The sequence below is a fragment of the Nesoenas mayeri genome (genome assembly GCF_963082525.1).
Source record: "Nesoenas mayeri genome assembly, chromosome: 1".
Taxonomy (NCBI): domain Eukaryota; kingdom Metazoa; phylum Chordata; class Aves; order Columbiformes; family Columbidae; genus Nesoenas; species Nesoenas mayeri.
The window spans coordinates 82,948,806-83,003,594 of NC_137541.1; the positions used below are offsets into that span (position 1 = coordinate 82,948,806).

Genomic DNA, 54,789 nt, shown 5'->3' on the forward strand with positions numbered 1-54,789 from the left:
TGCACAGACCTGATGTGACCTTGTGAGTTTTGGCCATAAAAGTGGGTCTGCAAAGTGTCCTAAATGTTAAATTCCTGTGACTGCATCCTTACTTTTGTCAGTGCCACCTTCAGCTGCATGCAGCTCACTGGGAGCTCCCTACATGGCAAAGAAAACTGTGGCAACTCAGACTGGGAAGGTGGGCCAACACTACCCTTCCTGTCAGTATGCAGGCTAGGAAATACATTATCTGCTCAAGAACAGACATCCACGGTTTCTACCTGCAAATGCGATACGACTCTGGCAGTAATACCATCTATGAGAGTGAAACACAGGATGCATGCAAACTATAGAAGTCACCCAACAATCCTGCTACTTTTCTATCTCCCTCAGTCCAATGGATCCTAAAGCAGAATAGGTAGCTGTCACTGCATCATAGATGTGTTACAAGAACTAATTATTGACATGCTGTTTCCCTGTGTCCTTCCACCTTGTCATCTACTTTGACTGTATCCCTTCACAAGTACCTCATCCTTTTGTACAGTCTAGAATAACATGCATTCAATGCCACTTTCATCTCAATAAGCAACTGAACTTTCAAGGAAACACAGCTAACCCAGTTGGTATAAAAACCAGGAGGAGCTCCTTACCATTGATGATGGAAAACAGTCTTGCACAAAGGGACATCAACCATAAGCCATTAAAACAAAGAAGAAAAATATAATCCAGTGTTCACCCTCCCCAACCTTTCGGGCACGGTGACAGACACACAGATTTTTTTAAATTAATCATCAGTCTTGTTAGAAGTGCCACAAGGCCATAGCTCAGTTGCAAAATAAAGGAACCTTTGAAATTAAAGCAAAAAAACCCATCTACCAAATCACTCTGCAAAACAGTATCTGAGTAGAGCAACGGGAGTTCATTTCATTTCAGAGAAAAAAAAGCATCTTTAGGGATCCCTCTTATCCTTCTGCTACTATGTCATCACTACCACCAAGCAGTCAGCTGCATCTAACCAAAGACATACTCCTTTAACGTCTCACATCCAAGCAAACCAACTTAAAGTGACAACTGATCAAATAAGAACCAGAGGTGTTGTAAAACAAAGTTACACCCACCCACCTAACAAAATCTGGAAACTTAGATCCTGAAAATATTTTTTCCTTCCCCCTAGTGGGCCTCTTATTTCAGGGTTTGCCTGTTCCAGAGTGAAGTCTCATAACTGGGCTGCAGTTTTTCATTTCCACTCCCTGTTCACAAATTCAGCTGTTTTCAAAATATGTGAGCTATTACTAAGATTGGACTAAGACAAAGGATCATCAATCCAAGCCATGAAAGGATTCAGGCTGCAGGGAATGCTTTGAATGATTTTGCAGAGGAGATCTTCTCTCAGAGTGTTACCTTGCAAACAGAACCACAGAAAGCCATGAGGTGTGATGTTACAGCGAAGCCTAAGGAGGTATTCTTCCCTGTAACAAAGCACTGGCCACAAGGCTGGAAAGAAGATACTAGAAAACTGTGGAGGTTGCTGCTTTATTTCTCCAAAAGCACAAGCTCTACACCCCACCTCTCGCTCACCACACAGGCGACCACTGGTCCATTAGTGACCTATCACAGCTGGAAAAGATTCTGCCCCTTCCCTCCCCACATCCTCCTCTCTCAATTTCATTTCTTACAGAGACAAGCATGGTCACCACTAAGCAACTGAATGTGGATGGGTATCAGGAATGCCAGAAAGCAAAATCCCCTTCTTTCCTTGTGGAAGCTCACCACTATATGCCTCTGTTATCTCTTCATCTTGGATCCTAAGGGCTCTGACAGCTGCTGTACGCTCTCTCTAGGAACGAAAAGAGGGGCAGATGGGCAGAACTAGGAGGGAGAAGTTTTCCTTCATTAGATATCTTCAGAAGCACTGTAACAAAAAATATTTTTAAAAATTAATGAAAAAGCTGAATAAAGCTATGGAGCAGTTGTAACCCCATCTCTGACAGAAACTCTCCTGAGTGTGTTTCACATAATTTTGGAGCCCAGTATTACACACCTTCCCTTCATAAACTGGGATAGTAGATCCACAGCAGATGAGGGCAAATGTTCAGGAGACTAAGGGACTTGCCTGAATCTTAGAACCAGGCATTTGCAAAGCACGAAAGAGCACAGCAGTACTGACACAGTAATCACTGATCTCACCAGCTGGCAGGGAGAAGTGTTGTTTATCTCAACCACTGAAGCATAGCAATGTCTAAGATAAAGTGCATAAGCCAATAAACAGTGTAGGGCGTAGCTTATTAGCTTGTGCTTTGCTTACTAGCCTGTGCGCTAACAGCTGAATTATGGTGGGAGTGAAACGAAGTACAGCACGGCACCCTCTCTCCCATGGATTTCACCCTTGAGGCTTTTGAGGCCAACAAAGTTACAGAGGTTTTCCAGATCTTATACTAAACAAAACTGCAACCCCTCTCCTAGTTTGGCCTCAGTACAAATACACTCCACCCCAAGATCTCATTATTGTAAGTAAACTAGTGTTTTGCAAGTACTGTATTTCTATAGTCAGCAGAAGATCACCATTCCAATTAAGAGGAAATGCAGCAGAAGTGCAAAATTAACTGTTTATACCAGGTTTCCCTAACCATCACATCACAGGTCATTATTATAACTACAGACCTATTATTACTCTGCTTTTACTGTACAAACAATAATATAAAAATACTGTATTTTGAATATCTAATTATTGGATGGTGGCTGAGAGAGTTGGGGTGGTTCAGCCTGGAGAACAGAGTGCTTCAGAAAGACCTTATTGTGGCCTTTCAGTACTTAAAAAAGGCCTGTAAGAAAGATGGGGACAGACCTTTTAGAAGAATGTGTTACAACAGGACAAGGGCTAATGGTTTTAAACTAAAAGAGGAGAGATGCAGGCTAGACATGAGGAAGAAACTTTTTACAGTGAGGGTGGTAAAATACTGGAACATGTTGCCCAGAGAGGTGGTAGGTGCCCCATCCCTGGAAACATTCAAAGCCAGGCTGGATGGGGCTCTGAGCAACCTGATCTAGTTGAAGATGCCCCTGCTCATAGCAGGGGGGTTGAACTAGATGAACTTTGAAGATCCCTTCCAACCCAAACTATTATACGATTCTATTTAATTATTGATACCTGGTATTCACTTTAAAATGACAAATTCAGAGGAACAAAAGAAAGACAAAGTAAAGTAAAACTTAACATGTTTACTAACACATTCTTGACCATACCTCTTAAATTGGAGCTCGTAAGTGTGGTATATGGAAAGGTAGATTACAAGTGGACCACTTCCTCTGATCAAAGAGGGAGTGCAAGAGCCAGGGACCCACTGATCTTTTCAGTATTGCAATTTGCTAATTCTCAATCACTTGAGACATTACAGTGAAACTAGACATCTCTATTTTCATTAACTTATTTTAATTTTAATTTCAGTTTAACTTCTAATGTATTCTGGGCTGTGAAATTCCAAAAGAAATTTCTGGACTATGAAGGTGGGAGGAGTAAATCTGTGAATTCTAGGCAGCAGAATAGGGAGAACATTGCTGAACATCTGCAAATTAAATAGAACTGAAATGCAGATGGGGGCCTGGAACTAGCTTAGTAAGATGGCATATATGAACTTAAGAAGGAATTTAGAACGTTCTCAGCTGCTCTACTTTTTTAACATTAAATATTAAGGGAAATGGTAGAAAAGCACTTATGGAAGCATTAGTGCTCAACCACAAGAGAGAAAATGGCTAAAAGTCTGCATAGGCAGGCATTTTACCTGCTTACAGAGGTCAGAGTGCTACAAGAAGTATGGTTTGACATACAGATGTGCAACACAACCAACCACAAACTGCAGCTATTTGAGGAAAGGCATAGCTGCAGAGTACCAGTTTCCTTGTTTCCACTAACACGTAAATAATAACAAGCATGTAGAAAACTGGAACGAAAATAGCTATACCACACAGAAACTTCTTCAGTAGCAACCCTCACTCCTTATCCTACAAGACATGCCTCATTGCAAGGAATTCCATTTCAAATCTGAGTCATCAGAATTGTTTACATCATTAGAAGTGACATCTCAGCTCAACCTTGCACAATAGTACTAAATTTCCCTCTTTCTCTCCACTTCTTTACAAACACACGAGCACTAAATTGTTTTAGTCTTGCTAATTGCTACAATACATTAGTGGTTCAGTCATCATGTAGGTGACAGTCATGTAAGTGTTTATGAAAATAAAACAATTGCTAAACTCTTGACCTAAAGAGCACCTTGAAACCAATTCCTTAATTTATCTTCTAATCTAAGGGCACTATCTACAAAAAGCGTATTATACTAATTTTATCCAAATTGTGATAGCTTTCAGCCTGGAATGATGCAATCTAACTTAAAAATAGTCCCAGCGGATACTACCCTTTTATTTCCTTATGGTCCCTCTTGCAATTACCAGTGAGCTAAAGGTTTTACCTTTGGCTCCATATTCCACTTCAGTTTCACCAATTTTTTGTTTTAACATTTAATTTGGTCAAGCTTTATAATGCATCATCACCTCTGAAAGATTTAGCCAGGATTTCAGGGACAGAAGGAAAATACTACAAGGAAACTGAACATTCTAACTTGTAAAGAGTAAGACGTGTGTACTGATGATGTACCAACTCTGTATCTTGCTTCCCTTTTTTGCTTCACTTTTATAATGCAAATTTTCAGTAAGGACATTATAGAAATAGCATCAGTGTATGTCTAACTCTTTACACTGTTCCACTAACAACAAACCAAAAAAGATATATGCAAGATCTATATATAACCTATGGTTCAGAAAAAATACATAGTGAGAATTCACGTGACCATGCCTATAACATGCCCTTGCCACTGTGGCCTCAAAATCCACACGCACATTATGTGATAGTTTAAAGAATCTCTAACAGGTTAACAGAGTTGCAGTTCTGTGTCTCTCTAGCAGTCACTAAAGCTATCAGTATGGCATGACCAGTATAGTATGATCTTCCTTTTAAAACTCAAGAATTCTCAACGACTTAGGTGAACCCATGGCTGAAAACTAGGGTCCTGATATTGAGGTTTCCAAGGCATTCAGGAAAATTACTAATGTCAATATAAAGTGTTTTAGAACGTTTAGGAATAAAATTACTGGGCGAAAAAAAAAAAAAGGCTAATATGACGAATATTCAACAGGTTTTACTTTTCTGGCTTAGCTGTATCAAAGCTGCAAGATCAACAGATTTCTGAAATTAACCAGCATTTCAAGAAAGGAGACTTGGTGCAGAACAAGCAAAAAGAACCTCACACTCTTATGAATTCAAATTCACAACTCTTTTATTCAGCTCTCCATGTTAGTAGGACAGTGTTCATTACGACTGTTAACCCCAAGTGTGGACATCACCTCCTGCTGGTGTAGTAAAACCTAGAGAAACAAACCATTGAAGAAGTTAGTCTTTTCCCCAGAAATATTAATATCAGAAATTCAAGCAGACATCATAAAAAAAGATCTCTGTAACTGGCATCTATCTGGCTTCCTTGACAGCTGCATTAGAGATGCAACAAGGACTGACCCATGGGTACCGAACTCCTCTTCGGACTGAAGACTGTGTTCTGAAGGTAAAATCTAGATCCTGTTACCTTTCCTGCAGGTAGAGGAGTCCAATTTCTGCAACTGTTGATCCAGTATCTTTCACAGGCATTACATTCCTGTGGAAATATTTTACGTGGAGGAAAAATTGTAGAAAAAGTTTAGGAATGTTAAACTGCCACCTCATGCTGCCCTGTACTCTCACTGATAAAACTTCAGCATTTGCCATTCAGTAAACAAACATCTCCATTCAGCATTTCTACATCACATCACATTTGCACTACTCCTCCCACACACTGCTGTAAAGATGGCTGGGGACAGAAACCATAACGTTTGTGTTGTTTCTATTAGCCTTGTGGTTGTTAGAGGAATGGGAAAATATACACACAAGCATACCAAGTCTCCTCCTGAAACTTTCAAAATACAAGTTTCAGGCTTAACAGGTAATACCACTGAACAAACAAAACCCAGAGAATAATAAATACTTGCAGGCAGTGCTTTGCACAGTAGTAGCAAGGAAGAGAAACTGTATGCACACCTTCGGGCAAAATATACTTCTTGTAAACACCAGGTATTTAATATTTACAGTTGCCCAGACAGTCAACGTGACATTCCTGTTCCTCATCATGGTATAACTGAAACAGCCACCGTAACTCCCAGCCTCCCACTACATTGATAGGACAGAGTTGAAAGGATACCTGTGTATGCAGCTACTGCTTAGTCTTCTCTCTCTGCTTCATGACACCCTTCTGTTTAGTCCACGTAGCACTGTGTACAGTTGACACCTCTCCAGCTCCTTTGTCCCCAAAACGTAAGTATTTTACGACACAGATAAACTAAGGATCAAGGAAGCTCAGTAGTATCACTGCTTCCACCATAAACGCGGAAATCTGCATAGAAAAAATGCATGACTGGCCAAAAAAGTAGCAACAACTACTTTATTGGCTAATATAATACGGATTTTGCCTCCCTCTCTAACAAAAATGCTGTCTTGTACAAGGGGGATAATCGCAATAAATTCTGAAAATTAACATATATCTCTGAAAATGTATGAATGTGATAAATTAGCGTTTTTTCTGATTACAATACTTTACTGAAAAAAAATCCAATTACCTCTAATAAAACTCAATTATATTGCAAATTGTCTAAGACAAAAATTCAGTCCTGATTTGTAAAGCTGTATACATCATATTACATTAAGCTACAAGTTAACATAATACAGTACCTATACTTGGGAAAATGCAAAGCATTACACAAGGGAAATTTTAAGCTTCACTGTTCATCAAAAGCAACTACACCTTCCAGTGACAGCTACACAGAATACTATTTGACAAAGACTTCTGCTACTACTGCATGTATCGCAACAAAAATACACAGATCCACAAAAACAGTTAGACTTTAACTCTCTGTCCTCATCTGGTCAAGGCTCAGATAAGCACAGCTGACTGTTCTTGGTTAGAGAGCGTTCCACAACCTATTCCCCCTGTTCAAGTTACCTCAGCCCTATGAACGTGAAACATTTCAACAACTAATACTTTTTAAATAAGATACATGTACAGAGCATATCAAAGAGTTCTGAAAGCAAAAAGAAATGCCAAGAGAAGATGTATAATAATTCAATGTATGCAGCACCTTCAAAGAAATTTCTCAGATATCTCTTTGCCTCCTCTTATTAAAAGATAGACCAAGAAGCCTTCTACCCAGCAACATCAATGAGTACTCAACTGATAGACTTTGGATATAACTAGTTGTGCAGTTCCTATGCATTTTGATTGCTTTCCTTTAACCATTCTGCTTCCTATAGAAAAAGACAACAGAATGACATATGTAACTCCCTGAACACATTTTCTTCCAAACAAACAAGTGAAAAAAAATCTATTACACTAAGACTGTTAATATATTCAGTTACACTGAGCAAACTGCCTCCAAATAAAAAAAGTAGACTTAGCAGACACAAAGAAATTCGCATAAATCTTTTATGAGCCCTTCCCCCACACACACTTGGCAGAGCTTAATACGCTGACATATTACTGTGCAGACTCTGTATAACATTCTAGTAACATTTGTACTCGTTCTAAATGGAACAAAAGGGGGATGCAGAAATACCCTGAAAATGCCTTCCCCTAATTCCAATGTAAACATTAACTTTTCTATCAACCTAATCCATAATCTGCTTTTAGGTCACTGTGAGAAACCTATCCATTCCTCCTTTCACATACATAATACCCCTTGCCTGCCCATGGAAGTCTATGATAAGAATAGAAAATACTCTGCCTTATTCAAATGTCTACCACATCAAAGTTGCAGAGTCACATCTAGCAGAAAACCAAACCAACAAACAAAACACACAAAAACCAAACACCTTTTGCATGTGAAAACATGGATGATCTCAGAGAGTACTCTAAATTCCTGCTAGTTTACATCCAAAAACTCTTTCCTGAACAGTTGACTCTAAGTCACCTGGAATAGTCCTCTTCCTCATTCAAAAGGCTTACATACATTTCTATGACTCTATCCCTTACTATGTTGAAAAACAAAAAGTTACAGGTGTATTTGGGCAAATAAGCCCATGTCCAGGGCCAGAGGACCACCATTCTTCCCAAGTGTTACTGTCATTTAAACTTAGTGCAGTAACATCTTTAAGCCACATGACTGTCTGTTCTACTAGGCAAGTGCAATAGCTAGTTTCCGTATCAACAGCTCTATACTGACTTTCACCTCTCCTCCTTGATAACCAGTTCCCAAAGGGTAGCATGCCTAGCATATATTATGTACATAAAGTATCATGAGATTCCTTCTTACAACAAAAAGCTGGGAAGGCTCAAGATCAGCAAAACTGGTTTACTAACTCATCTCCCTCTGCTGACATGCTTACATATGCTGCAGACTCCTTTGCCTCTACTACCAGAATTCACTCTCTCTCTCATGTCTCTAGTCTGACTGGATTAAAAAAAAACTTTCTTCATGAGCTTAATCTCTCACACAGATTTTGATAATCATTACATTTAACAAAAAAAAATTTCATTTTGCACGTTTGATCTCCTTTCCCTTTGCAGTCCACATAATACTTTTAAAAGCTGTATAAAAAGTAAAAAGCTACTGAAAAAAGCACACCAGTTGTCTGTAATCCTAAGTGGTACCTGATGCACACTGGAGACTATTTAGTTGCCTGAATATCAAAAACTCAAGATTCAGCTTAGTTCCCATAGCACAGAATCATAGTTTGCATTGGAAGGGACCTTAAAGATCACCTAGTTCCAACCCCTCTGCCACAGGCAGGGACATCTTCCATTAGGCCAGGTTGCTCGAAGTCCAATCCAACCTGGCCTTAAATGCTTCCAGGGATAAGGTATCCACAACTTCTCCGGGCAACCTGCTCCAGTGCCTCACCATTCTCATAGTGAAGAATTTTTTCCTTCTATCTAATCTAAATCTACTCTCTTTCAGTTTAAAGCCATTATTCCATGTCCTATCACTACATGCCCTTGTAAAAAGTCCCTCTTCAGTTTTCTTGTAGGTCCCCTTTAGGTATTCAAAGGCTCCTATAAGGTCTCCCCTGAGCCTTTTCTTCTCCAGGCTCAACAAGCCCAACTCTCTCAGCCTTTCTTCATAGGAGAGGTGTTCTAGCCTCCTGATTGTCTTCAGGGCCCTCCTCTGGACTCACTCCAACAACTCCATGTCCTTCTTATGCTAGGGCCCCCAGAGCTGAACACAGTACTCCAGATAGGGTCTCATGAGAGCAGAGTAGAGGGGCAAAATCACCTCCCTCGACTCGCTAGTCACACTTGTTTTGATGAAGCCCAGCATACAGTTGGGTTTCTGGACCGCAAGTCCACATTGCCAGATCATGTTCAGTGTCTCATCAACCAACACCCCCAAGTCCTTCTCTTCAGGTAAAGTCTCAAAAAGGCTTTTTATATATAGGAAACTTCATACCAGAATTCTGAAAAATTCATCTAAATTCATTCGAGTAAGTGTACACCATTGCACCCTACTGGAGAAAATTAGAGTGATTTGATTCAGACTTAATGACAAACCTATTTATTTGTTATACGCGATTCCCTGCTGTTGTCCCTAAATCTCAAGTAACCATCACATACCATGTGAAAATTCTGAGTTCTTAAATTGTCATTACAGCATGACACTGGTTGCTTACTATATGCATTTGCAAACTATTCGCCTTGCACAAAAAGAATGCATATTGACAATACTAGAAGTTCTTCACATTCCAAGGGGTACCAAGCTTTAGACTCACAGGAAACAACATCTGATGTGAAATGTTAAATATATGTATGCACATATCATTTCGGTTATCTGCAAGTAGCATTGATAAAATCCTCAAGAACATTTCAAGGAGAGATCTGTATGTACAAGAAGTACAGCAGAGAATCACGCCAAATGTAGCTTTAGATTGCAGATGGGAAAAAAAAAAAAAAACAAAAAAAAACAGACGGGTGCTCAGCCCATGAACTTGAACACTGGTTGACAGTAAGGATGCTTTTTACCTTCATAAAATAAAATTCCATAGATAAGACTGCAGAATCTCCCTTGTTTATTCCTGGATTTTTAAACCAGGTCAAAACATGTTTCCAATGGCATAACTATGACTGATCTTCCTACGGGGCAGAGAAATGGACAGGCTGAATTCCTTCCAGCCTTACTTTTCAGTACTCTTCGAATGTGGCAATTTTGTTGAAGTTTAAATTTTTAAGGTATATACTGTGCCTTGCAGAGGCAGTGAGGAAACTGGAATGTTGAATCAAAGATCAGAATTAGGACACCTGGTAACCAAACACCAAATCAGTTAGAACCATGTGTCTACTGTACTACAGTTAGTATTTTGATGGTTAGAATTCTGTAAATTAGACTCACCATTCAGAGGAATAGTTCAGGGACTCTGCCTCTCTCCTCCGTCCCCCTTACTTCAGTTAATACTTTGCAATCCATTCTCCCAGTACTGGAGGTTTCTCAGGTCACAGTCACATAAGTTTCTTCTGTTGCTGCTGCCACCTACCAGTTTTATTACTCTGTTGCAGCAGAAGGGCATACAGAAGAAGTTCTTGTTCAGCACACACATAATCATCACCCTTTGTCTAAGATGTCATGGCTTATTCAAGTTCTATGTTTCCCCAAACACTGGCAAAGCATGGGGCACAACTAAGATCAATACAAGGCTTTGAAAGCCATTCCATAAAGAGGAAGGAGCATCATCCGTAAAACCACCTTTCAAGCAACATTAAATATTAAGACATTAACTTCTGCAGATATGGTAGATTTTGATCAACTCTCCCTATACAAAGATCATTTGCAGACACTGCAAAGAACTAGTACTGTCTTTCTTTCAAGAAAATCTTCACGTAATATATATAAAATCAGGTTAGACACACAAAACTGTAAGCCAACAAGAATTTGTTCGACAAATTTGAGGACAAGAAATTTTTCTTTTCAGACATTATTACAAACCCACAAATGTCTCCCACCAAAGAGACACCCAACCACATGTCTGAAAGTGTTACACCTGTGTCCTACAGCAGCTGATGCATGAAAATATACACAAATAAACGAATAGGCCTGCCCAGAGCTGAGATGCAAGAAGAGGGTGTGTCTGAAAGGAAAAAGCATTGGAAACGTAAGTGTAACAGGTCTGTACAATTATGTTGCAAGTGAAATTAAAGACACAAATTATACACTCAATTATATCAGTGAAATTGGATATCACTCCACTAACATCCACAGAGCGATTCCAAGTTTATCTCAGTGTAATTGAGAGCAAAATTAGTCTCTAAAACTACACCCTCCCACCTTAATTTAAAGCTGCAAGTTATGGTATTGCTGATAAATTTGCTGTGCTTCAGGACAATATAAACTGAGAACACTAAAAGTTGACTATTTTATGATGATATAGAAGAGTTATTAATGTACACAGAAAAAAAGTGTGAAACAAGTGCTAATTCTTCACAGGTGCCATGGGAAATTAAATACTGCATCAGGAAACTCGGAAGCCTGTCTGAAGGCTCCTACTCTTCCACTTTGAATGGTATTCGAATTGTCTAATACTTACCTCCGTAAAATACAGATTCTCTTCCTTAGACAAAGTAAAGAACTATTAAGTTCCCAGCACTTTTAAGCGGTTTAAGATTACGGGAGGGAATTACCAAAGGAGGGCAAAATGTACAAGTATATATATAGCAATAAGGGCAACAAAAAATGTACCACCCCATTCTCCACAAAAAAAATAATCAGCCCCACAGTCTTTTTCTTTAGCACCCATATTCTCCCATCTGTCCTCTTTACAGGAATTTTAAGAGGCTCTATTGAATTTTAACAGATTTAATGTTCTTAGTACTGCTTTTTCATATCTATCAACTTCTAGTGCATGCCGTTATATTTTATGTTCACTTGACAAATGGAAAGCATCGTAACTTTAAAATCTAAGCTAAAATAGTACACTTGAAGTGATAAAGAGGAGGTGGAATTAACATATTACAAAACTATCCCTCATATACTTATATGAGGGGACTCACTTTTGTCTCACCTGAGTAAAACAAAGGACAATGACAGTTCTCTTAAAGGTCAACATGTATAAGGAGGAGAAATAAAGAAGAAGGATTTTCTCTAAATAACACTGTTAAAGAAATCATTCAAGAAGTTTCACCAAAATGAACTGATGGGAAGTAACGAAGACAAGTTAGCAAACTTATGAAGGTTACAGTAAGAGCAGAAAAGAGTCCATTTACCTGACAACAGGTTGGGTTTGGATGTCACCAAACTGCTGCGTTTACCATTTTACCCACTTGCATTATTGGGGGGAAAAGTTTAGGAAGGAATATTCTCAAGGACTTTTCATAAGTTCTCATTCTCGCCATCAGAAAGGGGAGAAGGGAAGGTTTTCTCTGGATTGTTTGGCTTTTTTGGCTCCTGAAAAGTTTTGCAAAGAACAGTAACAAAGTGTGAACTGTTAGAACTCATTTCTGTAAAAAAGGGGAGAATAAGTCACATAATACAGAGCAACAACAAATCCAACCAAAATCCGTGCATCTAATTTGTGTCATCAGTTTAAACAAATAAACAAACCAAAAACTTTTCAACTCAAATTGGAAATATGAGAGGCTTGGAGACTTCCAACAGCAGGCCAAGATCCACCATCAGAATGCTCCAAAAGTCACCCTCAACCGTTAAGACAGACTTAAAGAAATAAAACAAATGAAAAAGCAGCAAACACCTGGTTATAAATCTGGCAGTGTTCAGTTTAAAACAATTCCTAGAACAGTGAAAAAATAGAAAATGAAAAAAGCAGTAGCAACAGAAGTTACCTGTCTGAGCACCTACTATTCCATAGACAGAACAGGAGCGGGTCGTTTGTGTCACACCAGCCATAAAGCCCATAAACCTTCTCAAAAAGAGTGAGCCATGAGAAAGATACATGCGATTTGTTTTCCAAGTCTCTCTAAGCCCTTAAGGTCCATTATGTATTCAACTGACAAATTTTGGCAATATGGGGGATAGAAGATTTAGCAAACATCACTGGCTTCATTTGTTGGATTTTGACATCCAGTATAACATTTGAAGAAGTATCTCCTTTGCGTTTGACATACACAGATGTTCCAGAGGTTATTTCCTCACTAAGCATCACACATGAAATATAGCACACGAAGTGGGAGAAAATCCTCCAAGACTGACCATCAGCTCAAACGTTAACAGTCCATAAATGCATCAAGCATTGACATTGTGTTACAGATGAGATTTCCTAACATTCCAAGAAGAGATTTTTATAAAACAAATCAAAGCATTAAATACAAGGCTTAAGATACAATCCGTACATTGACATAGCAAGACATCAATTATAAACATAGTAAATTGAACAGAAGATATCCAGTGTTACCAAAAAAACCAAACAAATCACCAGATTAGTTTCAGAAACTTATTCTTGCCAACAAGAGTTTCTAACTGGCTCTTTCAAATATTAAAATATACATAAATAGTTGTGTCACCATCAGCTGTATTAGCACTATTATAATCCAGCACTACATTACCATTTTTTGAGCACATGCTTCCAAACCCACATACAGAGGTAGTGTTAGTGCAACTGTATGATGATAAAGTTTAGCATGTGTTTTTTCAGCATATGGAACTGAAGGAAATACAATGTATAAAGCTGATGTCTGTAAAGTTCACCTTCACTGGGAAACACTGCCTGATTACCACAGGCTAGATTTGTTGGTGTTTTTTTTCCTGTAAGTAAAAACAAGACACCCCTCTCATACTCCCAGCCCATTCTATACATTTCACTATTTCAGAAGCAATAGGTAAGTAGGGAATAAATATGAGACAGGTGTGCCCATTTGAAGCAATGAACCCTTAAGCAAAGTTTTTGTGCTGTATCAATACTCAATGTCCAAACAATTGTACATGATGTTTCAAATCCTGGCTCCATCCCTGACCACTATGCATAGACTTATCTCAAAACTATTAATAGCAATGGAAGCATTGACCACAGAAGAGCATCTCATCACAAGGGAGCCAAACTGTAAATCTCTCAATCCACTGTTTGTCTTTCAAAACACCTTATGTTTACCACTGTGAGGTGTAATCTGGACATTCTGAAAGGGTGACAGAAATGTAACGTTCCCGCAAGCCACAAAATACTATGGAGATTCAAAAAACAGTCCAGAATGTTCAGTTACCAGCTTTTTCCTCTAAAAGATGTTTCCTGTGATAGAAATACAGAGATGTCACTATCCAAACTCGCACATATATACTCCCTGCTGTTATTCCACATGTGCACAATGTGTGCCATGTCTGAAAAGGGAAGGATTGACCCTATCAGCCTCTCAAGGAGTGCAGGCACCTACCAGTAAAAAGAAAACAGAAGAAAACAAAACACCACCACCCAAATTCTCCTTAGACAAACAAGCAAGGGGAGAAGAGCCTCTGAAAGAGACAGTGTACTGCTCAGTGTCTAGAAAATCATTTTTCTTTCATATTCTGTGGTTCTGCAACTCTTCACGGAAGTTAAAGACCTTCATATTCTTCAGGTATAACCTGTGCACTTGAAGGCTCAGGAAGAAAGATTTGAAAATACCTCTACTGATGAAGCTCCTTTTATTGCTGGACCAGCTAGTCCACTCTCCTGTTTAACACCAACAACCAACCTTTCACTTGATTTTAATAATAATATTTAATTCTAAAAAAAAAAAAAAGAGTGCCATTTTATTACATTCCTTTTAAAATTAAAAAAAGAAAAAGAAAAAAAAAAACAAACTGTACATACAAGTATGATCAAACCTCCATAAATCAGGTTAATACTGTTCTGTTTATTGCCTCTTGAAGACTCTCTGCATAGTGTCCATGAGTTGTGTTTAAGGTCCAAGTGACGACAAAACAGCAGAGCAGCAGAGAGGTGAAGAAGGGCCCCAGAGGTGGGCAGTGCAGAGCCTCAGAGGGTACATGGGACACGCTCCATTGAAGTATCCAGAAAACAGCAGCATTGCACACACATAGTCCCCCTCCAAACAAACCCTATTTCACAAGATCATTTTTCAATTGTAAACGTTTTACTTTTTGTTTTTAAAAAAGAGGCTTATCTTTATATATATATATCTTTATATATATATATATATATATATAGTTCCAGGGGTTTATGAACCCAGAGAACGAGAAAGGAATGAAATGGGAAGAGGAGAAGTAGGAAGAAAAGGAGGGCAAAGATAGGGACTGAAAAATGGAAAAATGGACTCAGTATCTGTTCTGGTTATCTGTTTTCCAAAACAGCTAAAGGCTGATGAGAAAATGCACACCAGAAGGACTAGGGGAAATCAGGCAGTGTGGAAAAATATTAGGAGCTAAACAGCCAAAACCCAAGAAGAAACAAAGCAAAGCAACTGCACAAACACACACAAGTGTGTGCACTCACACCACACACATGTAAGGGTCCAGGATCAATTTGTTAATTGTTTGTGGACCTAAGTTATATGTTTTATGTTTTTATTCTGGCTGAGCCTGTTCTTTCTTGCTCGCTCTTTCTTTCTTTCTTTTTGTTTCTTTTTTTCTCTCCCTTTTTTTTTTTTTAATCTGCTGCATGTTTCCCAAAGCTAAGAATTGACTATTTCTCCCCAGCTATACACTTCAGATTCCTGCCAACACCAGCTTTTATGTTCAGTGGGGAAAAATTATTCCTGGTAACTACTGTATGAACTGCAGCTTTATTCTGAAGTACTTCTAAATGTCTAATCACTTTTCACCAACTTTTCCCTCCTCCACACCTTATCATGTTCCCCTCCCAGAAAAGCAAAACTAAAAAAAAGAAAAAACCCACACCACCCCACCAATGTACAGGCTTTAACTCAGTGTTTTCTTAACAAATAGTCTGCAGTGTTTTCACTTTGGCCACCATTAAAGATGCAGGCATAGAGAAGGGACTGTTGGACTAGCATGTATTAAAGAAAAAGGAACATTAACATTGCAGATCTCTCTCAAAAAGACTAAAACACTAACAAATACAAGTTGATGCACATTTGCCTCAAACATTATTTTGTATACCAAGCATTACAGTGCTGTTTATCTCCTCCAATCATGCAAAAAATAGTTAAAACCATGCCACTTCTTCCACAAATAGAATATGACCAATTGCCCTACATACCTTTCAAAAATCAGGATTTGAAATGAGAAAAACAGAAGCACTAAAATCCTCCTTCAAAAGCTTTATAAAGAAATATAGACAGAAAGCTGCCAGTTAATATCAAGATGGCATAAATTACAGATTTGCACAGAAAGCTCACAGTAAGTCAACTGATACTTCTATCAGCCTCATCATCTGAAAGGCAATATCCTGCAAGGTCATGAAGTGATGACTTTAAAAGTATCCTGAACCTACAGTTTTCATCTACAAGAGTAGGAACAGCAGGTGTCCAGGAACTTTGAAATACCTGGTATTAAACACCTTCAACTCACGTTCAGAATTTGAGGCACTCAGCAATTTATAGTACCAAGCCTTACAGAGGTAGAAGAGACTTAACTGGTGCAGTAATTCACCAAAGTTTCTATAGAGCTGCCAGACAGCTTTCTGAAAATCTTGAAGTGTGAATCATGCTTTAATGCTTGCCTGTGACCACACATGAACGGCAATACATCTGGGGACCAAAGCAGCATCCAAATAAAATTCTCACTTAGGCTGTGAACAGAGCATCTTCATTAGAAAACTGACACTGAAGAATGAACACAATTTTATGTTCTGCAAAAAAGTAGGGGCAGCAATCACAGCACATGTGCCTTTTACTCTTGCTCTCTTGATTGACACCCCCCCTTCCCTCATTCCTCTGAGCTTCTCTGATAAACAGCATTGCAAGTTGGTTTAAAAAAAAATTTACAGGAGAGAGTTCTGTTGGTCATCTATTGACATGTGGCATCACTCCACAAGAAGTTTGATCTCATTGGCTAATAGCTGGTTCATGTTGAATAAAGCCCCCGGGAGCTTGGTGAGCAATTCTCTCTCCGTGGTCTCAGGGTCGCTGTCGACAGAGCTGGAGCTAGCACTCATATTGTCGACAGCGGCACTAGCTGGAGGGCCCAGCTCTGGCTCGCTAGTCTCGCTTGCCGTGGACACCACAGAGAGCAAGGACATGCGTCGCGTCAAGCGACCGGGGGTCAGAAGAGAAGCGGCATAGTCCGCTATGATACCAGCTACATCTAGATTACAAGCCTTGTCAAAGGCAATGAAACCTACATTTGCATTGGCCTCGCAGACGTAGAATGAACCATCGTCTTTCATCAGCAGGTCAATGCCGCACACGTCCATCCCCAGGATGTTTGACACCTGGACTGCCAGCTGCTTGCCTTGTTCACTGAGTGAGCACATCATCCCTACGCCACCTGGAAAAAGTGAAAAAAAAAACTGCTGTCTGTAGTCTGGTCACAGGTAACTAACATTCTTGTCAACTGGTTTGTGATTCTTGGTTGGCAAGCTACAAAGCAAGCCTGCGAGCATACTGCTGACTACTGAGAAAGCAACCTCCTTTCTACAGTGACTACTAATGAACCTGAAGCCACAGCAGGATTTCAAAAGATTATGACTTGTTTAAAAAACAGTTAAGTGCTGCCTTCTTAGTCAGGAAAGATATCATACATTTTTGTGATCCTAGGATATTAAAAAGATGACCTAACAAACCACTCTTGTTCCTTCTAAAGTAAAGGTTTTCCATACATATTTGTAAGTTACCACAAGAAATCTTCCAGCAAAATTAAACCAAGTGTTCCTGGTAAGACTACAGCTCTAGCAGATATAACTGAGGGGGATACGGGTTAATACGTTATCATCTGCTCAAGTCCCTCTCAGCTTGCTACCATAGGTTACTGTCTCAAAAGCAAGAATTAGGGAACATTTGTCTCTGAACCTGAGCTGGTCCGGTTCACTGTCTATCCTCTAAGTATTAACCAACTCAGACTTCACCTGTCACAACTCTTAAGTTTAAAAAAAGCAAACATTCATAAACCAAAAAACATTCAGCAGAGAAATTCAGCAGGCTCTGTTTCCTCAGTATGAAGTAGTAACTAAAATCTTTCAGGCATTTTGTCTAACCAAAGCAGTACTACACATGAACACATATTATCCCATCCCTTGCTCAGGTTCAGCCAGGGAACCTCAACCCTCTTTCCTCCTACCTTATGAACATCCCTTGTCCTCCACTCAAAGCTATGCAGAAACTAAGTTGTGAGTATGCTACAAACAACGCAGTAACCTTCCTCCCAGATATGGCCTTTGGGGTAAAAGGTGGCAGGGAGGAGCCTGATAGACATAAGGCATCACAGCAGCTTCACAATGCAATCCAACAGTTTCCTCACTTAACACTTTCTTCTACACTCTTGCCAACTGGCTGTCTCCTCCACCTCCCTCAGTCTCATCTTCTGTCTTCTTTTTCTGTTCCTCTTAACATGATGAAATCAACGATAACATGGCATTAGCATAACACTGCCACTACCACATCAATAGCTTCATTTGTGGTCCTTGAACTTTCTCCTCCCTTTCACCCACTCTATCCACCTAACACTTTGGGCAGATTGTCTCTCCTTCTGCGTTTGCTCAACACGCATCTCACTTAACCTTCACTCTCATGCTTCCTCTGTAAACCCCCAACAGTAAGCACAACTAATACAAAACAAAACCTGCAGCTTATTTCAGTTGACTTTGTGATTTTTCAACTGGATTGAAAAAATCTGATCAAAACTATGAACAATGCTTTTCCTACCAAGGGAGCAGTTACTCTGCATCCTCCCATCTGTTGAGCAGCGGAGCATGGTCCCCACCACGCGGCCTCCTACTACGATGACACGTACATCCTTGCCATGGGACTCTTTAACGTATTTTTGAAATAAGTAAGGGGCATCATGACGGATCAAATGGCTTAGGTCTGCCAAATGGTGTTTGTCTCGTGCCAGGAACACAGCTTTACCTGTATGAAGAAAAGAACATTGGAAGATTGGAAGAAGCTACCAATTCAAGCTGCCTCAATGAGTCAGCACATAAAAGTAAAACCTCTGACCAGTATGCTGCCCATTCTCACAGGCCTCATTTGAAGCTTATACCCATTTACAAATTCTTCTGTGGACATCAGTGTTTCAGTGCTTCTAGGTATGCAAGTAATGACAGAGTTGAGAAGTCATATGAGAATGAAAAAAAAAAAATGAAAAGAAGGAAAGAAGAAGGAAACAGCTTTAGATAAGGGAGGTGGTCTTGTAATTTCAACTCCTTTTGGTACAAGTCCTTAATGAGAGAAAAAAAGGAAGAGATACTTAAAGAGCAGCAGACAATTAATAACACAGTTCTGTTTATCCAAGAGGATTGGACCTACAGCTTGACACATGGGATCAATTACATGTCAAACTCCAGGCAGCTAAAAACTCTGAAGTCACTAGGGTACCACTGCAGAACCAACAGCTTCTCTGTTGGGAAGTTGCCAAGGGCTGCTCTTCCCAATACTTACAAGAGCTCACAACTCCAGAATGAGAGCAGTGGAACAACTACATTCAGACGAAAACACCAGGCAGTATCCATGATAATTTAGCAGAGGATTACACAACACATAAAATGAATGGAATGTACTACAATATTGAAGAAAACCTGTTTAGAAATCACTAGTTTTACTGCTAGCAAACATCTCAAGGACTTGTTTTGTTTAACCTAAAACTTGTCACTTGATTTCCCTTCATTTCTAGAGCACATCAAAGACTTATTTGTTCTTTTCCAATTTTACTAATACTGATGAAAAGTCACTCCTGAAACAAATTCTCACACTTTCCATCTCATTTCTAGTCTCACAAGATGGCATCCCTTTCCATCTTTAGCTACATTTCCCAAGTCCTCTATCCTTTTCTTAAGGATTCCTTTATGTGCCATAATAGATTTACATTTCACAAAAAGGCTGCACAATTTTTTTTTGGTGACAGAATTGTCACTCAACTATGACACACTATTGACAGAGTACAAAAATCAACTGATAAACTGCCTATCTTAACAAAGGGAACATAAATGCAATCGTAGCAGAACTAGGAGAAAAAAATGTGTGAAGAAGAATTCCAACAGGTACTCCAAAACTTAACTGGAGCGGCCTCTGCTTCATCAGTATTTAAGGTCTCCATAACATAGAATACTGCTTGAGGAACATGGAATTCCTCATGACAAAGTATCAGAACGTAGGCTTAAAAGTCATGACAAGAAAGCAAAAACCTCCACATGCTTTCTCCCATTCCCAACTTTAGCTCCCCTACAGGTACCTAATGATAACACTGTATCCTAAAATGGGACAGGTGGAATGGTATCTTGGAGTGGAGCTAGTTAGTTCTTGGGAATTATGCAGCATCATGACATCTTGGCAAAAATAAGATCAGCACACTTGCTGCAGCAGCAAACTACGCAGAAAATGAGCATAGTATGAGTATGACTTATGTTCATCAGCCAGTACCTGTGACCAAGTTTGCCAGTTTTAAATAAAATTTGCCAACGGCTACTCTTCAAGTAATTTGAAAAAGTCTCCTCATCTCTCTTAATGTGAAAGGACATGTACTGTGCATAAATTTGCATTTAAATGCCTGGAATATAAAGTGCTCTAAGATAAACTTGTAAACAGAGATTTACATGAATTCTGGCTAAAAAAGGGAGAAGAAAGTCAATAGCTGAAAACTCTGCAACTGTTTAATAGATCTTAACAAGAGGCAATGTCAAGTCAAATTCACTGCCTCAGACACTACACAGTTGTCAAATTCAGCTTGCTGCGAAGTCAAATTCCAACTTGGCTTCATAGCTCCACAAGTACTTTAAAGTCATATAAACTGGTTATCACAGCCAACAGAAGCAGGTCTGATCTTCCTCTGCCTCAGCCTTTTGGTCTTACTCTTCCATTACATCAACACAAGCATCTGTGTGAGTAAATGACAATCCATGTAAAAAACTAATCCAAGTAAAAATAACCCATCTAGATTCATCCAACATCAGCTCCTGAATCCATTTACAACATGGCTACAGAAACACTCATTGTCAGCAGAATAGATGCACCAGAGCAGTACAGAGTGGGAACAAAATGACAGACAATAAGAAGGAAGAACTGGTATCTTTTTGTTATGCTTTTCTTTAAGGTAACTGCTGTTTTTTGAATTTACACTTTGGTTTCAAAAACAGTGCAAATTCCTGGGCAAATAACCTCTGAAACTAATTTGAAACCTAGTTTCCTTTAGTAGATCACTATCTAATATTAAATGAAATTGATGTATTGTTTCATATTCAATGTATAAAACAAAAGACTGATAACAGAACAATTTCATCTGCTGTATTACCACCAGCACTGTCAGGATATTTTTCTGAAAAACAGAGATCCAGTTTGATGAACAATATGTGATAATTTTATTTAAATCAGAATCCTAATTATAGACAAAATCACATAGACAAAAATCAAATTAAGACTGAATGAACTAAGATTTCATTTCTTATGCCTATTTCGAAAGATCCCTAAAATCCATGTAGGCGTCTCTCTACTCCTCTAAGGCCAGACCTTCTGTTATTTCAGTTCAAAAATTTCCTCACAGAAGTCACCAATGCACTATAATTTTTGAACCCGTATCCCCGCTGCTATTGCAAGACTAGGTTCTACTAAAACTGCTTCCCAGTGTTTCAGCCAACTCAACATTCAGAATTTAGATGTCCCGCAAATAAGTCCAACAGCTAACAGAAGACCCTCTTAACTATCATCACTTGATGAGACAAAATCTTAAGAGTGCTGCTCAGAACACTCCTTGTGCTCACCCCTGACCTCACACCCACCTCGGTGACCCCGTGTGTTCTTCACCACCATAGGGAACTCCAGCACTTCCGCCTCATCAATCATTTTGGCAAAATTCTCATGACCACCTGGCAAAAAGAAAACCAAGAATGTTATATGCCACCGGTCTGGTGTGGCCAAATTGGGGACGTAATAGCCGCATATTCCTCCCTCCTTACAGCTTAGATAATGCAGAAAAAACTATCAGTTAAGAGGAACTTGGTCATGGAGCACTATCAGATTTTGAAGGTGTTAGCAATCTGCAGGATACTAACTCCTACTTCCTTTGAAATTAAAGCCACAAGTTGACAAAGGCCTCTTGATAACAACCACAAAAGGCTCAATCCAGTCTTCCAAATCTGAACGCCCCAATTCTACTATCTTGTTCCAGTTGATCCCTTTTACTTTTCCAACTCCCACCTTTTCAAATGTGTACCAGGAAAATAGCAGAGGAATAACACCAGTAACAGTTCTGTTCAAACTACTAACCAGGAAAGCAACATGGAATATAAAGACAAGGCATAATCCAGAGAGCAGTAATAACCCAAATCTTGTCACTCTAGCTCCCCTCCTTTCCAAGACTTAAGTCTCCTGCATCTCATTCTCCCTATTACCTGAAGTAGTACTTCAACCTTCTCATCTCAACAGGGGGATTGGACTAGATGATCTTTTGAGGTCCCTTCCAATCCCAAACATACTGTGATACTGTGACCTCACTACAAATGACCATTCACATGATTAGGGTTGATACTTCAAGGTTATTTGAGTTCAATTCAATTCACAGAAGGCTGACCACAGTACAAGAAATACAGAAGGGAAAGTTAGCAGATAAAAGGATCAGACTCTTCTACCAGCATGTGCAGTAAAGCACAGAAGTCAAGCATAGACACTGGTCACAAAGCCAGCAGCAGCCATCACTACCCTGGCATGGATTTTAGTGCATGTCATTGAACAACATGTCATTCAGCATATCCTGCTTTTCCTGGCAAAGCCACCTCTCACTGATAACTTGGTACTTGTGTTAAAAAAAAAAAAGTCATGCTTCTGTCAAATTCCAGAGGCAGGCATTAAAAGAAGTGGCAGGGAGTTATGAACAAGAGATGCTTTGCAATTACCCCATCATTAGTGGTCTCCCTCTCAAAAGAAATAAAAACCCATTCCTTTCTCAAAGAGCTAGAGCAACCACATCTATAAAGAAATGCTTCTTCTCAAATGTGCTTTCACAGTAACTGATGGAAACCGTAATTCCTAGTAATTGATGGAAACCCATAGCTTTGTTTTTGTCAAGTTTGTTTGTGGTTTTTTGTTAAATTCCCATTACAAAAGCCTACTGGTACAACCACACAAACGGGAGGAAAGCCCTGCTTTTCCCAAGAAGGAAAGAAAGGCTGAGAGGTATCTTTAATTCTTTAATATATTGTAATTAAAAGGAGAAATATCATCAAGGTAGACAAATGGTTCCTCTAATCTAGTACTCTGTCAGGAACCATGGACTCCAGAGGCAGCCACAAGAAACATAAATATTTAACTGATGGGAATAATTCTGGTGGGAAACAAACCCCAAACAATTGTTAAAAGTTGAACACAAGGGCCTGTACTCTTTTGTTCTTTCACAATAATTAATATGATTGCAGATACTTTAATCTATTTTCACGTTTTACCAAAATGTAGATCTTTATAGTATCCTGTGACATTTTGTTCCCCAGGTTCTTGTGTGCTGTTTCAGGCAATTAGAAAGCAGTTCAAAGGGTTTCAGTAGTAACAAAATCAGTTGCTTGGGAGGCTGAGGTACAGTTAAAGTACTCTTCCCAAAGCATCACAGCTAAGCAACAAAGGCAAAACCAGAACCTGAGTCTTGTGACTTTAATTGCCTTTTCTGGTTATTGAACACTTATCTGTGAAATGAGCCTCATACTACTTAATTCTATGGATTTCCAAAACTTGACTCATATCTTTTGCACTGCAAAAGCATAAATTACAGTAGGCAACTATGCTATCCTTTTGATTCAAAAGCCTTACCATATGAAAAAGTGTCTGGAAGAGGCACACCATGACCAGCAAGTTCTTGAAATGTCCAGAACTTGTTGACACAGTTGAGGATGGCTTGGGGACGATTCATCAATCGACAGCCCATCTTCTCTAGGTGGCGAAGGACTGTGATATCGCTGTCACTCTGGACCCAAGGTGTTGGTACACGCACAACCACCACCTGTGGGTAAGCAGTAATGAGCTCCCCATTTACCCGGAGACCTAAAGAAGGAAGATAAAAACATCTCAATCAACTGCAAGGTCTGCAGGAGAAGTTAAACAAGCAAAGAAATACGGCACTGTATGTGATCACAACAGAGATACTAAACATCAACAGTGACCACTAAAACAGCACAATTCTCCCTAATATGTATCTTGTCAGTTGTGCTGTTTCATACATGTCACTCTTAGCTCACTTAAAACTAGGACTAGGCAAAGAACAGACTGTATTAGGGCACAGAATCCTGGGCTCCTTCCTAGGCTGAAGGCCTTTTTTTATAGGTTCATACATGACCCTTTCTATGTGTGTTAGCTACACACTACATTTACATCAACAGTATCAATAGCTCAGGAGGTTACTTTCTCACGCCACTGGTTCTTGCCTACATGATACAGTTCACACCTTTTCCAGTCCCAGCCATATTGAGCCCTCTGTTTGTAGTATCATGTTACACAACATATTGCCAGAGTAACAGAGAATGCACATGACCCTTAAAAAAAAAAAAAAAAAAGCCGTATTTTTAACACAGATAATTTCAACAATCTGATTTATACTAAATAAGTACTCAGAAATAACTTTATCAGCTAACTGGGCAGCACCCTGTGACATTAAGGCAGGAAAGAGAAGGAAAGACAGGCACGAAGACCAATGCATTACTTCATCACGACCTACAGTTTTACAGACTATATCTCTGAAAAAGAAACACTGAAAGACAGGCTGCAGGAATTCGACTACAATAGGAATGGACAGGAGAGCATCAGGCTCAATTACAACAGTCAGGCATCTGAGGGATGGAAAAGACAAATAAGATTTGATATTCATGGTATTTGCCTTATGTTCAAAGACTTCAGTGTAAAATACACAGCTCGCTGCTGTCAGCACCTTAAGGGTTAAAAAGGAGAAAGAAGGTGAGCTGAGAAATCACAGTGCATCTGAATTCCTGTGCCTACAAAAGGCCAACTATATAGCATTCAGATCTAGCCCAAATTAATTACCTGATTAGCTCTATTCTGAAGATGCTACTTTTCAAACACAGGCTTGTATCTACTTAACCCGAAGACACATATTGCCAGACAATACATTCCATATAACTGGGGGGGAGAGGAGAAGAGAGGGTGTCCCCCTCTCTGTACTTCTGTTTTATTTTTTTCTCCCAACCAGGATGTACTTTAGAGCTTGCCTTAAATATAGTTTAGCTGCCTTAAATATAGTGAAGCAACCATCTAACTCCCAAAATGGAAGCAGAAATATGCCGCCCAGTCCTCAGGACGACACAAAACCACTCTCTGGGAAGGTCAAAACAGAACCATATCCAATACAAATCCCTTTTTCCAATACCCATTGCCATGATTGCACAGAGATGAGAAAACATAAGCAGACGGGTGCTCTGGCTGCTCACCTCATTAGCACCAAGCACTGCCGCATTGCAGCTGACATGACTTGCGTGTTTAAGCAAGCAGCCTTCAGACACACACACACACGTCATTTTATATAGGCATCTCAAGTGAGATTAAAAACAAGACACTGCTAAAACCCTAAGCAGAATGTGAACATCAGGAAATGGACTACAATCTCCTTTAGCCAGAAAAAGAGTACAGACTCAGCGAGCAAAAGATTTTTAACTTATTAGTCAGATCCCATCTTACACATGTATTTTCTCATTTAGGTGCATGACCAATTACACCCACTTTTTGCCACTGTAATTGTATGCATGTCCTGATGCACGTGCAAGCTGTGTAACAATCATTTTTAAAAGGACTGCATTTTCCACAGAGCCCCAAAACTGCCACTGTATCTTTGCTACGAATCTAAACTACATAGTTTTCTAATTCATAATGTCTCAGAATTCATGATGTCTCAGAATCTATTTTGTTGTTTTGCTTTCAAGTCACACCACATATGGAAGTTTTGTACCATGGAGTCTGAAAAACAGCAGTTTGAGGAGATGCATATGCCTCACCTGTTAATTCTCCTGAATGCTTGTGTTAAGCTTGACTATCAGACTGGTGTAAATTCAGCCGGGCCACCATCCCGCCCAGAGTGACTTTGGATGTACAATAATTTTATCAACAGAAGAAAATGAGCTTTTGTTCCAGATTCAGTCATTTTCTCTGGTCTGGATAGTGTTCTCCCCAGAACAAAAAAAATTCTCTCCCCTCATGGGAGACAGTTTACAAACAAAGAAAAGAGCTACTCAATGAAATGTATAATTTGAATCACTACCACTGACATGTGCCATAAAAATTAGCTGCAGTCTCTCAGCAACACAGTGCTGTGAAAAGAAGCAGCTTTACTACAGCTAAAAGGAGAGCCAGATTCTGCCATTTTGGAACAAGCTTGTATTCAGCATTCCATCCAAAAGCCAGCAGTCAATGGTCAGGTTAATGATCATTATTGTCAAATGGCTGATAAAATAATATTTATTCACTATGATGTGCTGAAAGCAGTAACACAGAAGATATTACTGCATACAATTAATTTCTTTTTCAAAGGATCAATTTATGAACGGAAAGAAGGAGAAAGGAAAAGAGATATGTTACAGAGTTGTTACCTAAAGGGTAGTTTAATGAAACTTTTTTTTTCTTTTAAATGGCGATGAGATGAACTCTCTTTGCCATAAGAGTACCATCCTGGTCCCACCTGGGAATTAATTATACCACATCCCTCAAATAAAACAAAAAAGTCTCAAGTTTCTCTCAAAGACAACTCAGAGCAGCACATGACAGAACTGAATGGGTAAATCCATTATTTCTCATCAGTTGGCCCAACTGCTGCTTTTAATTCCCAAAGAACAGCAGGTGAATTTAAAGTGCAAGTAGCTAGTCACTGCTAAATATGTCTATTTTGACTCAAATAGATTAGAAGCCATCAAATGAACCCATATAGTTCACAGAAAATGGATGCAGTATTAAACTCTAGTGAAGACAGAAGAGGCAGAAACTTCTACTGCTGTTACCAATGAGATGAGAAGACCTGTATCTATACCCTCAGGAAGTCCTCAAGACATTAATATCTAACATGGTAGAGCCTATTTGCATATCAAGATACTCAGGACAACAGCTGCCTCTCAACAACGTGATTTAGTACAATTTTAGGGTAGATATGCATACCTTGGGAAAAAAAAAAAAACCACACACACAAAATTCTGGAACTTCCCTTGCGAGGGTTTGGGGTTTTTTTTAGTAACTTCTGCCTTCTTCCCCATAACAAATTTATCTCATGATCACAATTTTTCAATTAAAAAGCCTCGCTCTCTTAAGAGAGTTATCATTTAGGTGGCACACATTCCAAATGAAATGCCTCAAAATACAGGCATACAAACAAATCCTGACTGAACAAGTTGATGTCCATCAGCTAAGACTCCTATGCTGACTATGTGCATGTTGCCACCCTACAGCAAAACACGAAGCAAAATGTTTGACCCTAAGCCTTGGCAAAGGATTTCTAAAAAAATTAATCTCACTGCACAACTGCGAAAAGCTAAGTGCCCAAATACAAGCAGTGAAGCCTACAAGACAAACAGTTCTGCAAGTCAATCACAACCACAGCTAGAGTTCGTAAAAATGCAGACTCACACCTTTTACAATCCATAAGTGCTGGTGCTTCATCTACAGTTATCCTACATTCTTGTCTTTTAGAAACTCTAAGAAACACTTCTGCATTGATGGCATTATGGACAGTTAAAGAGGATCAAGATTTCAAGAAACTCTGTGTAGCTTCTGAACATCATAATTCACACCCAAGCAGCATTTGAAATTGCTACACATTTTTAAAACTCATTCTGTTCAATTTGCACTCTAGACAAATCCCTTCTAATCTCTACAAAAAAAATCAGTTAATCAGCAGATTAATACCTAGTGCAAAGCAATCTCTCTTTTCTAGTTTGCATGTTACAAACAATTGTATTTTCAGCTGAAACAATGCAGATGCTTTCAAAGAAGGAACATAGTTTTAGAGACAGGTCTAAAATTTCAAAGATTTGCAAGGACATGAAAAATAATTAGAGTTTTTATAGCTTTCATTACAGTAAACATAAGACATTTTTAACAAAAAAAATCTCAGTAATATCAAATAAATCTATAAAAGTATTTTCATTCCAAATTATAATTTTGGAAAACAGCCAAAAAAAAGCAAAATTAGTCACTAAGACCATGAAGTACTTAGAACTCCAATTCAGGTCTTCAAGTACAACATGTGACTTTAAGAACCATAGCTAACTTCTTGAATAAAATGGTATGATACCAAGCTAAATGTTTAAAGTACTTAATATACAAGCAGAAGGAGATCTGGATAGGCTTACATGTAAATCAAGTTATTGATATCAAGCTTCTTCTATTTTTATACAACCTGGATCATCAGTATTAATTGATAGACTATGACAGATGAAAAGACTAAAGTATCTGAAAATGTCAGAAGCTATAGGCTGGGGAAGAAACCTAAAGGACACTGACATAAGAGTAACGAAGAAGAAAATTTCTCAGGGAGAAATACTATGTCTATATTTACTTCCATGCACGCATTAGAAAAACCTAAATCCGTAAATGGGTTTCCATGATGAAAAACAACAAAAGCCTTTCAATCTGTGCCTGAAAAAACTGATAACTGCCTTCCTACTTCATGACCTATTGTATGACATTTCTGACCACATAGATGAAAAGAGTAGAAATAAAGCACAAAAAGTAGGTTTGCATAAGTTCCCTATTCGGTGCTGCCATGAATCCAGCAACACAAAACATTCTAGTCATTAAGACATCTTTCAGACTTCCATTTTGCAGAATTTATCTGAGAACTGTGTGACTATGAAAAATGCTCAAACATGAGAACAAAGTTAAATTGTTCCTTGTAGAACATGGACAGCTACAAAAGGAAACCTCAAGTCTGTGGCCACAGCTGCCACATGCAGCCACTTCTCAGAAGAATTTAACTTCAGTGACTGCCTCTGTCCTTGGTGAAACCCCTAATAAATGCCAACTGCTCTGACATATATAAGTAAGATGGAACAGGAAGAAAGTATTTCAGTACTCAGGCAGATCCAATATGTGAAATATATTTCTAACAGGTATAGCATACAAGTCAAATGGTCATCACGCATGCAGCATTCAAAAAAAATGAAATTTGAAACAAATTTTCAAAAGCATTAAACATACACCAGCTCAAATCACATTCCCAACAGAAGCTATAAGGGACTGAAAACTTGCAAAATGTTACCCAGATTTTTCCTCAGAGATCTGTATGCTATCCTGAAAGCTTCCAGCTCTCCCAGCTTTGTTATACCAATTAATTCATCTATCCATCCATGGAGCTGCTAACATTACCCTGATGAACAGTCACTCAGCAAGCAGGCTATAATGAATTCAACTTACTCAGCTGGGAGAAACAGGCTAGCCTTCCGTCACACAAACCTTTCTTCGTATTTTAAGGACATGGCATTCTGCTAACCGCTTTTCCCAATTAATCAGTTATTCTAACAAAAATCACTGATTTTTTCTACAAATCTAGACTCACTCCTGTTCTCATAACGGAACATTACTATCTCTGGTTCATTTGTCCTCCCGATATCTGTCAGCCCCAAGACGCTGCATAGTATCTGTGTTAAAGTTCTAAAGTGTTTAATAATTACTTACAGTTATTTGCAGATAATCAAATGTGTTTCATCCTAAGTGCCATATAAAAAAAAGTTTAAAGCTCAGAAGTGAAATACCCCAACCTTTAACAGCAGATTACTGGCAATAACAAGATATATGTTCCCTCATCAAACTCAATCACAACTAGATCTCTACAATTTTAAAAATTCAGCATACTTCAACCATGCATTCTTCCAAGAGCATGGCAGAATTTAGGAATAATTAACATAAGTTCAATTAACATTAACAAAATACTATTCTATACCTCAAAAAAGCTTGCTGCAATATGTTGATTTAATTTTACCGTATCTATCTTATGAAACAACTGTAAGCAACATAAATTCCCACAAATTGGGAGACACGTAGTAAAATCTAGCACTTTAAGTCCATTTGAATTTAAACTAGAATTTAACCTTGGAAGAGTATCTAGGCAATGAAATTTTAGAAATCCACCCATTTATTAACACAAAACTAAACTTCCCCTCATGGAATTGCACAGACATTTTCTCCTCTGCATTACTTACCACCTGACAGCCACAGTTTATTAGTTTGAACACTTTGTTGTTAGAATTTCTCCAAAATTTCACTGCCATGCAAAAGTCCCTTTAATATCTAGTATTACCAAGCTATCTTTTACTGTACACAGAAACACATTTCTACAATAGTTCTGTGTTGGCTGTTTTAAGTTCATATTCTCTTCCCTTCCTGTCCTACTTACTAGTTTTTCAAACCAAATTAACTAGTGCTGGCATTTAACCCTACAGGTTTAATACCACCACAATCTCCTCCACACAAACTTAACCAAAGAGGCTTTCTCACCAAGACACACTTCCATAGCTCAGCAGTTCAAATGAAATCACACGTAGCAGAGACAACACTGATCTCTCTAGAACAGTACCATGCCATTCTGTCCTGAAACACAGAAATAAAGAGCAGCAGCTTCAGCTTCAATTCATAAATTGCTAATGCAAGCACTGTGAAAACTTTCACAAAAGGCCAGTGCTGCAGCTCCAAACAGAAAGCAAGCAGGTATCGAAGTTAAACCTGCCCTACTTCATGTCCCTTCCTGGACTCAGAAGACCTCTCCCCCTCCTCAGGAAGAACCATTCTTAGAAATGCACAGGCTATTGAAAACAGTGAAAAACTTGGGAAGGATGACAATGCTCAAAGTGATTATAGTCATTCTGGAATACGGGTTCTCTTCCAGCACAAAGAGGAAACAGACCAGATGCCTATATGCATACCTCACTAAATCAATACTAAGCAGACTAATCATGGCTAGATCTGTGTTTCTGAGCTACATTTCTAGTCACAATACATTGTTTGCTTATAATCCCAAACCACAAGACTTCTTCAGAGTCATGCATAAATGTCAATTGACTCAAATATAAAAACACACATAAAAGGTATATTATAAACACAAATTAATTCTAGACCATCATCTTGCTCTAAGAATTGATTTTACGGTAGGTATACAAGCAAGGAAACTATACTGAAATAATGTTAAAGCCTTAGCTACCATTATTATATGTATATAAACAATCACACAAGAAACTCTGCATCACTAACAAAAAACACATTTCCAGAGACTACCTAAAAGATATTCGAACAAGTATACAAAGAAATATACAGTATTTTAGCCCTATTCTCAAAAATGGATATTTTAATGATATAACTGTTAAGATGCATTTTAAATGGTGTGTTGTAGAAAAATGAATGCCAATGAATATAACGACATTAAGAGAAAGTTCAAGCTCACAAACGGGATTTATGTACTCTGCCTTCACTATGTGCTTCTAAATGTATTTTTGGCAACTGCACTAAAAATTCTTTTTCTTGTTTTTACAAGTAGAAAACAAAAAAAATCCTTGAGTTTCATGATCAGTTTAAGCCAGTGCTGAAATACATGGGGACAACCTTGTCTTTTACCACACTACCAGCAATGTGGTCTCCTCACCTCTCTTATGTTCAGTTGTCAGTGAACAAGAGGAAGCCAATGCGGTGGGGGGCAGTATTAAATATTCAGCTTACCATAGCTTTGCAGTTGATACTACATTGTGAAAAAACAAATAAGGCATGATGAGAGAGAACAACAGTGCTACTTTGAGTAATAGAAAGGTATTAAACCAGCATAAGCCAAAAAAAGCGAAACTAACTTTGGGGTGAGGTTTCACAAGATAGCTAACTTGTCACCAAAACCAAAGGAGTCTGTCTCAACTGCCCTATTCTGATCATATAGTTCCAGTATCATTTGCTCAATTTCTGGCACTAGTCTCATCTTCTCAGTCAGTTGAGTCATCTGCAGAGCACCATTCAGGGCTTTTTTTCACTTAGTTACTTACCTGGGTCACTCGCAAGACAAGACCTCAGTTAACCAGATCCCATACTGCAACAGCAAAGGCTGGGTATGCACAAACAAGCAGAGGTGAGGAGTAAGACAGACTGTCTTTGGGGTGGTGAAAATCCAATCTGTCCTAACATCCGACAAACCATCACACTTGGACACAAACAACAAAAATCAGCACAAGTCAGCACTGCCACCAAAAGAAAAACAGTCCTCTTTTGCTATTGCACCTGCTGCTTCCAAATCTCACAGTGCCTCTCCGCTTCACCTGCAAAAGTATTTGCACACCTACATGATGACCTGAACCCACAGGAAAGAGAAGGCAGCACAGAGTAGGTAAGATGTAGGTAAGAATAACAGGGAGGGTTTTCCTCTACTTCTTTCAGTGTTGTTGTCATCTTAACATTTTCTACATCTTAAAACCTTTCAGATGACTTCTGAAGTAGACCAGGATTTTAGAGATTATTATTATTTGGATTAGCAAAAACAGATTCATCAACTACTACTACTATCAAGCTTGTTGCAGCATGTGTAAAGTAATTTAGTTTTCTTTAAGGAATCTCAGTCAAAAACAGAAAAAAACAAACAAACAAACAAAAAACAAGACAGTTTAACCTTAGTAAGAAAAAAAAATAAGGTCATTTAATATTTTTATTTTCTTTTCACAACTAGGTTCTTCTCTAAAAGGAAGGAAAAAAATTCTAGCCAGAAAGGAATGACAAATGCAAAACAGAAAAAGGTAATGGGAAAAGCAATATTTAAGAAACTCTATATGAAAGGAAGCTCTCAAGAGTAATTTAAAAGGGGTTCTAACACAGCACTCTGCTTTACCAGCTTCTTGTGTTGTTTTCCTCAATGATCAACAGTGTCAAAAACTGCAAAGTAAATTCCAAATTTCAAGCTCAAAAGATTGCTGGGAGAAAGGGTTTGGATCATTTGTTTAATATATTGAGACTAATACATTTATTAAAACAAATAATGCCTTTTTGATGCATGATAACAATTCCGAAGTTTGACAGCTACATAGATTGTTAAGAATAGTCTCAACAATCAGGAAAAGCTTGCACATCAGCAGTAGTGAGTGTTTCAATCCTATCACACTGATTCAAAGTCTGACTGTGTAGACCATGGCCACGAAAATGCTGTGCCAATATCTTCAGTAACTTCACCTGCTCAAAAACAGCACAAAGGAATGCTGATGAATTTGAGGGTGGTTAATGCAGTTTCTTCAGAAATGTCTAGAACATGCCATAGGGCATTGGTCTTTGCTAAAGATAACACAGAAACCTTTCTATATAGGCAGACCTCATAAAACATGGATAAGACTTCAGAAAAGAGAACTGTTCAAATAAAATACAATTTAATGCTATATTTAACCTGGTTCAACTGCATGCCGCAGCAGAAACAAGTCATATCATATCCAGTACCCCCATACTTCTCACCTTGCAACAGACCTAGGTATACAACCATATAGGTAGTCAGCTTGTTGCTCTGAGAGGAGGGGGGAAAAAAAAAAAAAAAACACACAACAGAGAAAAACAGTGCTTATTTTTGCATTTCATAACTAGCTAACTCAGCTCACTGAGCAGTCATGAAATCATTAGACTGTAAGGGAAGCAACAGGAACGCTTATGTGTGATGAGACGGCAGGACCATTTCTTTCAGCAATGGTCTGCATTTATGTTCGGAAGCATTATATCGTGTTTTTCACTTAATACTGTAATTGCAGAATCATGAGACACAAGTCTGCACTAGTATTCAAGAAAAGTGGTTCTATTCTGCTTCTAGTACTCACATTTAATCTTCTCACATTGCTCCTTCTCTTGTGCTAGTAGCAACATTGATGTGGCTATAAAGTGAATCAGATGAGGCAATTACTCTGAATTAATAGCAAACCAGTACCACTTTTTCTTTTTTTTTTTTTTTTACCTCAGAGCGGTTTCTAAGTGTGGTTTGTTACACAGCCACAAAAAATGTTTGAGCCAAGTGTGAAATCAGCGTGACAACTTAGCAGACACCTGTCTAGATCTACTGAGATTACATATCATGCAGAAAAGTCTCAACAAGACTTGTCAAAAACAATAAGAGACAGCAGTGAGAATAGTTAGGAATACAGCCCTATGTTTAAGGATTTTATTTATTTACAGAAGACTCTGTACTATTTTCTTTAGATTATGGTTTGTCTTTTGTGTTATGGTTTTAAAATAAGATAATAAATTAAGAAAGAAATTCAGACAATGTGCTGTGAATGTGAATATCAAATTAACATGATATTCTGACAACTGACCATTGTGTCAACCAAAGAGGCATTGAGATATCTCTCATGTCTAGCACTAACAAGTAGCAAAAACCCTAACCACACTGAAAACCAAACAACTTCAAAATGGTAGCAAAACTATTTCAAAATTAATATTTATGATAAATACTTTGTACACTATTCTAATGGTCTGAGAAACTGAATGCTTTAACAATCTGTGAATACTCTGAAAACACAAATGAGCACTCCCAAGTGAAAAGCCAGTATCATATTAATAAGTCAAAGGCAGCACAAATCAGGTCTAAGAAAAAAGTCGGGAGAAGAAAGAAAGGGAAAGTTGTCTGTCTAGAAAACAAATGTGACTGCAATAGACCATGCAAAGCTTAGTAAGTAGTGAAGAACCGAAACTTAGAGAATGGTTATTTGAGATCTGAATTAATAGCTCCCCTCTCCTCCCCTCTTTATCTCTTTGACCTGCTTTAGTTGATGAAAGCAGTAGGGGCCTTACCCAACCAAACACCTGTGAGTTACAGAGACTCAGCAGTCAGCAGAGCTAAGAGAAGAAAAAAGTGAACACAGAAGAAAAAAAAAAAACAGAAGGAACACGCTCTCCCATCAAAAGAAGATACTCCTGTACCCATCTCACTACTGCTTGCACTCAGATACACACTATACAACAGTTTCAGGTCTCTCCATGAGTACAGTGTTTTCCTAAACAAAAACAAACAAAAAAAATTCTAGACTAAAAGATATAACCCAAAATTTATTAGTTTTGACAGACATTAATGTAAGACTGTACACAAAGCAAAGCTAGAGAAGGAAGAATTATGTTCTTCCCATACCTCTGTAACTCACTCATTGGGCATGTTTCCTCTTCCCAGTGCTAGAGAATTAAAACTACACTGCAGTATCTGCGTCCGTGCCCATGCTGTGATGAAAATCCGAGTATCGCACTATAGTATTATTTCTTACCTGCTCTGGATGCAGAAGCTTCCACCAAGTGCCAAAAAGATGTTAACTAACTAAGACATTTGCTTAAGTATGTTCCCTAATCAAATGCACTCCACACAATCTGCAACTATCTTCTTAAAAAACAATGGTCCTTAGAATTACACAGGTGTATAGTCCTCCCAACCAGATCAGTCAAATAAAAAAATTGTGCAGTGGCAGAGCAATCCCCCACTGTCTGCTTGTTTTGACCTTTAAAGGCAACACAGCTATTTTACTACTAATCTCTAGACTGTAAGTGTAGTCCTGAGTTTATCAATACCTACAAATTGATAAATACCTTTATATGCATTTACTCTGCACTAGAAGCTCTAAAGCTCTCTTTGTATTTTCTTATCTGAAATAAACATCTGCCTAATTTGCAAAGAAACAAAAAACACTGACAGGCTACTGATCTTATCACAAACAAATCAATGGCAGAGACTGGAAACAGAAGCTTTTTTTACCAGCATGAGGTATGACAAGTCTGCTTAGTTCATTTACCTTAGTCCTCCAGAGATTCCTCTAAGAATTGCCTTTAAATATTTGCAGATTACATTTTTCTTCAAGTTCTTCCACTTTACAGCAAGACAGTCATAGAAATCTCATTACCAAATGCCACTCTAGATCTGTTCTCAGTAACAGAATGGTAATTTACATTCACTTCTAGATTCTGCCTCTAACAATTTTAAAATATTAAAAATTCTTACAGGGAAAGGTTTAACTGCATGCTTGCACATCTTGGAAGATCCAAGCAAGAAAGGGCAAGAAATGAGCACCTCTTGAAAAATTCCTGTGTTGGACAAAACAGTCACATAAGGCTGTGGCTCTAAGACAATTTAAGTCACTTTCCTGCTGCAACAGTTTTACTCTAAGCAATCCCAGAGTATCACGTAGTACCACCCACTCCCTATCACTTGTACTAGTGCTCATCAGACCCGACTGGTGAGCAGATAAGCTTCCTACAACAGCAGGAAACTATTTTGGTTTTTGTGGAATTTGATTTCTGCAGGTGTCACAAGCTGAACCAGCTCACTGTAGGATCTGATCAATCCAGGTGTTAACTGCAATAGAGGAGGCTGGATCGTAGCAACGACAGCAATGATCTGAACAGCTTAAATTGTCAAGATCTTGATGTTTTGAGAATGCAGAATTCTCTATAGTGAGATTATTTTATTCCTTCCTACAACTCTATGGTTGTATGTACTCTATGCTAGCCCAGCTTCCAACTTTGTAAAAACAAGCCTATCAGACCGATTTCTCTTTATCCAACTCTTGCTCTCCCGTCCTAAGCAGGTAACACATTTTCCAGTGGTTCCCGCTCTGATGGGTAAGAAAAAATTGCAGCAAAGTTGCTACAAAGGCCCAGCTGCCAGCCTTGTTTGAGAATGACAAACAATTGCAAGCATTAAAGCATGCAGTTTATGCATCTTTTTCACCTGCAGCCACAGACCTTCTCCACCTCAAAGCCACTTTCAGAATCCTGCCTCACCTTTAGTCCCAAGCATTTAAGGCGGAGCGCACAAAGAACCATTTCAATCTTAGCCCAGATTGACAGAAAAACAAAAGGAAGCACGATATGAACAGGCGCATCTCAAAAACTTCCAGTCAATATTAAGTAACTTCTCTCCATCTTTCTACCTACAGTTACACGTTGACTCCAACCCATAATCTCTGCTCATCAGCAGCTGGTTGGTTTGCGTGCCTGAAGTATTGTGGTGAATGGATAAAGGCTCCTTCAGAAGTACAGGCTGTAAAAGTGAGGAGGAAGGGTTTGTGCTCTACACAAAGGAGCAGATCACATACATGCAGGTTTAGAGTGCACAGAGCTAGTCAAGAGACTAGCAACAAACACAACTTGCTAACACAGCTGCGACCCTATATTTGGGTTTTGCTTCCCCTCCATTAGGGTGGATAGATTGCCCTGAGAGACTGCAGAGGCTTCATCCTTGGAGATATTCAAAACCCAGCTGGATATGACCCGAGCAATCCGATCTAACTTCAGAGCTGGCTCTAGCTTTCAAATTGGCCACTTCAAGCAGAAAGCTGGTTCAGATGACTTTTAAAGGTCCCTTCCAATCTCAATTATTCTGATTCTCTGTGGCATTCTCCTGCAGCATGCCTGGTCTCTTGTGTGGCTGCAACAGTAGGACACATGCTTCACCATGCACTATTTCAAAGCTTAAACTAGATTTGTGGGTTCAATGGGAAACATCCTTTCTTTTGCACAATCAAGATCATCTGACAAATTTTTACCATCATTAAAAAAAAAAAAAAATTAAGTTCTTCATTATGAAAGTGGAAAATGCCTCCATAGGTTTGACAGCTGGAGCGGGAACCACAACCTGATTCTTGAAAAGAGATTTAAGAAGAAATTCATTATATAGCAAAGGCAAACCTTGTCTGGAAAGCAAAGTAACAAAAGGGGAAAAATACTTTTGATGATTTATTGTTCACCTATAAATACACAATTGAAAACAGGTCTTGCTCACCGTCATTCTGTCCTCCTGGCAGAAGCAGTCATCCAACAATATAGTCCTTTAAAGAAACTTGCAGAAAGTTATCAGGGGCACAAATGGTAGTTCCCTTTAGGTCCTGACGTGAGTTTGAATCTAGCTTTGTGGAACAAGTAAGAGCTAATCTTAAAAGAATTTTCAAGGTGCAACTAACAAAACTGTCACACTGAGAATAGCAGAGATGGACTGCAACCCAGACAAAGGACAGCTAAACCTTAAAACTTAGTCTACAGGATATTCAGGAGTATCATGTGACTCAGATAAACAGGGACACATAGTAACACTAGTAGGAGAACTTCATATGGCCTCTTTTATTATTAATAAAAACCTTCTTCATGGAGAAGGACAAGGCATGATATAGAAATGAAAGCTATCTCTCAACAACATGAAGAGGTCAGATTTGGATGGCTCTGCTTTCTAGAACAGTGAGCTAAAAGATACGTACGGCTGGTGCAGGAAATCCTGAACTTGTGGGAGATTTGAGGGATTTTCTTGAAGTTAATGGACATTGTATGGAACTGAACTGAACAGGCCTCTGAGGCCGATGTGTTCAGCAAGAGAGCAAGACAGCAAGAGAGCAAGAGTGGAGCAGCCTACGTGTCTCCTCGAGCAGCCTACGTGATTCATGTGACTTTGTAGAACCTTAAGTAAAACAAAAGAAAGACTGACTAGTGAAGAAAAGAATCAGCAAGTTAGCTATAATATAGATATGTTTTACTTAATGTTAGAGCTCTTGCAGAAACGTATAATGCAATCACCTATTAGTCTGCGGCACGTGAACAGTAGCTATTATCCAATTATATGAAGCTTTCTGGCATGCAAACAGCTCGAGAACAGTACATGTAACCAATCAGATACTTGCTAGCGCATGATGAGGAAACAAATAGCACATGTAAGTCGGATGATTTTGCTAAGAAAATTGGCTATCGGATGACCATATTGATTGTGTGGCTAGTCCATGACTTCCGCGTTGACATGAACTCCTAAAAAATAATTTCAAGATGTAACAACTGACTGCCTCTACCATGGCAGGCTCATTCAGGTTCACTAGTGCTCCCTTCTTGCTTCAGATTAAGAAAAAAACTCACAGCACAGCATCCTGCCTGGCCACAGAACTAAAACTGTAGTTCACCCTCTGGGTCTGTTCCTTGTCCAGGAAAAAGAATGTCCAATACTTCATGTTGATATCCAAAAGTAATATATTACTTTTTTATATATATGTGAACATGTTCTTAACCATGAAAAACAGCAAGGCACCTCATAAAATACGAAACATAAACACTGAAAGTAGTGTTGTCAAAAGAACCAAACAAAAAGAATTCCAGGAATGGAAAAAGCCATTTTCCAAAGTAGTGGAGAAGTGCAATAACAATGGGGACAGACAAATTTACGTATTCATGAAACAAGTATGAAGGAGAAAATGTACAAGCACAACCTCTCCAGGTATTTTGGCAGCTAAAATAATTACTCGGTCTCACTGACAGGATCCATATGTATCTTGAACATAAATAAATTCACAGACTACTAGACAGAGTACTGGGTTATCCAAGTAACTGGTTATCACTCCTGTTTTTCCCTACATTTACATCCTCCAAAGCCTGGCTAGTAAACAGTGTTGATGCATCCAGCCCAGTCCCCATGTGATTGCACATTTTGCATATTTACAAAGAATGCATGTCTACAGTACCACACTAAAAAGCCACATTAAGAGAAAACTATTGAAGCCACGGTGTCAAGAACATAAAGGTTCGAAAAAGCCACAACTAAGGCTATTTCTGTAGCATTGATCTGCTACCCTACCCACATACTGTCTTCAATTAGACAAACAAACATCATTTTTCCCCACAGGTACAGTGCTCACTTAACAAGCAGCTACTCAGCACTATATTTTTTCATATTGTTCAATGTGTAGTCCATATATTGGTGTACCAAAATCCTTGCTTGAAACACACCATTATTAATTTCTTCTTGAGTTTTATTTATAGTGCTTATCACAGTAACATTTAAAGTGCTTCACAATCTTAACTCATTCTGTCAACACCACAGGAAACCAGTGAGTATTCTACTGATTTCCCATACGGGGAAGATAAGTATTAAAGAAAGAATTCTAGATGCCTCATTTGGGAAACCAGGATTTCTCAGTTGCTGATGCTGCTCCAACTGATTTGTGGATGCAAGTATTCAGCACTTTCGCAAAGCTGATCCTAGTATCCAAAGTGTGGGGACTCAGACAATGTAAAATCATGCAATTAAAGGCAATTTCTGAACAGTCCAATTTAAATCACCAAACTAACATATTTCTTCCAGCAATATTCTGCTTCAATTGTCACAAATTCCTGTAGCCATAAAGAAGGAATCCTACAAATTGTGCTCTTCTTCACTACGCTACAAGTTATGTTTCCAGAGCACAACACTTTGTATTTTAAGGAGGCTGAGGAAAAAGTAGCATGTGATCAAGTCATTCACAATGTAGTATCTGAAAACAAATACACAACAAAGGAGTCAAAAATGCAAATTTGCTTTTGTCAATTTCTAATTTGAGGGTATTTGCTGTTGCTACTCATCATAATATTTTATCTTTATATTTGCACATAATCAAAGCAAACTTCCTCACTTGGCACCTGTGTAACTCATGCATGATGCTGGTCAAATAGCACATGAGGGTTACAACAGTTTCATTTACCATACAGATCTTTGACACTTGAGCTGACAGCTATCAGCAGCCACTGTGGACCATCACTTAGAGTGAATGGGCTCCACTGTCACCAAATATCTGTAACCAACTGGCAGAGGAATGTTTCTCTTGCAGAAGGGAAAAGCTCTGGAAAGTTTTATTCCACTTCAGGCACAGGAAGTCAGCAAGCACTGCATGCAGCTTGCTCTGTCCCAATTTCTCACTCCCCATTCACCCTCCATAGGATTCATCCCCTTAGTTATAACACCTGTGCTTCCACTTCCCACCTTCATTCTATTCTCCTTATTTTTACAGTTCATTTCCAAACTACAGATTTCTCCTACTGTCAAGTAGCTTCTTTGCCTGCAATGTTGAACGTTAACCATTTGGTCCCCCGCCTTACCTCCAAACTTGTTTTCCATTTAAGGCTCCTTGTTCAGTTTGCATCTCTTCCCAAGGAAGTTTCAATATGCAACCTATGTTCCCATTGGTTTCCAGCTCCCATTTCCTTCTTGAGGGAAGCAATTTCTTATCTAGCAAGAGTTTCACTGCAATCACTTCCTGTTACCATTTCTTGTTCTAGCATGTTTCCACAGCATGCTGCCTTCACACCAGATTTTTCCGCACTGACACCACAGCCCCCAATCCCAAACCACTTTCACTCTTCTTGTCCCCAATACATTTGAATGGAGTCATTTACTTCATTCAGTTCTTCGTGTTAACGAGAGGAGGTATAACCAACACAAAAGAAAAACTCCATTTTATATTGTATGCTCAAACCAAACAATAGTCCACCCCACAGCAGACAAGGCCACAACAACAGAAGTCCTTTTTTTGCATAATGGAAGAGTATGTTTCAGATGTTTTAGCTGTGAAGCTTAAACAAGCCCCTAAGATGCATAACAGACCATTTTTTGAAAGGGTAATAATTTGGGACAAATTTATGTCTACGTTCACAGCTGTAACAAGCAAAAGCCACTACAGCCAAATTGTGTTCCTGTTCCAAGCTAGTTCTTCCAAAAACAGCCTTACAAATTTAGGGGAAAATGGAAAAACATATTATTTTTTCCTTGAAGTGTCCTCCTTCCACTGAATCACTTTGCAGAAAATTTTCAAAAACTCGTTCAAAAAGACATTTAAGAGTTAAGGGGCAAGGGGGAGGGGACAAATTATAAGGAATAAAAGTCTCTTTTATAATGGAAAGTTTTGGGCCCTTGTAATGTTAAGATGGGTGACATGAGACCCATCTACAGGGTCAAAAAACACATCATACTTCCTCAGATACATTATGTTGCTTAAGAACAGAATCAGTACTAAAACCCAAGATTTCCTTGCTCACTAAGCAAAGTATCAGTTTTATATCAGTGTCACCTGCCTGGCCAACAGATGAAACCATGGTTTTGTTGTGTTTCAGATGTAAGAGAGAAAGTAAGGACCATGCTTTTCTTATTGGAAAGTGTGGAGGAAGGCATTACAGATTAGGACATCTCATCCATTTACCATCTTGAGTGTCTGAACTTGTACTTTTAAATAAATCCTGACTTTCACAGGAAGTAAAACATCATGTCAGTATATCACCAATTTCAGCAGTTAGGTCACCCACTTGGATGTCGAAGCATAAAACAAGCAAATTATGTTAGAAACGCTAGTCTTAGTACACAGAAGCAAGCAGCTAACATAGTCATAGGCATAAATCAAGTCTTCTACTTACTGTGGTGCCCTATATATTGTTTCTTCATTAGTAAACATGGCAAACCATTGCATTTGTACTACAAGAATATTACAGAGGATTTAACCTGTGTTTTCAAGAAGTCCTAAAATTTTCAGATTGATACTCTTTGGGGACTACAGAATAAAACAGTTACACAACTGGGAAAAAAAAAAAAAACGTGCAATCTCAATCTCCAAAAACTCTCTACTACTGACTCTTCTGTATTGAAATAACATATACATTCATGTTACATCATGATATATGGTACTGTCTCTTTGTAAAATACTGTTTGAACAAATGGTCCCAATATGGCAAAAACAAGCTAACAAAAACTCTAAAAGCCATGATTCCCTTGAGTGTGAAATTTAATTCTTCTCATCTATTTCAGTAATGTTTCTACCAAAAATTAAATCCTCAGATGATTCGCAATTGGGGATCTAAGCAGCTTCAACAGCTAATTGAAAATTGAAGTCAGTAGTTTTTATTGGAGGTAGGGAAAGCAAGAAAATCAATTCATTAATTTAAGACCTTCACAGTACTATTTTGAGCATAAAAAGAAACTTGGAAGAAGCAGCTTGACTGTTTACAAAGGGATTTTGCTAATTTTCACAGCAAGCATTTGGTGCAGGTGGAGATATTCTTTTACTTTTAACATGCAAGGACAGTTACTTGGATATGGATTGCAAATATCGACACAGTCATTAGGCTACAGAGTCTTCCTAGTTTGGTCTCTCTTCATATCAGTCTGGTTTTTGTTACATAAAGCAAATATCTATACCAGATCAAAGATTAAAATATTACATCCCTAAGGTCAGGGCATGAACCTGGAAGAAATACACCTGTATTTCATTACTCTCTCCACCTAAGACAGAAGTCCTAAAAGAAGTCTCCGCACACCCAGGCAGATGCCCCAAATTCCAAGGAAGGCTCAGGGTGCACTTGTGAAGCTCTGGAAAGAATGTGGGAAGCGACTGACCATACCTGTGGCAAAGAAAGCTGACCTTACACTATGACAAAGGAAACCAGAAAGTGGCTTTTAAGACAAGGGGCTGTTATAGAGGGACTGGCTGACTCTCAGTTGAGTGTATCAACTAATCCAGGAGAGCAGCAAGAGCCTGAATATCTTCCTGAGGTAACTGGACCAGCATGGGGGGAGCATACACAGGGCTCAACCCAACCTAGAGTATAAAAACTGGACCACGCAAAAAAGCTTTGAAGAGAGCAATAGGCTTGAGCTGGCAGTGAGCTTGAGCAGTCTTTTCATGCAGCAAAGGACAGATACAAAAGGAAAGTGTAATTCTTGAAACCAGTATTTCACCACATTTTATAGATGGAGTTTATAAGAATAAGAAAATAAAGGGACTTGTCCACAGCCACCGACACTCCCAGAAGTCTATAACCGTTAAAACGCAGGTCTACACGCTGGAAGACCCATCTCAACACCAAACAAAGTCCAGTAGTACCAGTCTCTCTAATATTCACAGTCACTGAGCATCAGTCAGCTGCCCATCATTCACAAATGGATAAAAACTGGACTTGGAGAAAAGGTGGAAAAAACTCAAGCTACTGTCATTGCTTAAAGAACATATAATAGAGCACTTCTCTGATCACAAATCCAGTAAAGCAAGCACGGTTATCAGTTTCATAATGTAAGCTTTTCACATCAATACTTCTGGTATTGATACTTCTGGTATCTCCTGATCTCTCACACCCCAACACACACACTTTGCCCTCCTGATTTAAGTCCTGCAGCACACCACTGCTTATACAGTCATGTTGTTACCTGCATCAATGGACTGATGCAGCATAAAAAAAAATATCCTCCACCAAGAAGAGGCTGATTTGGTTTAAAACTACATCAGTATGCAGACATGGTTCACAATGCAACTGCTCAGACAATTGTGCCAGCACAACTCACTTACGTGACACAGCACTGGAACAGAGATTGTTGGAAAAGTGACACAGAAATCTCCAGCCAATTAAAGACTGTCTTGTGAAATGTTAGGCTATTTTTCATTTCTTGACCGTGGAAACACCTCTTTCATCCTGCTTTTGTCTTTTTAAACTGTTTTTCCCCCAGATGGCCATTCCTGAGAATTCTTATAACAATTAAAAATCTGGCAATGCCTTCTGGCACTTTCAGATATGATGACATGCATGTATGTTCAACATGATGTTCCCTACAAGTCTGATTTTCCTGGCTGACTGTTCTAAAACACGTGCAAATGAAAAACTTCACTCTTCAACACAGCCTTCTGAAATGACCATAATAAAATAGCTTTGGATTGAGCCCATATCTACCACTGATGACATAATGGCATTTACTGAAGAAACTGAATGATTTTGAGAAGATCAAATTAATTGTTAGCTTTTGTTATTTAGCATCAGGTTGAGATAATATTTAGTCATTCATGTGAGAATATAAATCCTTGCTAATAAGGAAGAAAAATGCAAGGACACTCAAGGACACAGTATAAATCCCTTTCTTCCTTCTTAGGCATCATAAGAAAGTTGTGTTTGGTATCACAATTCTGAGAGAAAACAATTCTTCCCACAACATGTTGCAGCTGTTAGAATGCAATGTTATTAAACTATGTTTCTATGCTATTAAGGCAAACATTTGAATTGCTGGTTTTTCTACTCAAGATGTGTTTGTTTGGGGTATCTAATGTTGGGGTGGTCACATAGTCACACCACCTCTAAATACAGCTGCCATTCCACAATCCCCTCTATATGGTCCGTAACTACCTACTAGTAATGCTTATGGCTCAATGAGGTTTAACAGCAATCAAGCTGGCAAGTGATCTGTTTCCACATTGAAAGAACACCAGAAACACTTTCAAGTGGTTCTGAGCCCAACACTTAGAAAAGCACAAAATTCACTTCATGTGTAGCCATCTTCCAGTCCTTTGCACATAATGCAGTTTCTTCTCTAGCTCTCACTACTGAGTTACAAACCAATTTCCCACCTCTGCAGAGAACATAATGGCTGCTCTGGCTTTTAGTACCAGGAAGTAGGCCAACTCTGCAGTGCTCAACAAGGCACCTTGCCAAGGACACTCGCCTCTGCTCCACCACTCCTAGAGCCATTGCTGCACACTGCAGGAAAAGCTCTTGCAGTAAGGTGCACCGCTGCACTAACAAGTGCCAGGGGACTGCTGAAACAGTCAGCAGAAAGAGGAGGTGATTATGTTCCCTATCATGTGATAGAAGACAGTCTTCAGGTGACTTCAAGATGATTCAAAAATATTAGGAGTTTTGATATTTTGAAATAGCAACCATTTTGTAGATGTAAAAGCCCTCTCTTCTCATGGATCTAGCTGAGAGTGCTTTTCTTAACACTACACTGAAAACACAGGAATTTGTTATCCAACCTTACCATTTTTTCCCCAGCTTTCTACACGTTACAGAAATCTCTGAACTGCCGTGATCCCTCCATGTTTATTTCAAATGCTATAGAACCCACTGTGAGAAAATAAAAAAATCAAAGATCACAACTATTTCTTACTACCTCAGAGCAAATCAGAAAGACAGATCATATGAAACAAAATCAGATTTTGCAAGATTAAAGGCTTAAACAAAATAGTGACTAATACTGCAAATTTCAGGCCCATAAAGGAAACCCGGATGCCTAAACTAGCACACTAGCAACCCTTACCAAGTTAAAAGACTCTATCTTCTAAATATCTTCTCTGCAGAAAAATGAAGAGATCAGCTTCCAGAAGTCATTCATCTGGCTTAAGAAAAGCTAGCTGAACATGCACAAAGTGTCACTGTTTAAGAACGGATGACTATTATGTCCTTTTTATTCCTCACGAAGGCTGATCACTTGTTTTTACATTCCCAAAGGAAAGGCTAAGAAAATCTTCACTTCACTTTGCTTCACTTTACTTTGCTTTACACTTTAGGACACTGCAATTCCACTCACTCCAGCATCTTTTAATAATTGAAAGCTCATGAAAGCAACTTGCCTTAAAAATATTTTCCTTCACAGGACAGTATCAGAAAATATGGAGATTCCAAAAACTTTAAAGGAATTGGTAAGCTGCTGGCTCAGTGATCTCCAACTTCCGCTATTCTGGCAGCGAAGAATTTTAATTAAGATATTCTTGTATATAATTTTAACAAAGGAATGATCCAAATATCTCTAGCATGTTCTTCACCAACAAACAGTTTTTGAACTTCAAGCATCCCAACCATAAGAAAATTCCTCTCTTCTATAGTATGGCTTGAAGCTAAAACTAAATCAATATAAATAGGAGCCATAAATAGAGAAACCCCATTCCCCCCTGCCCACGTGTACTAGAGCTAGCAATTGTGTGACCACAAAATGGGTTGATGCACCAAGCTATTCCAACAGAAAACTGTTGATTATTGGGGCAGAGTTAGTGTTCCATTGCATTAGCCAACTCAACTCATGCATATGTCAGATCTTTCAAAGAAGCAAAGCCATTTTGAACTAGATGAAGCCTGACTACAATATGAAAGCAAACCAAGAGAGACATAAAGTCCTTAAATAAGTCAAGCAGCAACAGCAACGCTGGAAAAGGACAAGAGGAACACAGCTGCTCCATTCTACAGTAAGTCATACTAGACTGGTTTAGCTTCAAGAATTTAGCTGTTAAGAAATGTAGGCTACAGCCACATCATAGTTTGAGTTAGTTTAAATCAGAACAGCCACAATACCACCCTCCACTTTTTTGCATACATGCATTCTTGTCCACTCCTGTGCACCAATGTTGTGCACATCTAATTCAGTAACCATTTCAGCAGGTTCACCTACCAAAGCAGCAGACAAATATCCATTGTTTTATGCAGCTCAACTTTGCCACTTATTTTAACTCATCTTTTGCCTTGGAGGTCTCTACAGTACTACTGCCAGTGTGCAAAGGAAAAAAGGAAACATGAATATGTGACTCAGGTAAGCAGGCATTTACTTAAATAAGGCATAAACTACAGTTACTTTCAAAAACTACTTGTTGAACTTAAACTATTTCCAAATTGTTTAAGCATGAATCAGTTTAAGAGTTTCATTTTCAACTTAACAGAAAAACTTCAATTCTACATCTCTTAACTTGCATTTACAATAATTTTTGGACTTAGGCTGTGTTGAGACACCTAACAAGCATCTTGAGCTGCATAAGGGTTCATCATGTGGCCAGTAATACTGGGGCTGTGAGGGGTGCTTGGCAAGCTGGGTCATCCCAAGTTTTGGATGCTGAAGAAAAGGAACCAGCAGTGACTGCTGGGGCTACACTGTTGGCTTGCCTGGGAATCCAGCCACGCTTCCCATCCAGCCCTGCTGTGCAGGAGAGCAATGCCCTGAGGAGTCTCTACCGCTGTGCCCAGTGACTGAAACAACCCGCCCTCTCCTTTCATCATGTCAGGTACATGGCAAACCTTATCCTTCTCTGACATACATAGATTTTGTAAGAGTCTCAGCATCACAGTTGTTTTCCATGTCTGTCTTTGGCTCTGGGCTTCAGCGATATTTACATCAATGTGCTTTACTGTCAAGGTGTATACCACATAATTCGTAGAAGGGCCAATTTTGAATTTTAGTATGTATATCACTGTTCTGGCTCAATTTTCTAAGCTTTAGAAGTGTCTTTTCCACTTTGCTTTACCTCTGCGAGGTAAATCATTTCAAGCTTTTTCATGTCCTATACTGAATTTTTGGCATCTGAAATCCTCAGCCATGTTCCTTACGGTCAGCAAGTCCACAAAGAAGTACCACTGATTTACAGAAATTTACATTTACAGAAATACCACATTTTTAAAGTTTAAATAGCATCCTGTAATTTCCAACTTGACTTTGTAAAATTAACATGCTTTTCACAATTTACATAAGAAACTGCCTAGGTTTTAAAGGGAAAAAAAAAGCTCTAATCACATGCCTATGTGAAAACCTATTACTTCCTCCAATACTGTGTATTACCATCAGTTTGAGCCCTGTATTGCTACACTTTCAAGACAAATAATAGTACAACTGGAAGCAAAAAAGGTTATTAACCATTAAAGATCACTTCATCAACTCCTCTATGTTGTACAAGATTTTACTCAACCTGGATGCCCCCCACAACAGTACATAACAGAAAGGGTACAGAGTGCATTACCTCCTGGATTTTGTTCCAGGACACCTCTTCCTGGGCCTGCTGAATGAAACACAAAACTTTTGCTTGTGCCCACCCCTAGAATTCTATCTCAAAACACGTGAGCAAGCACTACAAAAAAGAAATCTGGAAAAATTAAGAAGGAAGATTTTTAATCTTTCTCCAAGGAAACGAATTGTTTGATAAGAAAACTCTCCTCCCCACCCCACCCTCCCCCCCAAAAAAAAAAAAAATCACAATTAGCTACTCAAGATTATTCATAAGAAAATTTATATTTGAAATCTTGCAGCATTTCTATCTCCTTTTCAAAAGGTCTGTTATTTACATAGTTTTGAATGAACACTTTCTGTGAAAATTATTTCCTTTTTTTGCATTCTCTTTCTAGTCAATTCCTTATTTTTTCTCATTCTTATATTATACATTCCTCGGTATTAGTTTTCCAAACTGCATACTTTACCTTTTCTTCTTTTAATAGATGCAGCATGAGAAGACATTAAATGGAAGAGACCAGAAAGGCCCACATTTCATGCTTGCTGTATTTAATTGCCCAAAACCAGGCAGAAGACGGGAAAGAAGAAAATATCACCAAGAAATAATATTGAAATGCTGAAGGACCAGTCATGCCTCTTAGTGGCTTAAACTACAGTCCAGGATGGCTGCCTTCATAGAACACACTGTCCAAAGAACAACACACTTAGAGCAATAAGATGTTCAGACTTTCTGACAAGAAGTTGCCTTGATTTGAAGAAAGTCTACAGAATATCAAGTCTCTCATAAAAATCGTGGACACCTCAGAATAAAAGACACAATACAAAAATAAGTATAATATCAGAACAAAAAATCCTGGGTTTCCATGCATTTGTTTTGTGCCTGATTGTTTCATGCCACATTAAGGTAAAAATTCTGACCAAAGTTCTTCCCCAGAGTCAGTTTTAATTTTTCCCTCCTATATAGATTTCCTAATAAGGACCAAGGCAAAAGGTCACACAGCAGTCTCTTCTTCAGGGCTGAGGGTACTTTTGTATTTTCTTCCAACACAGAATTTTTCTAATACAACTTTCAGAAATATAATACCTCCCTGGATCTCCAGGGATTTTTTTTCTTGCTGATATATGGAGAAGATAAATGGAAAAGGTAAAGTTACAAAACAACACTTCAGTCTCATTCCTTTAGGAAACCCAAATGTAGAAGTTGAAAAAATAATAGCATTACACAGTTTGACATTGATAGTATTAATATGCTTCCTATAACATAAGCTTACTATCTACAGAGTCGTTTTACTTAACATTTTTAATACACCTTACATCTTGCTTTTCCCTTTTTAATCACCACAGAAGAAAAAAAGCTAACTGGAAAACGGAACATAAATCTCATGGTTTAGTTTAAAACACTGTAAGTTGTAATAATAATTCAAATTATTCTGATGCATACACTTTGTTTTTCAGCCCTGTTCTCTTTTGGCATATATGTAACTACATAGCCATAAAGAAGCATGCTTTAGTTATGCCACATTATTACATCTAGCTCCATGAAACTCTGTACTATCCGTTGAAAATTCTTTTTATTTTATTTCAAATGTGTTTGTTATCTTGGAGTCTGAACACAAACAGAATAAAAAAGTCCCCCTGAAACTCTTAAATGTGACCCATAAACTTCAAGTACCTATGCAAAAACGAAATTCCATTATTTTTTCTTAATTCAGAGGTCTCACAGTCCTGATCCTGGAATCAACAAACTAAAGCAACCTTTCTCTCTGTTCTACAGAGAGAAGCAAAAATAGTTCTAATGTAAATTAGCAAAATTAACAATTATATTTGATTATCACAATGAATGATAAAGAACATGATACCATGTACATCTACATGATTTAGGTTATGTATGGTAGTATGACATGCATGGAATTCATTATAAAGGGTATTTTCCCAAATATCCTTTCAGCATATTCCCAGCCTTAGCTGATTCTCACCAAGGTTTCCATCCTCAATGGTCAGCACCACTTCATCCATCACCAAGGCCCGGAAATCTAGCTCCTCTTCACAGCACTTGGCCTTCAGAGCTCTCAGGATCTCCTGCTGAGGGTAATCTTCTCTGATGCGACGGTCTGTTAAGAACCACAGCCTGGGAGCAACTGAACTGCACATCTTGGACTTTTCTTGCAACCTTCAAGGTTTTCTTGCAATGGAACTTCTAAACAGTGGAGAAGATAAGACTCTGTTATACATCAGTTCATGTTCCCCACTCTACCAAGTCCTGCTTCCTTTGTGCAAGTCAGTCCTTTTCAATAGAGTGTAATTTCCAACTTCCATGTGAGAAAATAATGTCTACCCCTAATCTGCAACAGAAGTAACAGAAACAAATCCATTTATATTCAGTGGAATGTAAATGCTAAAAATAAAAAAGGTTTTGGTCCTCATCCTAGTTACATCCACAAGAAGCACACACTTGACTTAACTGCTGGTACTGACACTAGAATCCCCCTTTCTTGACAGTACAAAGAGGCATGCCAAGGACTACAAACATTTTAAATGGCCATCTCTGAAGGTCAGAATTTCAACTTCACAATTGGCATAATTCCTTACAATTGGAAATAACTCAGCCCTAGGTACTGCTAAAACACTGCTGACAGACTTGATGTACCCCTTTTTATCATATATGGAAGACAACAGAGTGTGCCCAATTTTTTATGTTAAAAAAGCAGTCCAGAAGAAAGGAAGAAATCCATTAAAAAATCATTTTCCACAAAAGTATTTCAAGACTGATTTGCTCCTACATATACTTCACATCTACTGTGAAAGATATTTAGTATTATCTAAGAACATATTAAGGAAAAAACCAATGGAACAAGAAACATTGACAAAATGTTAAGAATACCGAACATTAACACATGTAACCTAAAGCAAAATCAAGGTTTGAATCTCAGTGCTAGCTCTTTCTTGCTCCAAATTAAAAAAAAAAAAAAAAAAAACCACCAACAAAAAATCACCTTTATACATAAACAGCACTAATTAATTCAGCACTAGAAACAGAAAACATCATTGAAATTGAAGAATTTCAATGGTGTTACAAGTGATAACGACTAGGTACTGCTCCTTTCGCTTTGAATGCAGAGGATTTGGACCACTTTTGACTATATAATAAAATATTTTAAAAGCAGGTACATTAATGAACACACTCAAGAGAAACAAGAAAGCAGTACCGTGTAGAGAAAAAGAATTCTGAAGAAAAACATAGCTTACATGAGTTTCAAACACAACTGAACTCCTGGACAGAAACAGGCATTTTACCTAGTAGTCTTAACAACAGGACCTGATGTCTGCAGAAAATGTAAATGCAGAACGACCATAGGTATACAACTGCTTTCATTTAATATTACAAAGAATTTTAGTTGCTGCAGTAGGTCTTGTTTTGCTACAATTATAAGAACAAGGTGACTATTTTATAATTCAAGTTTTTTTCTGCTAGTACAGCTTATTCTTAGCAAGAAGATTTCATAGAATCAGAGAATCATTTTGGTTAGAAGAGACCCTCAAGATCATCAAGTCCAACCATAACCTAACTCAAGCACTAAACCATGCCCCTAAGAACCTCATCTGCACATCTTTTAAACACCTCCAGGGATGGTGACTCCACCACTTCCCTGGGCAGCCTGTTCCAATGTCTGACAAGCCTTTCTGTGAAAAAAAATTTCCTAATATCCAATCTGAACCTTCCCTGGCACAACTTGAAGCCATTTCCTCTTGTCCTATCACTTGCTACTTGGGAGAAGAGACCAACACCCTCCAGCTACAACCTCCTTTCAAGTAGTTGTAGACAGCAATGAGGTCTCCCCTCAGACTCTTTTGCTCCAGGCTAAACAGCCCCAGTTCCCTCAGCTGCTCCTCATCAGACTTGTACTCCAGGTCCCTCACCAGCTTCATCACTCTCCTCTGCACTCTCTCTGGCACCTCAATGTCTTTATTACAATGAGGGGCTCAAAACTGAACACAGTACTCAAGGTGCAGCCTCAGCAGTGCCAAGTACAGTGGGATGATCACCTCTTTAGTCCTGCTGGCCTCACTATTCTTGATGCACACCAGGATGCTGTTGGCCTTTTTGAACACCTGGGCACACTGCTGGCTCATATTCAGCTGGCTGTCAATCAACACCCCCAGGTCCTTTTCCTCCAGGCAGATCTCCAGCCACTCTTCCCTGAACTTGTAGCATTGCCTGGGGTGGTTGTGACCCAAGTGCAGGACCTGGCACTTGGCCTTCTTAAACCTCATACAATTGGCCTCAGTCCATTGGTTCAGATCCCTCTGTAGAGTCTTCAGTGACCTTCCAGCACATCAACACTCCCACCCAACTTTATGTCATCTGCAAATTTACTGAGGGTGCACTCAATCCCCTCATCCAGATCATTGATAAAGAGATTATACAGAACTGGCCCAAATACTGAACCCTAGGGAACACTACTCATGACCAACCACTGACTGGATTTTATTCCATTCACCACAACTCATTGGGTGCAGCCACCCAGCCGGTTCTCTATCCATCAAAGAGTACAACCCACCCAGGCCATGAGCTGACAGTTTTTCCAGGAGAATGCTGTGGGATACAGTGCCAAAGGCTTTACTGAAGGCTAAGTACACAACATCCACAGTCCTTCCCTCATGTACTAGGTGGGTCACCTTGTCATAGAAGGAGATCAGGTTGGTCAAGCAGGACCTGCCTTTCATCAACCCACACTTACTAGGCCCGATCTATTGGTTGTCCTGTTTGAGCCATGTGATGTCACTCACGATGATCTGCCCCATGACCTTCCCTGGCACCAAGGTCTGAATAACAGGCCTGTAATTTCCCAGATCCTCCTTCCAGCCCTTCTTGTAGATGGGCATCACATTTGCCAACCTCCAGTCAACTGGGACCTTCCCAGTTAGCCAGGACTGCTGATAAATAATTGAAAGTGGCTTGGTGAGCACCTCTGACAGCTTCATCAGCACCCTTGATGGATCCCATCTGGCCCTATAGACTTGTAGGTGTCAAAGTGGTGTAGCACATCGCTAACCATTTCCCCTTGGATTACTGGAGCTTCATTTTGCTCCCTGTCTTCTGGCTCAGGGGGCTGTGCACCTGGAGCACAACTGGTCTTACTATTAAAGACTGAGGCAAGTGGCCATGCTTATTCCTGGCACTGAGAATCACAATGACAACGACACTTTTTCCATTGCTTTGGTAAATTAGGAGCAACAATAAAGCCAAGGACTGAAGTTCTTCATACTAACAGACTGAAAGAAAGCAGAAGCTAGAGGAAGGCAATCACAGATCAGATCAGCCCTTCACAGTACTCAAGATGCTCAAGGTAAAGCAGGCTATGGAATGTTTGTTCCCAGCAGGAAAATGGGTTTAGGAGGTTATAAAGAATATCTTTTGATATCTCAAAGAATCCCTTTTTCTTCAAAGCAGCTGAAAGTGAAAAGGGCAAGATAAGGCTTGGGCTTGCAAAGGCTGATCCTGCCCCACTTTTCACTCTCTCAACAACGGATTTTCTCTATATGGTAGTTTACCGAAAACTTCCTGGAACAACATCCTCAGCTATAAATTGGGACAAGCTGTATTCTTCAGAAGTGGCACTGCTGCAGCACAGTTCAGAAGGCTTCTTGTCAATTTATTTTTGCTATTTGAATAGATGACTGGGGAGACCAAACAGCCCCACCTACTGCCTCATTTTTGAAAAGCAGCTTTACCTAATGGGCCGGCTTATCTCCTATCAAAAAACAGCTATGTAACACTGGCTACATTTTAAAATATATACTAGACAGACTTTTTCGTAATATTAAAAAAAAAAATCAGAAGCCATTACACATTTTCATCGTGTTTGGGGTTTTTGAGATTTTTTTTTTTCCTCAGTAGTGGTTCTAACACTGGTGCAAAAAAACAAGTATTTTCCCTCCAATACCTTTCTCCCCATTTTTGCTTGCTCCTAGCCCTTGATTTCTTTGCCAACAGGGATCTGCTCTCATTTTTCATAAATCTCTTTTCTACATGGCCCCACCTCCACCCCCTTAAATCTGCAGAGACTGTGCCATCATCTCTCCCTGATTGCCATTTCAGCACTTTTTATTAAAAATCAGCAAAGGGTTGAAGAAGAAAAATAAAATATATCCTTTTCCTTCCTCCTTCTTTCTTCTATTTTTGTAAGAAGCTAGAGCAGCATCAAGAAGAACCATCCAAATACCTCAATTAGTACAGCAGGCATATAAAAAATGCCCTGGGTATGGGTGTTCATCTCCATCCTAATACTAAGTCTAATTTCCTCTAAATTTTAAAAGTTTTATAAATGTATATACAAAGGCTCACATCTCATCATGAGGCAGGCAGGTGACAACCTCAAGTCTGGAGGCAGAGATTAAGAAACTCACTTTAGATCAAGCTACAAGCCTGTGTCAGAGACATAAACTAGTAATCCTAAT

General features: G+C 38.8%; 1 protein-coding gene across 1 annotated transcript; it reads right to left on the reverse strand.

Moving 5' to 3' along the window:
* Positions 1-16,966: 16,966 nt before the first annotated feature.
* Positions 16,967-50,481, reverse strand: RIMKLB (ribosomal modification protein rimK like family member B; the record flags this gene model as incomplete). Its single annotated transcript, XM_080353500.1, has 5 exons — positions 16,967-17,430; positions 18,804-19,007; positions 21,869-21,955; positions 23,886-24,116; positions 50,307-50,481. The coding sequence occupies 5 exons, from the start codon at positions 50,479-50,481 to the stop codon at positions 16,967-16,969; spliced, it is 1,161 nt and encodes a 386-aa protein (XP_080209626.1).
* Between the last annotated feature and the right edge of the window lie 4,308 nt (positions 50,482-54,789).